This window comes from Chrysemys picta, chromosome 1, assembly GCF_011386835.1.
Source record: "Chrysemys picta bellii isolate R12L10 chromosome 1, ASM1138683v2, whole genome shotgun sequence".
NCBI classification, from domain to species: domain Eukaryota; kingdom Metazoa; phylum Chordata; order Testudines; family Emydidae; genus Chrysemys; species Chrysemys picta.
This window is the reverse complement of record NC_088791.1, coordinates 352,849,774-352,921,385: the sequence shown is the minus strand read 5'-3', so window position 1 is coordinate 352,921,385 and position 71,612 is coordinate 352,849,774. Positions and strand designations below refer to the sequence as shown.

The following is a 71,612-nucleotide window of genomic DNA, read 5'->3' as shown; positions in this document are numbered from 1 at the left end:
TCCCAACGACGGGAGCGGGCGGGCTCCGGTGGCTCCTCCTCGTAGTGGGCTCGGGGCAGCTCCGGCCAGTTAGGGCAACGGCCCCGGGCCTCCGAGGTCTCCCGTCCGCGAGCTCCCGGCCACACGTCTGCTCCCTGCAGCGGCTGGGGCCTCACTGAGCTCTGGCGGCTGGCCTTTATACTTCCGGTCCCGCCCTTTGACTTCCGGGGGGCGGGAACAGGCAGCGGTGGCTCCGCCCACTCGGGTGTCTGTAAGGGGGCTCCCTCTGCTGGGCAGGAGGGGAACCACACCAACTCACTACACACACACACTCTCAAGACTGGCTCCCGCTCATCGGGGCCAGGCCCTTCCATTTCCCCAATGCGGGATAGGAAGTCCGCGTTGGCATGGTCCTTGCCAGCCCGATGCTGAACGGTGAACGCATAGGGCTGCAAGGCCAAGTACCAGCGCATGATGCAGGTGGTGTTGTCCTTCATGCGCATCAGCCAGCGGAGGGGGGCATGGTCCGTGACCAGGGTGAACGGTGCTCCAAGAAGGTAAAAACGGAGGGCATCGCAGGCCCATTTCACGGCGAGGGCCTCCTTTTCTATAACCGCATCATTCCTTTCTCGGGGAAATAGCTTCCGGCTGAGGTACAGCACAGGATGGTCTTTCCCATCCACCTCTTGGGACAAGACCACCCCCAATCCCACCTCGGAGGCGTCTGTCTGAAGGACGAACGGCTGATTGAAATCCAGGCTGTACAAAACCAGCTCCTGACAGAGACACCTCTGAAGTGTCCGGAAGGCGGTCTCTCACTCCGGGGACCACTGCACCTGTGGGGGCTATCCTTACTCAGCAGCCCAGTTAGGGGCGCTGCTTTGGACGCGAATTGGGGGATGAATCGTCAATAATATCCGACGAGGCCCAGGAACTGCCGCCCGTGTCGTTTCGTCGTCGGGGGTGGGGGGACAGTCCACAAGGGCTTGGACTTTTCCCACAAGGGGTTTTACGTGCCCGCCCCCTACCGTATAGCTGAGGTAGGTAGTTTCCTGCCAGGCAATGTGGCATTTCTTGGGGTTGGCCGTCAGACCCGCCCGCCGCAGGGACCTCAGGACCGACGCGACCCAGGTCAGACGGTCGTCCCAGCGGCGGCTATAAATGACAACGTCGTCGAGGTAGGCGGCCGCATATTCATGATGCGACTGTAGCAGGGATCCATCAGCCGCTGGAAGGTCGCGGGGGCCCCATGGAGACCGAAAGGCATCCGGGTAAACTGATATAGCCCAGTCGGGGTGGCAAAAGCAGTCTTCTCCTGCGAGGTCTCGTCGAGTGGAATTTGCCAGTAGCCCTTGCTAAGGTCGAGGGCGGTGATAAACTGGGCCTCTCCCAGGTGGCACAGTAATTAGTCTACACAGGGCATCGGGTAGGCGTCAAAGTGGGAATGGCGTTCACCTTCCGAAAATCTATGGAGAAACGGCGGGTGCCGTCTGGCTTAGGCACCAGGACCACCGGGCTGCGCCACTTGCTCCGGGACGGCTCAATGACACCCAAAGCCAGCATGGCTCGCACCTCCTCTTCGACCTCTTCACGCATCCGGTAGGGCAGGGGCCGGGTTGTTTCCCGAACAACTTTCTCAGGCTAGGTCTGGATCGAATGCCAGACCAGGGTTGTATAGCCCGGTACCGCCGTGAAAGTCTTCCGGAAGGCCTGCAGGAGACAGTTAGCCTGTTTGTGTTGTTCCTCCGTGAGCGACTCACCTAGGAGGGGTGCTGGGGGGTCCTCCTTCGGGGGTACAGGGGGTCCCAGCTCCGGTTCGGGCGGGTAAGGGTTAATCATGAGGCCCTCCCGGCCGCGCCACAGCTTCAACAGGTTCACGTGGTAACGTTGGGTTCCTCTGCGTTTATCCGGTTGCCTAACCTCGTAGGTGACAGGACCCACTTTGCGTACTACTTCATAAGGCCCCTGCCAGCGAGCTAACAGCTTTGATTTGCTTGACGGCAGGAGGAATAGGACTCAATCCCCAGGCTGAAACTCCCACACTTGGGCCTCCTGGTTATAGGCCCGCCCCTGTCATTCCTGCGCCGTCCCTAAATTCTCGCGCGCCAGGGCTCCTGCCTGGGTAAGGTACGCCTGCAAATGTAGGATGTATTTTAAGAGGCCCTGGGCTGGGGAGGCTGACTGTTCCCAGGTCTCTCGCATTAGATCCAAGAGGCCCTGCGTCCTGCGTCCGTATAATAGTTCGAACGGAGAAAACTTCGTTGACGCTTGAGGAACCTCCCAGATGGCTAACAGGGCTGGAAGGAACTGATCCCAGTGGCGGAGCTTGTCTACGGGGGGAATTTCCGCAACATTCCCTTAAGCGTCTGATTAAACCGTTCCACTAACCCGTCCGTCTGCGGGTGGTAAACTGAGGTGCGGAGTTGGTTAACTCCTAAGAGTGTGCAGACCTGGCATAACAGCCGGGAGGTGAAGTTAGTCCCCTGATCGGTTAAGATTTCCTTAGGCAGCCCTACCCGTGCGAAGATCTTCACGAGCTCGCCCGCGATAGTCCGGGCGGTAATGCTCCGCAAGGGGATGGCCTCCGGAAATCGGAAGGCGAAGTCCAAGAGTACCAAAATGTACCAAAACCCAGCGGTGCTTTTTGGGAGCAGGCCCACAAGGTCCATAGTGACCCGCTCGAACGGTGTCTCCATCAAAGGCATGGGGACCAGGGACGCCTTGGGTACCCCGGGAGGAGCCGCTAACTGACATTCTGGGCAGGAGGTGCAATACTTCTTCAAATCCTGGTAGACTCCTGGCCAGAAGAAGCGTGCTAGGATCCGGGCGAGGGTCTTCTCTTGCCCCAGGTGCCCAGCAGCCGGCACATCATGGGCAAGTTTCAGTATGGCTCGCCGATGACAGAGGTGCACCATCAGTTGCGCCTGTGGCTCCCGTGTGCGGGGGTCGTGGTCTACTCGCTAGAGCCGGTCCCTGCGCAGCTCAAAGTGGGGCCATTGGGTGGCTTGCTGGGGATCCGCGCCGCTCCTGTCCACCGCCGCGAGCTGCTCATAAAAGCGGCTGAGGGTAGGATCTGCTAGTTGGTCTTGACAGAAGTCAGTGTCGAGGCGGGGTTTAAGGGTGGGCCCTGGCTGCAGCACCACCTCGTCCGGGACGTCCGCCTCAGTTGCCTCGACCTGGGCGGTGGTCTCGGGAGAGGACCCCTGGCGGTCTGCTTCCAGGACCAGCGTGGGTCGGAGGACTTCCTCGAAAGCAGGCCAGTCCCGACCCAAGACCACGGCATACACTAGGTGGGGAGCTACGCCAACCACCAGATTCCGGGTGACACCCGCGATCGTTAGGGGAACCCGGGCGCTCGGATACGGTCGGACGTCCCCGTGGATACACTGTAGATGGATCACCCCCAAGCGGGTATCGGTCTGAGGTACCAGCTCCTGACGGACCAACGTTTGGCCACAGCCCGAATCGATCAAGGCCCGAGTTACCTGACCCCCAATGGCCACGGGGACTGTTAGCTTGGAGTTCAGGAATGGTCGGGCCCGATTATGTCCCGCCCACACTTGTCCGTAACTGCAGTCCATGTCGGGACAGTCCCGCTGGAGGTGTCCCATCTTCCCGCAGCCAAAACAGGGACCGAGTTCAGGCCGCCTACCCCGGGGGCCCACTCGGCTTGGGCTCGGGGGGGGGGGGGGGGGACTCTGCCGGGCCTTTAGGGGCCCCTGGCCAGGGAGCGTTGGCCCCATCCGGGGGGCCGACTCTATGCGCCAGGCCTGGGGCTCCGTATGGGGGTTGGTTTTGGGGGCTGGGTGCCGAGGCTCACTCGGGGTGCTCTCCTTCCTCTCACCGCTGGTTGGTTCGGACCCAGCGTTGGGGTGCTGAAAGGTGGGGCCCACCGCATTTTCGGCGGCGAGGAAGTCCTCCATCAGCGACACAGCCTCAGGCAGCGTCGCCGGCCGGTGGCGGAGCACCCATGCCCGCCCTCGGGAGGGCAGGGTGTGGATGAACTGTTCCAGGATGACCTGTTCGGTCACTTCCTCCGCTGTCCGGGTGTCAGGTTGTAACCACCGCCCGCATGTCTCCTTTAGGGTCTGGGCCACCAGCCGCGGTCCGGCCCCGGGGGGTAAGTCTGGCTCCGGAACCGTTGTCTGAAGGTCTCGGGGCTGACGTCCAGTATTGCAGCTTTCACTCTGTCATAGTCGCGGGCTTCCTCTGTCGCCAGTCCGCGGTAGGCCACCTGGGCTGTCCCAGTCAGATACGGGGCTAAAAGGGTGGCCCACTGGTCTCGGGCCCACCCGGCGACGAGGGCCACGCGCTCAAAGGTGACCAAGAAGGCCTTGGGGTCATCGTCCGGGCCCATCTTGCTCAGGCGAAGAGGAGCAGCTGAACGCGGCACCCTCCCATTCTCCCCCGCTGGCCCCATAGTGGGGCGAGGGAGCGTGACCAGCAGCTGCTGCAGCTGGTTCCCAATTGCTGCACCAACTGCTGATGTTGCACCAGCTGGGCCGTATGTTGTTGCTGGAGATGGGCGGCATCCCGCTGCTGCTGCGCAAGTTGAGCGGCCTGCTGCTGCTGCCGCTCCTGACTCTCCGCAAGCAGCTGGAACAAACGCTCCATGTCCATACTCCTTACTACAAGGGGGGGGGCAGTGGCCCCTCCCTCTTCCAGCCCCTTCTCACAGGGGCAGGGACTCACCAGTCCCCACTTCTGGTACCACGTGTGGAAGGTTCGTGCCGGGGCTCGACCCTCCTGGGCAGGAGAGGAGCCACGCCGACTCACTACAAACTGTTTGGTGCAGGGGCTAAGCAACAGTACAAACAGTTAGTTCAGGGGCTCAGGCCCTCAGGCAGGGGCTGAGCATTAGGAGAGGGGGAAGCCTGCCACCCGTGAGCGGGGGTGGTGGTGGGGGGACGCAGGCCCACCCACTCCACTGCGTCCCAGCCCGGGGCCCTAGCAGCGACGGAAACTCGCTGCTGTCAGTGGGGATCCTGGCCGCAGCACACTGACATTGGCTCATGCGTGGCTACAGCCTGACCGGGGTCGGCTACCCCCGGGCTACTTCGGGGTTCCTCCTCGGGGCCTACCTCGTCCGTGGCACCGGGGCCAGTCCAATCCATCAGCATGGGTTCCTCTCGGCCGGGTGGCAGGTCCGGCAGCTCCTCGGGGGAGTCCGGCCAATTGGACTCGGGCGGCTCCTCCGGGTAACAGCAGGGGCGGAGGGGCCCTGGTGGCGTCTCACCTTCGGGTTGGATCGGGGGAGTTCCAGCGGCTCCTCCCAACGACGGGAGCGGGCGGGCTCCAGTGGCTCCTCCTCATAGTGGGCTTGGGGCAGCTCCAGCCAGTTAGGGCAACGGCCCCGGGCCTCCGAGGTCTCCTGGCCGCGAGCTCCCGGCCACACGTCTGCTCCCTCCGGCAACTGGGGCCTCACTGAGCTCTGACAGCCGGCTTTTATACTTCCTGTCCCGCCCCTTGACTTCTGGGGAGCGGGAACAGGCGGCGGTGGCTCCGCCCACGTGGGTGTCTGTAAGGGGCTCCCTCTGCTGGGCAGGAGGGGAGCCACACCGACTCACTACGGGGGCACAGACCTCTCACAAAGCACAGGACCCTGCGCCGTGGACATCATCGTGGCAATGGGTCATGTTGATGCTGTGGAACGGCAATTCTGGGCCCGGGAAACAAGCACGGACTGGTGGGACCGCATAGTGCTGCAGGTCTGGGATGAATCACAGTGGCTGCGAAACTTTCGGATGCGTAAGGGAACTTTCCTAGAACTTTGAGTTGCTGTCCCCTGCCCGGATGCGAGCAGCCCTGACTGTCCAGAAGCAAGTGGCCATAGCCCTCTGGAAGCTTGCAACGCCAGACAGCTACCAGTCAGTCGCTAATCAATTTGGAGTGGGCAAATCTACCGTGGGGGTTGCTGTGATGCAAGTAGTCAGCACAATCGTTGAGCTATTGCTGTCAAAGGTAGTGACTCTGGGAAACGTGGAGGCGATCATAGATGGCTTCGCTGCGATGGGATTCCCAAACTGCGGTGGGGCTATAGATGGAACTCACATCCCTATCCTGGGACCAGGCCACCAGGCCAGCCAGTACATTAACCGAAAGGGCTACTTTTCCATGGTGCTGCAAGCACTGGTGGACCATAGGGGACATTTTACCAACATCAACGTCGGATGGCCGGGCAAGGTTCATGACGCTCGTGTTTTCAGGAACTCTGGTCTGTTTAGGCGGCTGCAGGAAGGTATTTACTTCCCAGACCACAAAATAACTGTTGGGGATGTGGAGATGCCTATAGTCATCCTCGGGGACCCAGCCTACCCGCTAATGCCCTGGCTCATGAAGCCCTATACTGGCGCCCTGGACAGTGAAAAAGAACTCTTCAACTACCGGCTGAGCAAGTGCAGAATGGTGGTGGAGTGTGCTTTTGGCCGTCTCAAGGGGAGATGGAGAAGCTTACTGACTCGCTGTGATCTCAGCGAAACCAATATCCCCATTGTTATAGCAGCTTGCTGTGTGCTCCACAATCTCTGTGAGAGCAAGGGGGAGACATTTATGGCGGGGTGGGAGGTTGAGGCAAATTGCCTGGCTGCTGATTATGCCCAGCCAGACACCCGGGCGATTAGAAGAGTCCAGCGGGACGCACTGTGCATCCGGGAAGCTTTGAAAGCTAGGTTCCAGAGTGACCAGGGTAACCTGTGACTATTACGTTTGTTTAAACAGAAGCTGAACTTGCCCCTGTTTCTTTACCCAGTTAATGTTGACTATCCTCTCCAGTTACCAACCCCCTTCCAACACACCTTTAAAAATAAAATAAATGAAACTTTGTTCATTAACACCGTTTTCTTTATTAAGGATTTCGCGGTAAAGGGTTGAAACTGGGACGCAGACTGTGGTGGGGAGCGGGTGTAGTGATGGAAAGGACGCTTCTAAACTCGAGGAATGACAGGCTCCTGCTCCTAGAGCGGTCCGCAGTGGTGTACTGGTTGTTTTAACAGAGTCCCGAAAAGGAGGGGTGGCAGGCTCCATGTGTGGGGGCTATGTGACTTTGTGGCGGGGGAGGGCAGTTACAGATCCCCTGCTGCGTGGCTCTGTCATCCAGGCTAAGGACCGCTGCATAAGATCTGTAATCACCCTCCCCCGCCACAAACTCACATAGCCCCCCCCCCCCCCCACAGAACATGAAAACCACCTCCCAGACTGACCAGGGTGCCTAGTGACTGCAATGTGTGCGTGACCTGCTGCTGAACCTGCCCCCGTGTCTGTACCCTGGTAAAGGTGACTGTCTTCTCCAATTACCAACCCCCTTCTCCCCCTTCAAACACACTGTCCTCTAAAAGAACATGACGGAAACAGTAATTAACAGAAACGTATTTTTTATTAAGAACTACAGAGGGGATGAAACTGGGACGGGGGCTTGGGTGAGGTGCATTTGGAGGGAAGGAAAGGACGTATCAAATCTTTGGGAATGAGAGCCTTCTGCTACTTTAGCAGTCTGCAGGGGTGGAGTGACTGTTTTCACGGCCCCTGCCGCCCCTCCTTCTTGGGACTTTGGGTGAGGGGGGTATGGGACTTTGTGGCCGGGGAGGGCGGTTAGAGAGAGACTGCAGCGGGGCTCTGTCCTCCTGCCTCCGGTCCTGCAGAACATCTACAAGGCGCCGGAGCGTGTCCGTTTGCTCCCTCATTAGTCCAAGCAGCGTTTGAGTCGCCTGCTGGTCTTCCTGCCGATACCTGTCCTCCCGTTCGCTGTGTGATCGCTGGTATTGCGACATGTTCTCCCTCCACTGGGTCTGCTGTGCCGCCTCGGCTTGGGAACAGACCATAAGTTCTGAGAACATCTCGTCCCGTGTCCTTTTCTTTCGCCGCCTGATCTGCGCCAGCCTCTGGGAGGGGGATGCCGGGGTAGCTTGGGAGACACTCGCAGCTGTGGGATGGGAAAAAGGGAGTGAATTCCTCACAAAGATACATTTTTGCGAACAATGAATATAGGTACTGTGCATGGTCTTGTTCACAGAGAGAGACTATCACATGTGCACTCAGTACAAGGTCGAATTTTCTGTCTTCACATTGAGTGCCTGGGGTCTTGCTGTACAGAACACACAAGCGGGGCCGGACAACGGAATTCGGCTAGCAGGCGTCCATGGTAAGCCGTAGACTTTTGGCTCCTTAAAGCTTAATTTACAGCAGTGCCCTCTGTGACGTTGTGCAGTCTATATGGTTTTATAAAAACTTGATAATAAGTCAATATAATGTAACTGAGATAGTTTTAGAGAAAATACGGTAATAAGTGAATGTAACTTAACTGGGATATGCTTCATGCAAAAGGTCTCTTGTAAGGTATCATTACAAAGCTTATAATCTACTGAGTATGATCATCTGATTTGTATAAATGTACCACTCTTGTATCTAAAACTAGAAATATAAAATGTAACTCTGAGGGCCTATTGTAATTGTGTAAAGTGTGGACCATTAATGATGGTTTGGAATCTTGATGACTCCCATTGTCTGCAGATGGCCGTATTTACCTGTGAGTCTTCCTGTATATGTGTGTGCTGGCAAGTGAGTAATGAAGTCTTGCAGTGACATGTGATCATGTCACCTGAACTGGAATCCATCTTTAACCTGGTGCTTTTCCAGTGAGGGGGGGTGGAAACCCAGAGAGACAAAGAGTTCCCGCCTTATGCAAAAGATATATAAAGGGGGGAAGAGAACAGAGAAAGGGAGAAGCCATCATGAAGAATCCCCTAGCTACCACCTGAGCTGCAACAAGAGCTGTACCAGGGGAAAGAATAGTGCCCAGGCCTGGAAGGTGTCCAGTCTGAGAAAAACTTACTGAAACATCTCTGAGGGTGAGATTATCTGTATTTAGTTTGATTAGACATAGATTTGCGCATTTTATTTTATTTTGCTTGGTGACTTACTTTGTTCTGTCTGTTACTACTTTGAACCACTTAAATCCTACTGTCTGTATTTAATAAAATCACTTTCTATTTAGTAATTCACTCAGAGTATGTATTAATACCTGGGGGAGCAAACAACTGTGCATATCTCTCTATCAGTGTTATAGAGGGCGAACAATTTATGAGTTTGCCCTGCATAAGCTTTATGCAGGGTAAAACGGATTTATTTGGGTTTAGACTCCATTGGGAGTTGAGCATCTGAGTGCTAAAGACAAGCGCACTTCTGTACGCTGTTTTTAGGTAACCTGCAGCTTTGGGACAGGAGATTCAGACCCTGGATCTGTGTCTGGAGCCAGACGGGAGTGTCTGGCTCAGCAAGACAGGGTGCTGGAGTCCTGAGCTGGCAGGGAAAACAGAAGCAGGGGTAGTCTTTGCACATCGGGTGGCAGCTCCCAAGGGGGTTTCTGTGATCCAACCCGTCACATCCTCCTTTCACGTTCCAAGCAATTCTCCTAGCGTTTGCCAGTTCCTGCTGCCGGCGATCCGGCCAGCAAGAACTCTGCCCCGTCCCACCCCCGTCGCGGCTGTCCCCGGGAAAGATCCCTGCATGCTGCCGGAGAACCGCTCAGCATGAACGGTTTGCCTCCCCGCCCCCACCGCGTGGCTGGGCTTGGGAAAGATCCCTGCACGCTGCCAGCAAACCGCTCAGCAGGAACGGTTCGCCTCCCCGCCCCCACCGCATAGCTGGGCTTGGGAAAGATCCCTGCATGCTGCTGGCGAACCACTCAGCAGGAATGGTTTGCCTCCCCGTCCCCACAGAGTGGATGGGCTCGGGAAAAATCCCTGCACGCTGCCGGCGAACCGCTCAGCATGAACAGTTCGCCTCCCTGCCCCCACCGCGTGCCTGTAAATCGCCGGTTACAGTTATTTAAAGGAACAGGCAATCAGTCCCCATACTAAAATTCCCCTGATTCAAACCAGCTCACCATGAGTGATATCACTCTGTTGAGGATTACGGAGACAGAGAAAGAACGTATGCTGCGTGAATGCCAGCAAACACCAGGGCCGTATGCTGCCATGCTTTGCCAAGCAATGATACCGGAGTACCTGCTGCTAGCCTGGCGCAGAAAAGTTTCCTACCATGGAGGAGGCAATAAGGCCGCTCTCCCCAGGAACCTGATGCAAAGACTTTCACATTACCTCCAGAAGAGCTTCGTGGAGATGTCCCAGGAGGATTTCTGCTCTATCCCCAGACATGTTAACAGACTTTTCCAGTAGCTGCACTGGCAATGACTAAAAAGTAAAGCGCCTAGGGCAAACTAATCATTAAAACCCATTGCTAACATACCATGCCTATTCTAGTCAAAATAAATGTTTAAAACACTTACCTACTGATCCTTCCCCTGATTCACGGTCCGGGTTACCGCCTTGGGAGGGTTGGTAGGGGATCTCCGTGAGGGTGATGAAGAGATCCTGGCCGTCGGGGAAATCAGCAGTGAAAGCGCTGTCGACTGCCTCGTCCTCCTCATCTTCCCCATCCGCGAACATCTCCGAGGAAGTGGCCGTCAACAATACCCCATCGTTGAAGCTGTTGTGGCATCCCCCACCACAAGGTTGAGCGAGGGGCATCCATATGGAACAAAAAATGCTCTTGGGGTTTCATTAAGGATTCTCGTCTCTACACCCTTGTTTTTCCCTTTCATGTTTGCACCATTGTCATAACCCTGGCAGTCTTGGATATTTATGTCACATTCCTTCAGAGTAGTGAGTATAATATCAGCTAGTCCTTCCCCTGTGGACCTGTCTGTGATGGGTTGGATCATAGAAACCCTCTTGGGAGCTGCCACCTGATGTGCCAAGACTACTACTTCCCCTACTTTCCCTGCCAGCTTGGGGCCCCAGCACCCTGTCTTGCTGAGCCAGACACACCTGTCTGCTCCAACACAGACCCAGGGTCTGAATTACTTGCCCCAAAGCTGCAGGCTTCACTGAAAGCAGCTTACAGAAGTGTTCTTGTCTTTAACACCCAGATGCCCAACTACCAATGGGGTCCAAACCCCAAATAAATCCATTTTACCCTTATACAGCTTATACAGGGTAAACTCATAAATTATTCGCCCTCTATAACACTGATAGAGAGATATGCACAGATGTTTGCCCCCCCCCCCCAGGTATTTAATACATACTCTGGGTTAATTAATAAGTAAAAAGTGATTTTATTAAATACAGAAAGTAGGATTTAAGTGGTTCCAACTAGTAACGGGAGGGATAGCTCAGTGGTTTGAGCATTGGCCTGCTAAACCCAGGGTTGTGAGTTCAATTCTTGAGGGGGATCACTTAGGGATCTGGGACAAAATCAGTACTTGGTCCTGCTAGTGACAGCAGGGGGCTGGACTTGATGACCTTTCAAGGTCATTAAGTCCAAAGTCTCTTCCAGTTCTAGGAAATAGGATATCTCCATTAATTTAACAGACGGAACAAAGTGAATTACCAAGCAAACTAAAATAAAACACGGAAGTGTATGCCTAATACAGTAAGAAAGTGATTACAGATAAAACCTCACCCTGAGAGGTGTTCCAGTAAGCTTCCTTTTAGTCTCCTAGTCTGGGTCCAGCAATCACTCACACCCCCTGTAGTTACTGTCCTTCGTTCCAGTTTCTTTCAGGTATCCTTGGTGGTGGCTATCTCTTGAGCCAGCTGAAGACAAAATGGAGGGGTCTCCCAGGGATTTAAATAGACTTTCTCTTGTGGGTGGAGACCCCCTCCTCTCTCTTATGCAAAGTCCAGCTCCAAGATGGAGTTTTGGAGTCACATGGGCAAGTCACATGTCCATGCATGACTCAGTTTTTATAGCCAGCAGCCATTGTTTACATGCTACCCTGAACTCAGGTAAACTTGTTATGTGGATTGGAGTGTTCCAAGATTAATTGTGAGTTGAATGTGCAAATTAAGTGCCCAATTAAGAAACATTTCTTTCTCAAGATGCTTGATTTCTAAGTAGCCTTAGTAAAGCATTTGGTCAGCAAGTACACAGCCAATATTCATAACTTCGAATACAACAATGATACATATATACAAATAGGATGAATAGATTCAGTAGATCATACCCTTTACAGAGATATGTTACATGGCATATGTGGCATAAAACATATTCCAGTTATGTCATATATATTCATACACCTATTTCCATGAAGCCTTATGGGGTGCACTGTCACAGCGCCTTTTGGGGTTCTCTAAAACAGGTATCTTTTTTGCACTTGGGTGGTGGCAGCATCTACCCATCCAAGGTCACAGAAAAACTGTAACCTTGGGAATTTAATAACAGCCTGGAGTGGTCAATATTAATTTTTAGAATTTGTGTGGGCCCCCACTTTCTGCACTTGAAGTGCCAGAGTGGGGAATCAGCCTTGACACATGCGTACCTCTTATTCTCCTCACACCCCACCAATCTCACCTGCCCATCTCAGAAATCAGATTGGGAACTTCTTCCAGTCGAGCCCTACTCCAGACATGGCTTCTCATGCAGGGAGCCCTCTGTCCCCAGAGAGTGGGGAGCCCTGGGCACCCCTGCTTCCACTGGAGGAGTTAGCTGGCTGAGTGCCTGCCTGGTCAAGCTGCAGCTTGTATCCACACTCTCCAGTGCTTAATGTCTCTTGCCTGACTGGCTGGTTGCCTGCCTCCAAAAGCCCAGCTGGCTCTCGGTTGGCAGGTCACGTCATCTGGGAGGAATCAAACCGCACCCCCTTCAGTACATCACCCTGGGCCCAGACTGCCCAAGTCAAAGGCCGGTATTGGGTTTGACCCCCAAGTCTCATTGTGATCACATTGGTATGGAGAGAGCACCCGAAAACGGGACACCCTAACCCATGTCCTGACGCTTCCCTGGCCAGCTGATCACTGCATGATGTTCAAACCACATACAATGTGCTAAACAGCAACAGTAAGAAAAATAAGGAACAAATGGGAAAGATTCAAGGAAAGGAGGAACCCACTCTATGGGCCCAGGAAACACCACAGCAGCCATCTCTGGGATGTAAGGAACATAAGAAAGGCTGTACCGGGTCAGACCAAAGGTCCATCTAGCCCAGTATCCTGTCTACCGACAGTGGCCAATGCCAGGTGCCCCAGAGGGAGTGAACCTAACAGGCAATGATCAAGTGATCTCTCTCCTGCCATTCATCCCCACCCTCTGACAGACAGAGGCTAGGAAAGTTTGCAGTCTGTTCGTCACACGTCCCAGGCCTCCTGCCCAAGCCCTGACCGTGCTGCAGTGATACCATGGATCAGACACTCTCTCAGGCTCTCGGTGGCAGGACTCCTCTGTGTCCTCTGTCTCTGTGACATTCCCCTCTGGTGTTATCTGGACAGGCGATCTGCTAGGCCTCTCCAATCCTTGAGTCTAGGAGCCAGCCTTACCCTGCACTGCTGTGAGAACCCCCACTCCTGGGCTGTTCGCGCACAGCCTCTGACATGTAAGCTGCTCCTTGGATTATGCAACCGAATGACACTAGCCAATATCTCCGGTCCCAGACACAACCCCAGGAACCTCCGTCTTGCAGTGTCCAGTTATGCCCACTGGATGCTGCAAATTTATATGGGTTTGTCAATTTAACAAATAAATTGATATGTACCAGACTTGTTATCCCAAGGGGAGTCTGTGACATGCTTCAAACCAAACACACTGCTTCAGGTAGAATAAACAAAATCTATCTTTGTAGTTAATAATTTTGTTTAAGTCAAAACATAACAAGTCGGATTTGGTCAAATGAAGTAAAAGCAAAATGCATTCTCAGCTGACCTTAACACTTTCAGCTCTTACAAATTTAGATGCTTCTCACAGGCTGGCTGGTTGCTCTTCAGCCAGGCTCTCCCCTTTGATCAGCCCTTCAGTCTGTGGTGATGTCTGTAGATGGAGGTGGAAGAAAGAGAGAGCATGGCAAACATCTCTCCCTTTTATCATGTTCTTTCTCCCCTCTTGGCTTTGCCCCCCCCCCCACTTCAGAGTCAGGTGAGCATTACCTCATTGTAGTCCCAAACTGACCAGAGGAACGGAGCGACTCACTCGAGAGTCCAACAGATCCTTTGTTGTTGCCTAAGCCAGTGTCCTTTTTTCCTGTGAGGCTGGGCTGGGTTTGTCCCATACATGCCCGGATGAGGTGTGAACTGCCCTTCTGCTCTTGGGGAGTTTTGTTTGGGCCTGTTTTAAATTATGAATTTATAAAATTATTATGAAATTATAACCTATAACATTTTTAATTAATGACCTTTCAAGGTCCCTTCCAGTTCTAGGAGATATTGAGTCCAGCCCCCTACCTTCACTAGCTGGACCAAGTACTGATTTTACCCCAGATCCTTAAGTGGTCCCCTTAAGGATTGAACTTACAACCCTGGGTTTAGCAGGCTAATGCTCAAACCACTGAGCCATCCCTCTGCCCCCCACTAACATTACTATAACATTACTGTAACAACAATTACTATAACACCACTAAAACAACAACGCTCAGTACATCATGAGCCTTCCAAAGACACCCAAAATGACATAAAATGATTGTGTGGTATCCAATGCAAAGTTTAAGTATGAACATGGGGGTGCTGGGTATTTCCCCGAGGTACAGAGCATCACAGTCTCCCACTACCAGGTCTTCAGGGAAGAGTGTGAGTATGCTAGTTTAAGTAGTCTTTAAGAATAAGGATGTTACCAGCAAGGGTCATTCAATTATATTACTTCTTTGTGACTCTGTGTTTTATATCTTTGATCATTTTTTCGTTCATTTTAATAAAGATCTTAACATTCTGGTATTGTCCTCAGTATAAATCTCCGTGGCACACACAACCCGAGGGTCTGCTCACCTAATTGAACTCCGAATTTTCTAACTCTGTAGTCTGAATTGGGCCAAGAATCTAAATCAATTCTGATCAGATTATTGACAAACCATAATTAAAGTAGCCCATAAATTGAGGTCACCAATATACACCCTAACATGAATGTTTTCTAAAAGTGTTGTTTTTATCAAGTCCATTTGAGAAAACAGTCTTTCAACTGCAGCATTGCTAACAGGTAGTGGCAGCAACAAGACAGCAAATAAGCAAAATTCACTGAAGTCTTTGTCCTCAGCGGCATCAACGTGTTCAAGAACTTCAACGCAAACACTCTCAACTTGACTGTCCTGAGTATGAGGCCAGTGAATCATAAGCAAAATTCTCCACTGCTGCTTTAACTGTCCAAGGTCTCCACAAAACAATGGCAAAAATGAGAGAGTTCCTAATCTACGTCATGGAAGATTTAATCTTGCAAGCAATTCAATCACCATGATGTTTGGTGGCAATCCCTGTTTCATCTGTTTCACAAACTCTTGACATCTTTGACAACAGGAATGGGTAGTGTGCATTTTGAAAGATCCACCTGAAAGTGACTCCAAAATCGACTGCGCAAAGTGGTAAGTAATTTGACACGAAGGTGATGTTGTAGTTTAACACAGCAGTCCCATTCTCAAAGATGCACAGTTTCACATCTCTCACCAGTAAGCTTTAGTAAAATCTCCTCAATTCCTGCAGCAGTCTTTGTGTATTAGTACTTTCAAGCTGAAACACTTGCTTTATCATCCAGGCTTCCTGAAGTATTTGACCTACAAAAATCAGGCAAATTTAGTTCACGAGATCACTGCATATATGATAAAGAAGTTCAGCATTTTTAGTTTGTTTATTTGTCTTGGCTATCAAAAACAGTAGCTTCCATTTGTCACACAGGGACTAATGGAAAACCACCTTGCTTCAGAAAGCTGCAGTATCTTCTTGTGGTCTGTAAGTCATAGAAAGTCTGAATGAGAGCGTATCTAGGGTTGGGGGCTGATGGGTGATGCTGAAAGAGGTCAGGTGATGGTCAGATAGAGGGAACTCAGCAATGGAGCGGGAAGTGCTTGGTGATGGAGAGATAATACATCAGGTGTGAGGAATTTCTGAGACTGTGAACTTCCACAATGCTGAGCTCAGCCAAACCAGGACAGAGAACGCTTGATTAATGAGGAGATATCCTTTCTCCCTCTTGTCAGACAGGATTAAAGTCAATGGCCCATGGTGATCACATTCTGCAGATGTATTTGACCACTTTGTCACGAAGCTCTTTGGTTTTGACCCCATAAATGATAGGGTTGAGCATGGGGGGGATGAGAAAATAGAGGTTGGCCAAGATGATGTGAACATGGGGAGCGATGCCCTGACCGAACTCATATGTCAGGCTAGAGAAGAGCAAGGGAGTATAAGATGTCAGCATCACACAGATGTGGGCTGTGCAGGTGTTGAAGGCTTTCTGGTGGGCTTCCTTATGGGAGATTCTGAAGACTGCCTTAATGATCAGACCATAGGACAGGGCAATGAGTGTCAGGTCTAACCCCATGATTACAAACAATATCACCAAGCAGTACGTCCTGTTGACTGTGATGTCCCCACATGACATCTTTGCCACAGCTATGTGGTCACAGTGCGTGTGGGGGATAATGCGGTTCGCACAGAATGGCTGCCCGCTCAGGAGCAGGGGCGCAGGCAAAACAAAGACAACAGCTCTTATCATACCCACTAGCCCTAGCTTAGCTATCCTTGTGTTGGTGAGGATGGTGGTGTATCTCAGGGGGTTACATATGGCAACGTAGCGATCGAAGGCCATTGTCACAAGGACGGCTGAGTGCATAACAGAAATCGCATGAAGGAAGAACATCTGGGTGAGGCAGCCACCCACAGTAATGCCTTTCCAATTGAACCAAAATATACACAGGGCTTTTGGCATGACAGACGTAGACGTGCCAATGTCTGTGAGCGCCAGCATGCAGATCAGCAGATACATAGGCTTGTGGAGGGCCTGCTCTTTGCTTACAATGAACAGAACCATGAAATTTCCCAACAGGCCAATAATGTAGAACATAGACAAAGGGATGGAAATCAGGACATGGGCAGCTTCCAGGCCAGGGATGCCCATTAGGATGAATGTTGAAGGGTCAGAGGGGGTGAGGTTGAAAGATGCCATGAGGTGGTCAATGCGTTGATCAGGCTCAGAAATGCTCCAGGTGTCTGTGAAGGGAGAGAACCACAGTGATGGGGATTACACATGTTGTAACAAGTAGTACAATAAATATTTCATAGTTATCAACAATCTAGAAAGGGGCGCAAACAGTGAGGTGGCAACATTTACAGATGGCACCAGATTATTGAGGTCATAGTCAAGTCCAGAGAAGTTCTCAGAGGGAACTAACCAAGCCAGGTGAAGGAGCAGCATGATGGCAGATGAACTTCAATGTCAATAACTGCAACGTGTATGCCCATTGAGGGAAAAACTTCATATAGTTAAATTAGAACCTTGTAAGACATTTGAGGAGTTGAACTCAGGAGAGAGATCTGGACATCACAGTACACAAACCTGTGAAAGTATCAGAGGGGTAGCCATGTTAGTCTTAAAGGTGCCACAGGACCCTCTGTTGCTTTTTACAGATTCAGACTAACAGAAGTATTGGGAGCATAAGCTTTTGTGGGTAAGAACCTCACTTCTCTGGAAATTTCCATTACTTGCATCTGAAGAAGTGAGGTTCTTACCCATGAAAGCTTATGCACCCAATACTTCTGTTAGTCTTAAAGGTGCCACAGGACCCTCTGTTGCTTTTTACAAACCTGTGAAACTTTACTCACAGTATATGCAGGGTCAGAAACTACTGTAGGATTCCCCATCACATTTCTCCTGGATTCCAACATTTTCCTTAAATATTGTGCCATGAGATCAGTCACTCTGTTTCACCCTCCTCTAGGCTTCTCTGTGTAATATTGAGCTCCCTTCTCACAGGATAAGGCAGAACTAGAGAAGTTCAGGGAAGGGCAACGAGAATGATCAAGGGTCCAGGGAAACTCTCATACGGAGAGAGGTTGAAAAGACTGGGATTGTTACCTTGGAAAGGAGATGAATAGGAGGGCATATGAGAAAAATCTATAAAATACTGACTGGTAGAGAGTAGTTGGAGAATGTGTTCTCCCTGTCCCATAACACACAATCAAGAGGACATTCAATTACACTGAAACATAGTGAATTCAAAACTTGATAAAAAAGGGTGCTTTCGTCATTCCATGCTTAATTAGACTGAGGAACTCATGGCCACAAGACATAGTTGAGGCCATGAGCTAAGCAGGAATCAGGAAGGGTTTGGACATTTACATGGATAGTAAGACTATCCAGTTATAATAGTTACAGCTAAATAAATATTTTGGAAAGCCTATCTCCCCATGTGTTTCAGGGCATAAGCGAATCTCTAGCTGTTAGGCATTAGGGTGACACCCTCATGATGGTCACATCATCCCCCCATCCACACAGTGCTGGGTTTCTTATACCTTCTTCTGTAGCATCTGGGGCTGCCACTGTCAAAGAGAGGACTCTGGACTAGATGGACCATAGATCTGATCTGCCATGCAATTCCCATGTTGGAAAGGAGCCAACTTTTCCCCATTAAAAACATATATTGTCATGGTGAGATATGACTTTGTGCTGAAAAGAATGGTCATGAAGGGCACAGAGGTATTGGTATGTAGGGCTACAGGCCTGTACCTCTCTCACTTCCCTTGTTTCTTTGGATGGGAAACTTTCTTGCAGGCACCCAGCTTTGTCCGAGACATGTGTGATACTCTATATATAAGGGGAGTGCCCTGTAAACCCATATTCCTCATTTATATATAATTGTGATATTGCATATAAAGCATGCCGTGAGAGGCATCAGGGGAAAGATTATGTCTCTGACACCATCCCCCATCCAGACCCTCCCTCCTCCTGTGAGCAGCCCCACTACGGCCTCAGGAAGGGGTGTCTGGGTTTTTAAGCACATACCACATTATGTTACAGTCTGAGACGCCCCCACCCCCATGATGCCTCTTTGGTCTGTGCATTACACAGAATGGGCATTCCCAATTTTGCCTGGTTTCAGGACTCTATGCCACTGTGATTTCGATACTGCACGTCCCCTGCTCCTCCCCCCGCCCTCCACCCCCGCACATCCACACACACAGTGCGTTCCTGGACTTGCTCGGTTCCCCTAAGCCAGAAACATGCTTTTATTTTCACTGCCTTTTGGTGCTTCTCATCCTCTCCAGGAGCAGAGATGCAGGGGCACAGAGAGAGCAGACCTCTCTCCTCCCACAAAAACACTGTTATCCTGATTGTTTTCAACCCTAAGCCTGTGAGTTTGAGATTTCAGCAACTCTCCTGTCAGTTCGTCTTTGGTCCAAATGAGCTCATCCATCCTTAGAGGCCACAGGACTCTGCTCACACAACTGCTCTTCCTCTGTGCCGGGGGTAACACGGAGATCATGCAGCTCACAGAACATTTGGGCTTCCTCCCAAAGAGCATCCCACTTAGCGCTGATTCGCATACTCTCTAACACTTTGCCAGTTCCCTGCCGTACACTGCAGGCCTGAGAAAGTGTCATAGAATCATAGAATATCAGGGTTGGAAGGGACCTCAGGAGGTATCTAGTCCAACCCGCTGCTCAAAGCAGGACCAACCCCAACTAAATCATCCCAGACAGGGCTTTGTCAAACCTGACCTTAAAAACCTCTATGGAAGGAGATTCTACCACCTCCCTAGGGAACCCATTCCAGTGCTTCACCACCCTCCTAGTGGAAAAAGTTTTTCCTAATATCTAACCTACACCTCCCCCACTGCAACTTGAGACTCCTTGTTCTGACATCTGCCACCACTGAGAACAGTCTAGATCCATCCTCTTTGGAACCCCCTTTCAGATAGTTGAAAGCAGCTATCAAATCCCCCCTCATTCTTCTCTTCTGCAGATTAAATTTATCTTCTATTGCACACATTCCTCATTCACACACAAAACAGAATTGATTTACACAGAGCATTTGAACAGGAACATCAAATTGCAATGCAGGAGAAAACAATCATTGCATTCTTTTACTTCTATTAAAATGCTAATTTTAAACCTACAACAAAGTTGTGACCCTAAAGGTTTATTATTGCTTTGGAATCAGCTTCAGACACAAGATTCTGGCTGATGCATCTTTACCAATGGCCTGTTAGGCTATTCCTTTCTGCTTTCAGAAAGGGTGGCTAACAGGGTATGATCAAATCATACACCAATATATTTAATGCATTCTACATTATTATTCTTTATCTTTCATTCTACATTCTACAAAATACAAACATAAAATCCTACTACTCCAATAGCACCACCAAAGCCTATAATGGGAATCGTTTCATCTCTATCACTAGTGGCATCAGCTTTATTCTGGTCTAGATAAAGAATTTCTGTTTTGTTTGGGTCTCTCTGTTTCTCTTGCAATGATTCTTGAACATTGAATTGTGGATCACCTCTGCATTTCTCCTCTGATGTCTCCACTGTGACCACCTCGTTACTGCCGCAGAGGTTGCTAACAGATTTCAAGTTTTTTATTCATTGTATCTGCACCTTTCTCCACTGCAGTCATTACCTCAGGTTTCAGTTCCTGTTCTGTGCACCTGACATCTTCTTTGTAGGTACTGGTGACATTTTGTTTCCTTCCAAGTTTCCTGAAATACCCCAAAAAAACCAAAGAACCACTAAGTTACAAGACATTTGTCACACTGTGTCACATTTGTAGTTTAACAGCTTTAAAGATGGACCTCTTTGAATCTGAACTTCTACTGTCATTAAAACTTATCTGACCTCCCTCCTAATTTACCATGAAAATTAAAAATGTTTATTTTAAGCTTTTTTGTATTTTTTTATCAATCAATATTACCCATCAGTTATAAAAAACTAAAAACTGAATTCTGCCAAGCCTGTTGATAAGCCACTAGAGCAGCAGGGTTGAAGCGTGTCGGGGTTCGGGGAGGGCAGAGCTTATCCCCACCAGAGTTATCTCCTAGTTTAAGGGCCTGAAACCTGTAAGTCAAAATCACACATTGTCCTCACACTAACAGCAGGAACTCCAGTGACTTCCAGAGGATGAATGAGGTTTGCAGGATATGGAATTAAGTCAGAGATGCGAGTAACAGAAAGGAGTTTCCTTATTCTTCATGCAGTATAGAAATGGGCACAGAGGTTTGCCCAACAGCCTAGCCAAGCCCTTGTCCCAAGGAATTTCAGGATTCTGTTAAGTAGAACTGGTGGAAACAGAAACCGTTACAAACAGAAAGCCTGAGGTTGGGGATAGGTGATCGGGGATTGAACGAACGGGAGGCGGGTTTCTAGGTGGTCACAGCAGGCAGGCAGCACCTACTTAATGGTGAATCTGCCTTTAAATCTCTGGAGCCTCTGTGATGGAAACATCCATGGGACAGGGCACAGTACAGGGAGTCAGCTTTCTACTCCCCTACCCACTGTGGCCCCCATTGCCACTCCTGATCCGATGGGGGAGGGAGGCACATGGGGGAGCTGACCCCACACCCATTGATCTCCTCTGCACCTGCCTGCCTGACTTTGGGGAGGCAGCCCCTGGGACCAAGCGAGTGAAACTTCCGAGCCCGGGAGCAGAGAGGACCCTTATCTGCTGACCATGTGTGTGTGGGGACAATATAAAGGTTCCCTTCCAACAGCTCAAGCCGCACACGCCCCTCTCTTGGCAGCCTCCTCCTTACCCTCAGTTCCCCTAGGACAAAGCAGCTGTTCCTCCCCTACCTCTCCCTGCGGAGCTAAAGCAGCAGCCCCTCCCTGCAGCTCCCAGCTCTTTGGTGCCTGTGCTGTTTGTTTACCTCTATGTCCCTGGCTCCAGCAAGTGCTCTGCAGGGAGCAGGGGGCTCGGCAGGCAAACCCTGTAGGTGTCACCCAGGGAAGAGGGGTTTGGCAGGCAAACCCTGACAGAAAACTGAGGGGGGGTTATGTGGCCCTGTGTGCCCCTCTGTGTGTCATCTCTCTTCAGGGGGATGGGAGCAGGGTGCAGTGTCTCCAGTTAGCATGTTGTTCACCTCTGTGGAGCCAAGTGTGCGCTCCGCTACCCGCCGGCAATGCTGGGGAAAGACAAAGCCCTTTCATGGACAAGTGTGAGGCTCTTAGGGGACGATAGTGCACGTCCATCCCCACCACAATCTAGATAGCAGGGAAACTTCAAGCCCCCAGCCAGGACACAGAGCTGCTAGCACGCACACCCCTCCTCATAGAATAGAATATCAGGGTTGGAAGAGACCTCAGGAGGTCATCTAGTCCAATCCCCTGCTCAAAGCAGGACCAACACCTACTAAATCATCCCAGCCAAGGCTTTGTCAAGCCGGGACTTAAAAACCTCTAAGGATGAAGATTCCACCACCTTCCTAGGGAACGCATTCCAGTGCTTCACCACCCTCCTAGTGAAATAGTGTTTCCTAATATCCAACCTAGACCTCCCCCACTGCAACTTGAGACCATTACTCCTTGTTCTGTCATCAACCACCACTGAGAACAGCTGAGCTCCATCCTCTTCAGAACCCCCCTTCAGGTAGTTGAAGGCTGCTATCAAATCCCCCCTCACTCTTCTCTTCTGCAGACTAAATAATCCCAGTTCCCTCTGCCTCTCCTCGTAAGTCACGTGTCCGAACCCCCTAATCATTTTCATTGCCCTCCGCTGGACTCACTCCAATTTGTCCACATCCCTTCTGTAGTGGGGGGACCAAAACTGGATACAATACTCCAGGTGTGGCCTCACCAGTGCCAAATAGAGGGGAATAATCACTTCCCTTGATCTGCTGGCAATTGAAGGCTGCTATCAAATCACCCCAACTCTTCTCTTCTGCAGACTAGATAACCCCAGTTGCCTCAGCCTCTACTCGTAAGTCATATGCTGCAGCCCCATAATCATTTCCATTGCCCTCCGCTGGACTCTCTCCAATTTGTCCACTTCCCTTCTGCAGTGGGGGGACCAAAACTTGACACAATACTCCAGGTGTGGTCTCACCAGTGCTGAATAGAGGGGAATAATCACTTCCCTCGATCTGCTGACAATGCTCTTACTAATACAGCCCAAAATGCCGTTAGCCTTCTTGGCAACAAGGGCACACTGCTGACTCATATCCAGCTTCTCATCCACTGTAATCCCCAGATGCTTTTCTGCACAACTGCCGCTTAGCCTGTCGGTCCCCAGCCTGTAGCGGTGCATGGGATTCTTCCTTCCTAAGTGCAAAACTCTGCACTTGTCCTTGTTGAATTTATCAGATTTCTTTTGGCCAAATCCTCCAATTTGTCTAGGTCACTCTGGATTCTATCCCTACCCTCCAGCATATCTACCTCTCCCGCAGCTTAGTGTCATGTGCAAATTGGCTGAGGGTGCAATTAATCTCATCATCGAGATCAGTAATGAAGATGTTGAACAAAACCAGCCCCAGGACTGACCCCTGGGGCACTCTGCTTGATACTGGCTACCAACTAGACATCGAGCCATTGATCACTTCCCATTGAGCCCAACAATCCAGCCAGATATCTGTCCACCTTATAGTCCATTCATCCAATCCATACTTTTTGAACTTGCTGGCAAGAATACTATGGGAGACTCTATCAAAAACTTTGCCTTCTATGATGAGATAACTGACTCTGCTAAAGTCAAGATATATTACATCCACTGCTTTCCCCTCATCCACAATCAGGTTGGTCAGGCATGACTTGCCCTTGGTGAATCCATGTTGACTGTTCCTGATCACCTTCCTCGCCTCCAAGTGCTTCAAAATGTATTTCTTGAGGACCTGCTCCGTGATTTTGCCAGGGACTGAAGTGAAGCTGACTGGTCTGGAGTTCCCTGGGTTCTCTTTTTTCCCTTTTTTAAATATTGGCAGTATATTTGCCTTTTTCCAGTCATCCGGGACCTCCCCCAATCACCATGAATTTTCAAAGATAATGGCTATGCAATCACATCAGCCAACTCCCTCCTTTCTTCCTTTTTTCAGGATCCTGAACTCAACCGTCTCATGGTCACTGCTGCCTAGGTTGCCACCCACTTCTACTTCCCCTACCAATTCTTCCCTGCTTGTGAGCAGCAGGTCGAGTGGAGCACACCTCCTAGTCAGTTACTCCAGCACTTGCACCAGGAAGTTGTCCCCAACACTCTCCAAAAACTTCCTGGATTGTCTGTGCACTGCTGTATTGCTCTCCCAGCAGATGTCAGGGTGATTGAAGTCCCCCATTAGAACCAGGGCTTGTGATCTGGAGACTTCATTTAGTTGTCCGAAGAAAGCGTCGTCTATCTCATCCTTCTGATCCAGCACACGCCCACCACGACATCACCCTTGTTGCTCTCACCTCTAAACTTAACCCAAAGACTCTCAACAGGCTTTTCTCCAGTTTCAAACTAGAGCTCTGAGCAGTTATACCACTCTCTTACATACAATGCAACTCCTCCATCTTTCCTCCTGTACCTCCTGAACAGTTTATACCCATCCATGACAGTACTCCAGTCATGTGAACTGCCCTACCAAGTTTCTGTTATTCCAATCACATCATAGTTCTTTGATTGTGCCGGTACTTCCAATTCTTCCTGCTTGTCTCCCAGCCTTCATGCGTTCATGCACCTAAAAAAACTAGCCGATTGCCCTGCTTTCTCAGTATGAATCAGGAGGCTTCCTGTCTTGTACTCTCCTCCTTGTGTTTCCTCCAGGTATCCCACTCCCCTACTCACCTCTGGGCTTAGGTCTCCAGCACCCGGTGAACCTAGTTTAAAGCCCTCTCACTAGGTTAGCAAGACTGCCTGCGAAGATGCTCTTCCCTCTCTTTGTTAGGTAGATCCCATCTCTTCCTAGCAATCCTTCTTCCTGGAACAACATCCCATGGTCGAAAAAACTAAAGCGAGATGAAAATCAAATTCAAAATCCTAATACTGGTACTTGTTCTTGAGGGCTGGCAGGTGTTTCAAACAAAAAATGGCAAATTAGAGCATTAAAATAGCCCCAAAGGAGCCCAAAATGTTTGTAGTACAACAATAACTTTACTATGTTATTTATTTCAAATGGCATTCAGTGATTTTAGCCAATGTTCATATTTTGTGTCAAATTTGTTAGTTACTGTTAGTCTCTAAAAGGCAATATTTCATCCTTGCCATCTTCGTCAGAAGTCAAGTATCAGAGGGGTAGCTGTGTTCGTCAGATGCTCAGGACACTCTGTTGCTTTTTTACAGATCCAGACTAAGTGGGCATTCACCCCCGAAAGCTTATGCTCCAATACATCTGTTAGTCTTAAAGATGCCACAGGACTCTCTCTTGCTTTCGTCAGAAGTGGAATACTTCTGCCGCTGGTCATACATCAGCAGATACCAGTCCAAACATTTCTTTCATTGGATCTTTGGAATGTCAGGTCACATATCCGAATTTCTCATTCTCCAAAGCAGTTCACCTCAATTAGAAACCAAGTATTTTCCACTATTCCCACTTTTGAAAACACTACCATTATTTATCTGATCCCTTTTGTTAGGACTTAATTGGACAACAGCTTGTTTAGCCTTGTCCATGTAATTCATAATTTGAATGAGGTGTGTTTCCTTTTGAGTTAATAATTGTTTTAATTGTAGTCCCAGAGGGGGAATATATACCAGAAACATTGGAGTGTTTTGGACAATCATTAGATGGGGGAGATCAGGCAGTAAATGCTCCCCCCTCCCCCCGCGGGAAGAAGTTGGATTAAAGGGGTGGATTATTGTCCAAGGTATTGCAATAGGAATTATTTTCATTATTTTAAGATATATACAATGTAAGATTAATAAATGAAAAGAAAGAGAAATTGCCCATACAGGCAACAGATATTGATGCTGTTGAATATATACCCATAATACCTATGCTACAGGTATATCAGGAGGTAGAACATCATTATGAACATAGAATCACAGGACTGGAATGGACCTTGAGCGTTCATCTTGTCCAATCCCCTGCATTCATGGCATGTCTGCACACATCCGCTATCCACCCCCTCATCTATGTAATGGGGGTGGGGGTTTATGCAATCACCCCATCAAAGGGAGATTTGTAGCCTATAAGGCCAGTGTGCTAGCTTGACATATTGCAAAATGTGTTTTCTTTATTGGTTTGATTGATTATATTATTTTCTTGGCTTTTTGTTTATGTTGAGTTCCAGTATATGTTATCCATAATAGTTATTCATCATAGTCAGCTGTAATGCAAGGAACCTACAGGCCTGTATCCTGTATGATTAGCTAGAGCAAGTTAGTATGTGGGTTTATAACCTTTGATATAGATAAATGGCCTACCAGTTACCCCTTTTGACTTTGGGGAACTGAACTAAGAATTGAATATGTTTACAAAAGGTCTGGAACAGACCGGTAACTGCAGGGTACACAACAGAATATGAAAATCATAAGAGTCAGAAATTAGGCCAAAGGTAACGGTTTTGGGGATGAGATAATTGATATTAATATTATGAATATATATCATAATATGTTAGCCTATAGAGTAAGTGTACCTGAAGATTTATCTGGTTGAGGAAATAAGATTTGGGCTGGAAGATTGTACCCTGATTATTGCAGTGCCAGGACCCTACAAGAGGGCAAACAACCATGCAGGAGGGTCAGTCTTTCTGTCTCCTATCAAGCTATCAGCTCAGCTTTGCAATATAACTTACACTCAAACCTAATCCCTACTAACTTGGGAAACTTGGCCCTTCAAATTCATTGGGCATTCCAGAGACAAGGCTGCTTGTCTATCTCTGTGACATTCCCCGCTGGTGTTATCGAGACCGGTGATCTGCTAGGTCACTCCAATCCTTGATTCTGGAAGCCAGCCTTAAGCCTGCTCTGCTGTGAGATTCCCCCACTCCTGGGCTGTTCACGCATAGCCTCTGCTATGTAAGATGCTCCTTGCATTATTCAACTGAATGACACTAGCCAATATCTCCGGTTCCGAACATAACCCTAGGAACCTCCATTTTGCAGTGTCCAGTTATTCCCGCTGGATGCTGCAAATTTATATGAGTTCATCAATTAAAAAAAGAAATTGATATGTACCAGACCTGTTATCCCAAGGGGAGACTATGACATGCTTCAAACCAAACGCACTGCTTCAGGTGGAATAAATAAACAAATTTATTAACTACAAAGATAGATTTTAAGTGAGTATAAGTCAAAACATAACAAGTTAGATTTGGTCAAATGAAATAAAAGCAAAATGCATTCTAAGCTGATCTTAACACTTTCAGTGCCCTTACAAATGTAAATGCTTCACACCACAGGCTGGTTGCCGTTCAGCCAGGCTCTCCCCTTTGATCATTCATTTTAATAAAGAACTTAACATTCTGATAATGTCCTCAGCATAAGTCTCCTTGCCCCACACACCACGAGGGTCTGCTCACGTCGTTGAACTCTGAGTTTTCTATCCCTGTAGCCTGAATTGGGACAAGAACCTAAATATCTTCTCATCAGATCATTGGTGAGCCGTAACTAACTAGCCCATACATTCAGGTCAACAATATACAAACTAACATGAAGAATGTTTTCTAAAAGTTCCTCTTGCACCTTGTTGCACAGTTTTGTTTTTATCAAGTCTATTTGAGAAAACAGTCTTTCATCTGCAGCATTGTTAACAGGTAGTGACAGAAACAAAAGAGCAAATAAGCAAAGTTCACTAGAGTCTTTGTCCTCAGCAGCATCCGTGTGTTCGAAAACTTCAACCCAAACATGCTCAACTTGACTGTCCTGAGTATGAGGCCAGTGAACCATCAGCAAAACTCTCCACTGCTGCTCCAACTGTCCAAAGGCTCCACAAAACAATGGCAAAAATGAGAGATTGCCTAATCTAGGTCACGAAAGATTTAGTACTGCAAACAATTCAATCACCTGGATTTTTGGTGGCAATCCCTGTTTCATCTGTTTCACAAACTCCAAGATGAAATCTCGACACCTACTCTTGACATCTTTGACAACAGGAATGGGTAGTGTGTGTTTTGAAAACTGCACCTAAAAGCGACTTCAAAATCGACTGCGCAAAGCGGTAAGTAATTTGACACAAAGGTGATATTGTAGTTTAACACAGCAGTCCCATTCTCAAAAATGCAGTTTCACATCTCTCACCAATAAGCTTTAGTAAAGTGTCCTCAATTCCTGCAGCAGCTTTTGTGTATTAGCACTTTCAAACTGAAAGACTTGCTTTATCATCCAGGCTTCCTGAAGTATTGGACCTACAAAAATCAGGTACATTTTGTTCAGCAGATTTTATTTGTCTTGGCTATCAGAAAGTGTAGCTTCCGTTTGTCACACAGGGACTAATAGAAAGCCACCTTGCTTCAGAAAGCTGCAGTATTTTCTTGTGGTCTGGAAGTATTGGAAAGTGTGCATGAGAGGGTGTCTAGGGTTTAAGGCTGATGGGTGACATTGAAAGAGTTCCAGTGATAGTCAGATAGAGGGAACTCAGCAACGGAGAGAGCAGTGCTTGGTGATGGAGTGATAAGAACTTCTAAGACTGTGAACTTCCACAATGCTGAGCTCAGCCAAAATGGGACAGAGCACCCTTGATTAATGAGGAGAAATCCTTTCCCAATCTTGTCAGACAGGATTAAAGTCAATGACCCCTGGTGATCATATTCTGCAGATGTATTTGACCACTTTGTCACGAAGCTCTTTGGTTTTGACCCCATAAATGACAGGGTTGAGCATGGGGGGGATGAGGTAATTGATGTTTGCCAAGATAATGTCAACATGGAGAGCGATGCCCTGACCAAACTGCTGTGTTAGAGAGGAGAAGACGGAGGGAGAATAAGAGGTCAGTATCACACAGATGTGGGCTGTGCAGGTGTTGAGGGCCTTCTGGTGGGCTTTCTTGGAGGAGATTCTGAGGACGGCCCTGACAATCAGACCATAGGACAGGGCAATGAGTGTCAGGTCTGACCCAATGACTACAAACACTATCACCAAGTTGTACGTCATGTGCATTGTGATGTCTGCACACAACATCTTCACCACAGCCATGTGCTCGCAGTACGTGTGGGGGATAATGCGGTTGGCACAGAATGGCTGCCTGCTGAGGAGCAGGAGCGCAGGCAGAACAAAGAGAACAGCTCTTATCAAACCCACTAGCCCTAGCTTAGCTATTCGTGCATTGGTGAGGATGGTGTCATATCTCAGAGGGTTACATATGGCAATGTAGCGATCGAAGGCCATTGTCACAAGGACAGCTGAGTGCATAACACCAACCGCGTGAAGGAAGAACATCTGTGTGAGGCAGCCACCCACAGTAATGCCTTTCCAATTGAACCAAAATATAAACAGAGCCTTCGGCACGACGGAGGTAGACGTGCCAATGTCTGTGAGTGCCAGCATGCAGAACAGCAGATACATTGGCTTGTGCAGGGTCTGCTCTCTGCCTACAACAAACAGAATAGTGAGATTTCCCAACAGGCCAATAAGGTAGAACACAGAAAAAGGGATGGCAATCAGGACATGGGCCGCTTCCAGGCCAGGGATGCCCATTAGGATGAATGTTGAAGGGTCAGAGGTGGTGAGGTTGAAAGATGCCATGAGGTGGTCAGGCTCAGAAATGCTCCAGGTGTCTGCGAAGGGAGAGAAACACAGTGATGGGGATTACACATGTAGTAACAAATAGTACAGTAAATATTCCCGGCCAATGGGAGTGCAGAGCTGGTGCTCGGGGCGGGGGCAGCACACGGAGCCCCATGGCCCCCCTGTCTAGAAGCCGGACCCACTGGTTTAACATCTTTGCCCGTGGTTTAATGTCTGTGTCCCTGTGGCCCACTGTTCCAGGAAGCTGCCAGTGGCTCCTGCACATGGCAGCTGTATTTATCTAGTCCCTCACATGTTCCAGGGTTACCCGCTCTCATTATATAATGTGCAAACTTCTCAGCTTGCTAATCATTCCTGTGTAGCAGTCCCCAAAGCCACACAAACTGTGCATGGGTATAACAAGAGCATTTACCTCTCTCTGTGTGAGATTTCTCACCAGTGCAACACAGTCACTGATCTGCCACCAGTCAAGGGAGCAGGCATGACAGGAGGCACCTCACCCCATGCAGAGGAAGAGCTGTGGGGAGCGTGGGACGGCTTGTAGGTTGTGGGAGCCAGGGATGACTGGACAGCTTGGAGAAGACACTAGCGAGAGCATACCATATATGGACAGTTAAGGTGATGATCAGTTAGAAACAACTGTCAGCTAAGTTAAACTTGGCTACTATGTAAAAGCAAGTGTGTTATTGTTGTACTTCATTTACAATGTGCATAACATTGCTAAACTCTTAAACCAACACAGAGGTAAAAAATCAACAAACGAATGGCAGCAAACAACATGAAGGCTTGGAAAAAACAAATTGGTAAAAAAATTAAGTTACACGGTAATTACAAATTGGGTAAACAAATTCCCTGGTAGTACCAGTCACACTTTGGGGTCAGTGACACTGAGTCCTAATTAAGGCACATGTTATTCAAAACAATCTTGTTCAGTATCTGGGTACCAACACTAAATCCTAACACAGCAATATTTAATAAATTGGTTACTGTCCATTCAGTAGCTTATCTGAAAAACAGCATCCACAAGAAACACCTGGATCTATGTCAGCTACGAGTGTATCACAGCGCAATGCAGCCCATGGTACAGAGAAGCCAGCCGTTCCTCTTTCTTGCCCAGTACAGTTTACCAGAGGGTAACAGCCAGCAATGAGGGTAACCTACAACATGAATGGACAGTACTGTGTAGTAACTAATTGCAAGACGTATAGATATATAAAGGCCTCATTTGTAATGTCACTGCTCCCAATTTCTGTTTTACGTCTCCTACACACAGCACTGTGGGACACATTATAAAAAGTCTATCCCAGTATTTCAGAACACTCAGCCTAGTACCAATAATAATCCAGGTGGTAACTGTAAGTGCCCTGACAGGAGTGTGTCGCTATCTGCAGTACCACAAGCGCCAAACTACGCCACCCAGACTGGAAAAGGATTGTTCTGTTTGGATATAAAGTGCTGTCATATGTACGCATACATATATGCATATATATCCATTTGTAACATAGAAATATATACACCATAGCTATACTATCCATCCATCTTACTTATCTAAATGTGCCCCCAAGGCTCAATCATAAAACTACATTCCTCAGTCATGGTCCCAGGCCTAACATTAGAAACCATTGGAAAATAAAATCTGTCCCTCAGTCGTACGAGGGAATGTGCAGACTAAGGCACAGGTGGGGCATAAGTGTGTGGATGGGACAGTAAGCTGGCCACATAACAGTGTTTAGCCCAGTGGGCCATCTTCAGTCCAGGCATTATGCTTTTCCGAGATGATGAGTAAACAACTAGTGGGGGAATGTAGTAGGAAGAGAGCCTGAAACATAAGCCCTTGTATCAGAGGCCTGGTATGAGGCCTGAGGCCTGGGATAATGTAGGAGTCAAATCTTTATTGATAGAAAGCAAAGACAATCTGTGAGCAAGAGGCAGGCCCTGCTCACAAAATCTGGCAAGAACAGGGCTGATATTGCAGAAATACACATTCCTAACAAGTGCTAGGCACAGAGCACTCGCACAAACACATCCCGATATCAAGTGGTATCAGAACATCCGAATATCAAGGATGCTACAAAAACTTTCCCCAAGGAAAACAGGAACACACTGACCCCTCCTAAAAGATAAGGTCAGGATGACAATACATAAATAGCCACATCAGGGGGCAGTAACTAAGTATGTCAGAGGGACAGTACGTAACTTGTTTGTGTCGGGGTACTAAGATGTATCTCAGATGGAGTGTCTTTGTCTAGCCTAGTGGGGAACGTAGAGTCCTGCCATTCACTGAGCTGGTCCATTCTTATGGGCATACATGTATTAGTGGTCCTGTAGAGTCTGTGGAATACTAGTATTGTGCTTTGTCGACAATAATCCTGGCTGGGAGCCTTCGTACCTTAGCAGATCTTGTGGTCATTGGACTTCAAAGTGAAACAGCAGAACTAAAATTCATTTGCAAATTTAACACCATTAACCTGGGTTTGAATAGGGACTGGGAGTGGCTGGCTCATTACAGAAGCAGCTTTTCCTCTCCTAGAATTGACACCTCCTCATCTATTATTGGGAGTGGACTACATCCACCCTGATTGAATTGGCCCTGTCAACACTGGTTCTCCACTTGCGAAGTAACTCCCTGCTCTCCATGTGTCAGTATATAATGCCTGCAGCTGTAACTTTCACTCCATGCATCTGAAGAAGTGAGGTTTTTACCCATGAAAGCTTATGCCCAAATAAATCTGTTAGTCTGTATCTACAAAAACCTCAAGGAGTCTGGTGGCACCTTAAAGACTAACACGGCTACCCCCTGATACTTGTTATCCTGATTGTTTTCAACCCAAAACCTGTGAGTTTGAGATTTCAGCAACTCTCCTGTCAGTTCTTCTTTGGTCCGAGCGAGCTCACCCATCCATAGAGGCCACAGGAAAACTCCAGTTGAAGTCACTGGAGGCTCATGGCCGGTGTAAATCAGGCCATTTATTTAAGTACCTACATGTGGATTTAGGGTGAATCCCTGGCCGTGTTGGAAGTTTTGCCCCAGAACTCCATGGGACTAAGATTTCACCCTTAGTGTTTAAGTTTCAGCTCCGATCTGTGAAAATCATGGCTTCACGTCCTGCTACAGAGAGCGTTGTTCTATATGGCACTGAAAGAGTCGGAAGGAAACCCCCAGTTCATGTGGCGCTCTGAGACCCGGCAAGAAAGTTGGGGATTTCAAAACACATGGGCCCGGATATTTCTCTCAGGGAGGCCAGTGTCAATCTGGAGTGACCCAGTGAAGGCAGAATGTGAGAGCAGAATCTGGTCAGTGTGTGGCCTTTTATTGTTGTGATCCCTCTGGTAACACAAATACCCACTGCAGAGGCTTTGGCCGCACTATTTAACAGGGCTGTGAAATTGCTGAATTGGAAAACTTGAGTGAACCAGAGGAAAATCCACATAAAGCACAAAAAGGAATCTACTGAGACAGATAGACGGACACAGTAACACACAAGGAACTTATCTTAACAACAAATATTTGTCTAAACTATTTCCAGTATATTTATAATTCCAGTTTGACCAGGTCAATCCCCTGGTGTTTCTGACAATACTAAACAGTTCAAGTCGCCGTGCTGGTGAATTCCTGCCGTTTTTTACTTGAACCCTTGAACTCTTCCTGAGCCCTTAGTACTAACTTTAGTGCAGGAACTGGTAACTCACCGAAATCCTGCTCAGCACAGAGAGGAAATCTCCTTACGGCGACAGAAAGGCAGAGCCCCAAGAATCAGTGTATGAATCTCAAGTGTCTCACAGTCTCTGTGCTGGACAGCGACCTTTATCATTCCCCTGTACAGTCCCTGCAGACTCTCAGGTTGGCCTGGACTCCAAGATTATTCCCTTGGGTCCCGGAGCAGTGGGAAGAGCAGAAAATAGACCCTAGAGAACTTCAGCCTGAGAGCCTCCCCCGGGAGTGAAGAAATGATTTTGGCTTGTTTATATTCACTGTGGAACAAAGTGATGCTGCCTCCATGGCTGAATCTGCCCGGCAACTAATGATGATATCTCAGTCCTTCTCCCCCAGCCAATGAGAGCTGCGGGGAGCGGTGCCTACAGCAGACATTGCTGGCAGCATCTGCCTGTGTTTCTCCTCTGCAACCCACAGTGGGGAGGTTCTCAGGCTGCAGATGGCCCACGGGCCGGGACTTTGAGACCCCTGGCTTAGATGTACATATTTATCTATCAGCATTTCCGTTCTGCTGCCCATCGTCATAGAATCTGATCATTTTCTCCTCCCCTCCCGGCTGACGAGCCCTGCGCTGAATCCCTGAAAACACAACATGCACATGGAAATGCTTTGGCTCATCCTTGTTTCTAACACGGAGTAATAGCCCCTCCCATCTGATTCCCCCTGCTTAGTCATATACCCCCCATAGGGCGATATCGTGCCATGGGCAGGAGCAGCTTCCAGAGACCCTTCAGTGATCAGTATGTGCCCTGAAGCCTGGGGACTGCTAGAGTCACTGCACAGGCTGTAATTAGGATAGGGAAGGTGGAGGAAGATGTTCAGAGGCACGGATGTGAGTTAGGTTCCCAATGTGCATCCGCATTCAGTGGGACTCTGGAACTATCCTGTGGAATTCTTTGCCAGAGGATGTTGTGAAGGCTAAGACTGTAATAGATTGTCAAAGGCACAAGGGCAGTAGGCACCAAAGAGTTCTTGGCGCTTAGGTCCATCAATGACTATTAATCAGGATGGGCAGGGATGGTGTCCCTAGCCTCTGTTTGCCAGAACTTGGGAAGGGGCGACAGGGGATGGATCACTTCATGATTACCTGTTCTTTTCATTCCCTATGAACCACCTGGCATTGGCCACTGTAAGAAGACAGGATACTGGGATAGATGGACCATGCATCTGACCCAGGATGGCCATTCTTATGTTCTTATAAAGGGCAAAATGTTTAGGAGTTCCATTGTCACAGGTTTTCCGTACCCCTCTAGAGTCACACCATGATGGAAGGTATTTCCCGAGCCAGATCCTGTGGAGAATATTTAGCTAATGCATATAATTGTAGGATATAATTCTTCTGCTCTCCTCTGCACTGATTAGGCCTCAATTGGAGTATTGTGTCCAGTTCTGGGCGCCACATTTCAGGAAAGAGGTGGACAAATTGGAGAAAATACAGAGAAGAGCAACAATTTTTTCTATCTTCCCTCATAGGTCATGTATTCTAGACCTCTAATCATTTTGAGAAGAGCAACAAAAATGATTAAAGGTCTAGAAAGCATGACTGATGAGGGAAGATTGAAAAATTGGGTTTGTTTAGTCTGGAGAAGAGACGACTGAGAGGGGACATGATAACAGTTTTCAAGTACATCAAAGGTTGTTACAAGGAGGAGGGAGAAAAATTGTTCTTCTTAACCTCTGAAGATAGGACAAGAAGCAATGGGCTTAAATTGCAGCAAGGGCAGTTTAGATTGGACATTAGGAAAAAACTTTCTAACTGTCAGGGTGGTTAAGCACTGGAATAAATTGCCCAGGGAGGTTGTGGAATCTCCATAATTGGGGATTTTTAAGAGCAGGTTGAACAAATACCTGTCAGGGATGATCTAGATAATACTTAGTCCTGCCTTGAGTTCAGGGGAGTGGACTAGATGACCTCTCGAGGTCCCTTCCAGTTCTGTGATTCTATTATTCTATTCTATGATTCTATAACACATAAGTGTGTATCTGCTTGTAATTGTATTTGGGAGATAATCAACACCAATTTCCCTTTGGACTAATAAAGGAATTGTTGTGTGGAAACTTAGTTGTGCTAAACCTTAATAAACTTATTAGGGAAATTATTTCCAATATCTGGCCTTTCTGGTGATATTGGGGAGGGACTGTAATCACTTTGGTGAAGTTGTGAAGGTACAGGGGGAACGGCTGACTGGTAAGGTGGAGGCTGACACCCCGTTGAGAGTATGCGTAGAACTAGCAGAGTTGGCAGGAATAGGAGAGGAAAAAAGCAGATGCTGTGGAGAGCACTTTCAGCCAGGTCAGTGGGCCGGCAAACACCACAGCTCTCGACAGCATACAGAATGTGTTCAGTCGGGGAGTGGCTATCCTGGCATATGACACAATTTTGCTCAGGAACGAGGGGCAGACCAGATGATCAGGCATGCCTAAGGTTAAGGATTTGTTACAATTATTTTTAGTAAAAGTCACGGACAGGTCACTGGCAATAAACAAAAATTCATGGAAGCCCGTGACCTGTCTGTGACTTTTACAAAAATAACGGGCGGGAGGAGAACTGACAGGGGGAGGATTAAAGCCCGATCAGGAGGATGAGAGCCTGAGCCCCGCTACTGGAGGGGGGAGGGTCCAGCACCTTCTGCCGCCGTGGCTACCAGCTCCATGGTCTCCAGCGCAGCCCCAGTAGCTCAGAGCTCTGGAGCCCCTGCCACAGCCCCAGAGCCACAGAGCTATGGGGGCCCCCACTGCCCATGGCAGATCGGAGCTCTGGGTCCCACCACTGACTGTGGGGGCTAAGAGCTGCTGGGTCCTTCACCACCCAGGGCAGCTGAGAGCGCGGGGGCCCCCACAGGCTGACAGCTCTGGTGCGCTGCACAGGGGCTGACGTGGAAAATGTCACAGAGGTCTCTGAAAGTCACAGAATCCTTAACTTCCGTTGCATAATCTTCCCCATTTACCACAGCGAGTTGTTCATGGGCTTGGCTAAGGATAAGTGGTTGAACCGCAGCAACTGAGGCAGTGACCACATGTTGGGCAGGAGGTACAACAGTTGCTGACTTGCTCCAGACTGTAGAGTTGTTCTCCCCTGGGCTCAGAGTGTCAGCCGGCTGTTGTCAAGTGCTGAAGGCTGGAATGTCGTCGCCTCGGGAACGCTGTTCAGGCTGCTCAGTGCTTCTGTCCTTGGATCTCCAGTGTTATCAGTATTCAAAGATTAGGCAATCTGCTCGTTCAGCAGACCTCGATGTTACTCATAAAGAAAAACCACAGGCACGGTTCGGTGACAAAGGCACCCAGTCAGGTTTATTACCCTCCAGGTATAAATCTAGCACTCTGGCCATGAACCAAATGAGCCTATGAAATTCCTCTCCCAGGTGGTAATACCCCAAGAAATCCTTACTGATCAAGGACCTAACTTCACTTTACAACTAATGAAAGGCTGTGCAGTCTAAATGAGGGTAACAACATTTGGAATGTTGATCTACCATCCCCAAACTGATGAATTGGTGGAGCGATTTCACAGAACTTTGATGGCGACGTTAAAGTATTTTGTAACCTCAGAATCCAAACACTGGCACCAACTCTTCCCCTGCCTCCTTTCTGCTATCAGGAATGTGCCTGAAGTCTCCAAGGTTTCTCCCTTTGAACTGCTGTCTGGGAAGCAGCCAAAGGGTTTCCAGACCTGCTTGGAGAAACACAGAACAGCAAAAACCCCAGACAATGAACATAGTCCAATACATTCTTTAATTAAGAAATCACCTCAAGACTTTACAGGCATTTGCTAGGAGAATTTGCTAAATTCACAATAGGTACAAGAGAAGGCCTATAACTAAGGAGTCCAGCCACAAGGGTTCACACTGGGTGATTGAGTGACTTGCTCCAGTTCAAATTACTGGTTCAATGGCAGGGACCATTTGAGGTGGTGAGGCATTTGAGCCCCATCAACTATGAGGTCCAGCATCCAGAAAAGAAAAAAGAAGACTCAGATAAGGACATAAGAGTGGCCACATAGGGTCAGACCAATGGTCCATCTAGCCCAGTATCCTGTCTTCTGTCAGTGGTCAATGCCAGGTGCCCCAGAGGGAATGAACAGAACAGGTAATCATCAAATGATCCATCCTCTGTAGCCCCTTCCCAAGTTCTGGGAAACAGAGGCTAGGAACACTTCAAGGCATAGTTTTGCATCCCTGACCATGCTGGCTAATAGCCACTGGTGGACCTATCCTCCATGAACTTATCTAATTCTTTATCAAACCCTGTTATAGTCTTGGCTTTCACAACATCCTCTGGCAAAGAGTTCCAATAGTTGTCTGTGTGTTGTGTGAAGAAATACATCCTTTTCTTCATTTTAAACCTGCTGCCTATTAATTTCCCGAATAAACTATGTTCATTTATGTGTCTGACAGTTTTGTTCTTTACTACAGTTTCAACCAGTTTGCCCGGTACTGAAGTCAGGGTTACCCCCTGTAATTGCTGGGGTTACCTCTGGAGCCCTTTCTAAAAATTGACATCTCAGCTATCCTCCAGTCATTTGGTACAGAAACTAATTTAAATGATATGTTACAGACTGCAGGACTATTTACTGTAATTTCACATTTGAGTTCCTTCAGAACTCTTGGGTGAATAGCATCTAGTCCTGGTGATTTATTACTGTTTAGTTTATCAATTTGTTCCAAAACCTCCTCTAATGACACCTCAGTCTGGTACAGTTCCTCAGATTTTTCACCTAAAATGAATGGAATCTCCCTCACATCCTCAACCATGAAAACCGATGTAAATTCATTTAGTTTCTCTGCAATGGCCTTATCGTCCTTGAGTGCTCCTTTAGTATCTCGATTGTCCAGTGTCCCCACTAGTTGTTTAGGAGGCTTCCTGCTCCTGATGTACTTGAATTTTTTTTTTTTTTTGCCATTTCTTTTTGAGTCTTTGGCTAGCTGTTCTTCAAATACTTTTTTGGCCTTCCTAATTATATTTTTACACTTCATTTGCCAGAGTTTATGCTCCTTTCCATTTTTCTCACTAGGGTTTAACTTCCACATTTTAAAGGATGCCTTTTTGCCTCTCACTGCTTCTTTTACTTTGTTGTTTAGCCATGGTGGCTCTTTTTTGGTTCTCTGACTGTGTTTTTTAATTTGGAGTATACATTTAAGGTGAGCCTCTGTCCTGGTCACTTAGGACTGGGACTAGGGTGTCCCCACCCAGTGTACTCTCTTCACTGACTTACTGGTCACAACATTAAGTTCAAACCAAATAGAATTTATTAAACAGCAACTGTAAGAAAAATAAGGAAAAAATGGGAAATGTTCAAGGAAACAAGGGACCCCACTCTGTGGGTACAGGGACATCACCAACAGCTGTTTCTGGGATGTAAGGAAAGTTCACAGTCTGTTCCTCACACGTCCCAGGCCTCCTGCCCAGGCCCTGGCTGTGGTGTAGTGATACCACAGCTCAGACACTTGCTCTGACAGTGGCCACACACACCGAGACTCTAGGTGGCAGGACCCTTCTCCCCAACATCTGCCCTTCCATCAGATTCATGTCCCCCCACTTCCCATGGCCCCACCTTGCTCTTCCCAGCCACTCTTTGTGCTCAGCTGTCGTGTTACTTGTGGCATGGCCGGCATCCACTATCCTGGCTCTGGCCCTGCAGCTTCCCGATGGAGCTGAACCCTGGCTCCCCATTGACGTAGCTGGTCCATGCTGACCCAGCTCCTGGTTCTGGTCTGCTTCTGGCCCAGCTCTGCCTTCTGGGCTGCTTCGCTGGCCCTTATTTTTCTGGCTGCTGCTGCTCGACCTGCAGCTCAGCTTGAGGTGCTGGAAGTTTGTCAGACTTCTACTGCATTAATAGCCCAAATCACTGAAAAACTAACCTAAAAGTAACCCAATCTATGCCTTTAAACAAAGGTTTTTTTTATTAACACATTAGTCTATACTTCAAGTAACAAATGAAAGCTTTTCCTAGATACCTAGTACAGATTAGGTTAAAAAAAAAAACCCTACAAGCCCCAGCAGAAGTACCTCCACCTTAGCAACAAAGTTATGAGATAACAATTAAATTCAAAATCAACCCCCCAATACTGGTACTTGTATCCCGATTGAGGGCTGGCAAACAAAAAACGGGAAATGATGGCATGAAAAATATCCCCAAATGAGCCCAAAATATATGCAGTGTAAAAACAACAATAACATTATTATATTATTTATTTCTAATTTCATTAAATGACGGTAGTCAGTGTCCATATTTTGAGTTGAATTGGTTTGTTACTGTTAGTTTCTGAAGGGCAACATTTCATCCTCCTTGTCTTCGTTGGAAGTAGAATGCTTTTGCTGCTGGTCATACATACCAGCAGTGACCAGTGCAATAATTTCTTTCCTTGGTGCAAACTCTTCACAACAGATTTGGTGTCATTGCATGTATACTGATAAAAACATCTTGTTGCCAGCTGAGAAAATAGTCTTTCAATCGCAGTGTTGCTAAAAGGTAGCAACAGCAATAAAAGACGAAACAAGCCAAGTTAACTAAAGTCTTTGTCCCCAGTGGCATCAATGTGTTTAAGTTCTTGAACCCAAAACTGGTCTACTTGATTTCTCTGAATATGAGGCCAGTGAACCATAGGCAAAACTCTCCACTGCTGTTCCAACTGTCCAAGGTCTCCACAAAACAATGGAAAAATTGAGATATCATAGAATCATAGAATATCAGGGTTGGAAGGGACCTCAGGAGGTCATCTAGTCCAACCCCCTGCTCACAGCTGGACCAATCCCCACATAATCATCCCAGCTAGGGCTTTGTCAAGCCTGACCTTATATACCTCTAAGGAAGGAGATTGCACCACCTCCCTAGGTAACCCTATCCAGTGCTTCACCACCCTCCTAGTGAAAAAGTTTTTTCTAATATCCAACCTAGACCTCCCCCACTTCAACTTGAGACCATTACTCCTTGTTCTGTCATCTGCTACCACTGAGTACAGCCGAGCTCCATCCTCTTTGGAACCCCCCTTTCAGGTAGTTGAAAGCAGCTATCAAATCCCCCCTCATTCTTCTCTTCTGCAGACTAAACAATCCCAGTTCCCTCAGCCTCTCATCATATGTCATGTGCTCCAGCCCCCTAATCATTTTTGTTGCCCTCCGCTGGACTCTTTTCAATTTTTGCACATCCTTCTTGTAGTGTGGGGCCCAAAACTGGACACAGTACTCCAGATGGGGTCACCAGTGTCAGCCAATCTCGGTCATGAAGGACTTACTGCTGGAAGCAATTCAATCACCTGCACATTTGGTGGCAATTTCCATTTCATCTGTTTCACAAACTCCAAGATTACTCTTGACACCTACTTTTGACATCTTCGACAACAGGAATGGTTAGTGTGTATTTTGAAAGTTCCTGCTGAAAGCGACTCCAAAATCGATTGTGCAAAGCGATAAGTTATTGGACTCCAAGGAGATGTTATAGTTTACCACAGCAGTCTGTTACCCTGGTTTTTGAGAAGCCCGAGCAGTGGCAACTTAATTATTTCAATCCAGGGGGTGTCAGGAATAACTCAATGGGAACACAGCAATTCTGTTTGATCAAGGATTAAATGCAAGTAATCATGTTCTTGTCTAACACAGCAGTGTATTAGATTTAAGCGCGCACAGACATAAGCAATAGGTTAGAACATCCCAGATATTTACCTAACATCTGGAACTGTATTGAGTAATTAACAGCAGGTTCGCAGTGGCCAGTTGCTGGGAAGAGAAGGTGTCAGGAAAAATGTCTCTCAAGATGGCTTCAAAGAACTGCTCCAAAGTACACTGTATTAGCTAATCTTTTATAATTTCTATGAAGTTATAGGTCATAGTGACCCCAACTCGATTATCACTTTTCCTAACTTTCAATAAACTTCTAATATCAGAGGTTTCTGAATTCAAGGTTTTCATCCATTATCACTTATTTACTTGTCTGTCCACTCCTCCCATTCTGATTACCAGAAACTGCCAGCTAGATTTTGACCTTGCATCTAAAATCCTGCTTTCCAATTAACCCTAAAGTATGTGATGTTCTATTTTATTAATTTCTAGTGGCTGAGTGCAAGTCATATGGTTGCAATTGGCTTGATCACTCTCTGGGATACACACCCCTCAAATCCAGGGTAACACGGTCCAGTTCTCAAAAACACACAGTTTCACAACTCTCAGCAATAAGCTCTAGTAGAATGTCCTCAATTCCTGCAGCAGCTTTCCTGTATTAGCACTTTCCAATGGAAACTTTTGGTGTATCCTTCCTGAAGGATTAGACATAGAAAAATCAGGTAAATTTTGCTCACCGGATCACTGTACATATAAGTCCAGCATTGTACTTGCTTTCCTTGTCTTTGGCTATCAGAGAGCATAGCTTCAGTTAGTCAGACTGATCAAGAACCCTGTTCAAAGAGGCTCTAATGGAAAGCCACCTTGCTTCAGAAACCTGTAATATCTTCTTGTGGTCTGGAAGTCACCGAAAGGCCGAGTGATAGGGTGTGTGGAGGTGGAGGCTGGTGGGTGATGCTAAAACAGATCAGGTTATGGTCAGAGAGAGGTAACTCAGCAACAGAGAGAGCTTGGTACTTGGTGACGGAGTGATAAGATGTTAGGTGTGAGGAGCTTCTCAGACTTTAAACTTCCACAATGCTGAGCTCAGCCATACTGGGACAGAGCACGATTGACGAGGAAGTATCCTGTCCCCCTCTTGTCACACAGGATTAAAGTCAGTGACCCCCAGGTGAGTACATTCTGCAGGTGTATTTTCCCATTTTCTCACGAAGCTCTTTGTTTTTTACCCCATAAATGATAGGATTGAACATGGTGGGGAGAAGGAAATAGAGGTTGGCCAAGATGATGTGAATGTGGGGAGCGATGCCCTGACCGAACCGGTGTGTCAGAGTGGAGAAGAAGAAGGGAGGATAGGACATCAACATCACACAGATGTGGGCTGTGCAGGTGTTGAGAGCTTTCTGGTGGGTTTTCTTGGAGGAGATTCTGAGGACAGCCCTGATGATCAGACTGTAGGATAGTGCAATGAGTGTCAGGTCTGACCCGTTGACTACAAACGCTATCACCAAGCCGTACATCCTGTTAACAGTGATGTCCCCACATGATAGCTTTGCCACAGCCATGTGGTCACAGTACGTGTGGGGGATAATGCGGTTGGCACAGAATGGCTGCCTGCTCAGGAGCAGGGGCAGGGGCAGGATGCAGAGAACAGCTCTTATCAAACCCACTACCCCGAGCTTAGCTATTCGTGCATTGGTGAGGATGGTGGCATAACTCAGAGGTTTACATATGGCAACGTAGCGATCGAAGGCCATTGTCACGAGGACGGCTGAGTGCATCACAGTACCCGCATGAAGGAAGAACATCTGGGTGAGGCAGCCACCCACCGTAATGCCTTTCAAATTGAACCAAAGTATACACAGTGCATTTGGCACGATGGAGGTAGACGTGCCAATTTCAGTGACTGCCAGCAGGCAGAGCAGCAGGTACATCGGCTTGTGCAGGGTCCGCTCTTTCCCTACCACAAACAAAAGCGTAAAATTTCCCAACAAGCCGATAATATAGAACATAGTGAAAGGGATGGAAATCCAGATGTGAGCAGCTTCCAAGCCAGGGATCCCTGTTAGTGTGAATGTTGAAGGGTCAGAGGGGGTGAGGTTGAAAGCTGCCATGAGGTGGTAGATGCGTTGATTGGGCTCAAGGTTCCTGTGAAGGGAAAGAAACACAATGAGGTTGATTACACTTTATAACAAACAGTAGGATAAATATTTTATAGTTATTAACAATGTAGAAAAGGGGGTGAGCAGTGAGTTGCCAACATTTAGGGATGGCACCAGATTATTTAGGTCAAAGTGTAATCCAGAAAAGCCCTCACAGGGAGCTAACCAAGCCAGGTGTATGGGCATCATGATGGCAGATGAACTTTGATGGTAATATCTGCCTCATGTATACCCATTGGAGGGAAAAGCTCAAACTCCTCAAACACCTTACAAGGTTCTAATTTAACTGTATGAACTCAGGATAGGGACCTGGGCATCATGGTACACAGCTCTGTGAAACCCTGCTCACAGCGCAAGCACGGACAGAAACTAAGCAAATCTCTGGGATCCAGGAGGAGTGGGATGGGGAATCATACAGAAAATGCAATGCCATGAGATCAGTCAGTCAATATTTCACCCTCCTCTGGACTCCTCTGTGTAGTACTGGGCACCCTTCTCACACAGAATATGGCAGAACTAGAAAGGGCTCAGAGAAGGGCAACGAGAATGATCAAGGGTCCAGGGAAACTCTCATACAGAGAGGTATTGAAAAGACTGGGATTATTATCTTACAAATGATACGAATTAGATGGGAAATGATAAACATCTATAAAATACTGACTGGTAGAGAGTAGATCGAGAATGTGTTCTTCCTGTCTCATAGCACAAGATCAAGAGGACATTCAATTATCTGGAACATGGCAAATTCAAAACAGATAAAAAAAGAATGCTTTCTTCACTAAATGCATAATTAGACTGAGGAACTCATGGCCACAAGAGGTAGTTGAGATCATGAGCTAAGCAAGAATCAGGAAGGATGTGGACATTTACATGGATAGTGAGACTATCCAGTTAGAATAGTTACTGCTAAATAATTATTTTGGAAAGCCTATATGCCCATCTATTTCAGGGCAGAAGCCAATCTCTAGCTGTTATGCATTAGGGTGACACCCTCAGGACTGTTCGGTCATCCACCTACTGCTGGGTTTCTTACACCTTCTTCTGCAGCACCTGGGGCTGTCACTATCAGAGAGAGGACACTGGTCTAGATGAACCATAGGTCTGATCCATGATGAAATTCCTGTGTTGGACAGAGGGAAACCCCAGCAGCAGCAGCTCAACGTCTGCACGGAAGGAGAGAGGGACAGACCCGGCGGGAGGGAGAAAGGACGCAGAGAGGAAAAGAACCCACATGAGTAACTCTTCCTCAAAACAGTACAAAGCTTTAACATATCACAGCCTGTTAGAAACCCAAACACACCTTCCTGAGGCTGCTTTCCTGTGTTGGCAATTGCTGTCGTCATGAGGCTGTAGTGGGGCTGCTCCTGGGAGGAGGGATGGTCCGGATGGGGGATGATGTCAGAGACAATCTGCTACAGTGTGATCCACATTATGTTACTGACTGAGACACCCCCCATCCTCATGAGGCCTCGTTGCACCTCTTTGGTCTATGCGTTAGGCAGGATTTCTATTCCCTATTTTGTACGGTTTCAGGGCTCTGTGCCACTGTGATCTGGATACTGCATGTCTTCTCTCCCCCCCACCCACCCACACATTGCATGTTCCTGGGCTTCCACCAGTGAGACTTCCAACACCGCCTGGTCTCTGCTAAGCCAGAAACATGCTTTTCTTTTTACTGCCTTTTAGTACTTCTCGTCCTCTCCAGACCCAGAGATGCAGGGGCTCAGAGAGAGCAGACCCCTCTCCCTCCCTGAATTTTTTTTTATTCGAATTGTTTTAAATCTTTAGGCCTGTGAGTTTGAGATTTCAGTAACTCTGCTGTCAGTTCCTCCTTGGTCCAAACGAGCTCACCCATCCTTAGCGGCCACGGGACACCTCTAGTTAAGGTCACTGGAGGCTCATGGCCGGTGTAAATTAGGCCATTTATTTAAGTCCCTACATGCAGATTTATGGTGAACTCCTGGCCGTCTTTCACAATGGAACCAGATAAACCCTCAGTGTTTAACTTTCGGCTCTGAGCCATGAAAATCACGGCTTTCGGTTCTGCTGCAGAGAGCGCTATTCTGTTAGGATGCTGAAAGAGTCTGAAGGAAACCCCCAGTTTATGTGGCACTCTGAGACAGGCCATGAAGGACAGGGATTTCAAATACAGGGGCCCTGATTTTGCCTTCAGGGAAGCCAGTGTCAACCTGGAGTGACCCACTGAAGGCAGAACGTGAGAGCAGAATCTGGCCAGTGTGTGATTCATTCTTGTTGTGAACCCCCTGGTAACACAGATACCCGCTGCAGAGGCAGTGAAGTTGCTGAATTGGAAAACTTGAGCAAACAAGAGGAAAATCCACATAAACCAAAAAAGGGAGGCTACTGAGACAGATAGAAGGACACAGTAAGAGACAGGGCACTGATCTTAAAAACAAATATTTCTCTTAACTATTTCCAATACGTTTGTAGTTCCAATTTTACCAGGTCAACCCCTTGGTGTTTCTTACAATCCTATACAGTTTAAGTTGCCGTGCTGGTGAATTCCTGCCCAGATGGTTCTTGACTTGAACCCCGGAACACTTCCTGAGCCCTTAGCACTAACTTTAATGCAGAAACAGGCAACTCACCAAAATCCTGGTCAGTAGAGAGAGGAAATCTCCTTACTGCGACAGGAAGGCAGAGCCCTGAGAATCAGTGTATGAATCTCACATGTCTGACATTCGACATGCTTGGCAGTGATCTTTATGATTCTCCTTATCAGTCCCTGCGGACTCTCAGGTTGGCAGGACTCCCAGACAATTCCCTCGGTTCCGTGAGCAGCGGGAAGAGCAGAAAATGGACCCTGGAGAACTTCAGACTGATCCCCTCCCCCGGGAGTGAAGAAATGATTCACTGATACCAGGGGCTCAGATTGTCAGAGCAAACTGTGTCTTGCAGACCGTTCAGCCTAGCAACTGACAATGGCTTTTTTTTCTGTGTGTAATGTACTGTCATCTGCACTATGTGTGGGAATGCTGCCACAAGATACGGGACCATAAACCATTTTCCAGTCCATTAGCCTCTGAAAATTAACTGCCACCCTGTGGAGGTCAAATGATGTGATGCTGAATTGATGCAGGCCGAAGGGCATGGAAAAGCCTTTCTTCTACCAGGATTCTGGCATCAAAGTTACTTGCCAGTATCCCTTTGTGAGGTCAGAAGTGGATACATATCTGGCAGCTCCCAACTGTTCTAATAGTTCGTCTACTCTCTGCATCAGTAAAGCATCAAATTTCAATACTGCGTTGATCTTTTAGATCTTTTGTTCAGGGTACATTCCCTCCCCCATGCTTGTGTCATAGGTACCTGGGGCCTCATTTGTGCTCTGGAGGGTATTAGTGTGATGGGTTGTCACCCTCGGGGTGAAGTCTGGCAGCCGTGGGAGCTGCTTTGCCCCTCTAACCACCCATCTGAGCTGGCCCATTTTCACACTTCTTTGCTGTTGATTCAGTTTCTCCAGGCCCTGCTATCACCCACCATGACAGCAGATGGCCCCACACACCCAAACTGAGCTACCTATGAGCTTACCTAAGCCACCCAAGTACAACAGCAGACACCAGGTGTTAGAGGACTTTCCCTTCACCCTCACCTCTAGCTCTTGCCATACAGACCGAAAGCAGAAGATCAGAAGTCCCAAGTACAGGCAATGGAATGTTTATTGGGGTTAGTTTCTAGCAAACATGTATACCATAACTTTGATGATGCAGGGTCTTTATCCATACCTGCCTCCCACCTCTGATGCCGCAGAGCCTTTGTCATAAATATAAAGTGAAGGGTAACAACCCTTATGTATCCAGTAAAATAAAATCCCTCCTGGCCAGAGGTACAGAATCCCCTTACCTGTAAATGGTTAATCAGTTCAATTAACCTAGTTGGCACCTGACCAGAAGGACCAATGGGAAAAGAAGATACTTTCAAATCTGAGGGGGCGGGGGTTTGTTTGTGCTCTCTTTGTTTGTTCCCTCTCAGACAGAGAGAGAGACCAGGGCAGGAAAAAAACATCTCCTAAAAACATACCTGAAATGTGCATCTAAGATGGGGGGATAGCTCAGTGGTTTGCGCATTGGCCTGCAAAACCCAGGGTTGTGAGTTCAATACTTGAGGGGGCCACTTGGGGATCTGGGGCAAAATCAGTACTTGGTCCTGCTAGTGAAGACAGGGGGCTGGACTTGATGACCTTTCAAGGTCCCTTCCAGTTCTAGGAGATGGGATATCTCCATTATTTATTTAGATTACAAAAATTGTAAGGAAGGCAAGGAAATGTGTTAGATTATCTTTTGTTTTAGCTTGTGAATTTTCCCTATGCTAAGAGGTAATTTCATTCCTGTTTTGTAACTGGGAAGTTGAGTCCAGAGGGGAATCCTCTGTGTTTAAAATCTTTTTATCTACCCTGTAAAATTACCTTCCATCCTGATTTTGCTGGTGTGATTCTTTTACTTAAAAAAAAAAAATCTTCTTTTAAAAACCTGATTGATTTTCAGTGTCCTAAAAAGCAGAGATTTTGTCTGTGCTCACATTATAACCAATTGGTTAGTATATTATTCTCAAGCCTCCCCAGGAAAGGGGGTTAAGGGGCTTGGGGGGGATATTTTGGGGGGATAGGGCTCCAAGTGGTCCCTCCCTAAATGTTTGTTGTAATCACTTGGTGGTGGCAGCAATACCGTTCAAGGACAAGGAAAGGAATTTGTGCCTTGGGGAAGTTTTTAACCTAAGCTTGTGAAATATAAGCTTAGGGGGTCTTTCATGTGGGTCCTCACATTTGTACCCCAGAATTCAGAGTGGAGAGGGAACCCTGACAGCCTTGTTTCCCAGTGTCCCCACCTTTCCCCTCCTTACCAGACTTAATTATCTTTTCTGTTCCATTATACTAACAAAACCATCTGGCCAGGCAGAAACAACACACACAGTGGCTTTGTCCTTTGTTCACATGCATTGGCATAAGATATAAGAATATATAGACATAAGAGTGTCAAAAATCAAATGGGTAAACAAGACCCAAAATTCTATCTCAGGCGAAGATAGAGGCCTAAATCGTACATTGTCACTAGCACTCCTAACACTCCACCCCTTGTTTTCTCTTTTCTTCTGGGACCCTCCTGCCCACGTGTCCCTGGAAATGCATAGGGCACATGGTGGCACATTTCCTGAAAGGGCCAGGTATCGAGATGCAATGTGTCGGTGCTCCATTTGCTCCACTGCCCCCTGTGTAGTATGATGCCCTGCATCTTCCTCCCTATGGGCATACTGCAAGGATTCCAATTAGTGTTCCAGACTTCCCATAGCAATAGGCCCGAGCAGGTTGGGTCCAGGTTATCTGTTACACTTTGGTGGAGGGCCTATATAGCTTTATGTCTTATAATCAGTGGTTGTGCTTTGAGTTTCTGTACCCTCCTTAACCACTGCAGTATATTTTACAGAATTAGTATACTTAATAATAGGCCAACAGCCATAATGATCCACAGTGACACCGAGTCCTGACCATTGTAATATAGTCCAACATCCGAGGCACCACCAGAAGCATTGCTTCTCCTCCTTGGACAGGGTTAAGATTCTTTTAACATCATTCTGGAGAATATATTTTAAATGTGTCCAATTGTTGGCAGTTGTATCAAGCTGCTCCTGCAGGTTTCACGTGCTTTTTGTCCATATCATGAGTCCATTGAATATCCACAGAGAAATGGGATATTGTCCAAACCAGCTCGACCACTTGGTATGGAATCAAATAGTATGCACTGGTTCAATGTTAACAGCAATGAGTTCCACTGATCCATTTGTGCACCAAAGTTCCGATGGCAGCATGTAGATGTGTGTAATTTGGCCATATTCCTGGTGCAGTTGTACACCCAAGTGCTACATTACAGAACTGTGTACCTTCCCGGCAGAACACTCCATACCCCATATACAACACCCAATCATCCATCCCTTGCAACAGGCCATTGGGTCTGCTCCTCCATGGCCATCGGGGAGGGGCACCTTCTGCCCCACCACCCCCATGAACATGATACAGTTCTGCGGTGACCTAGAATCCTACTTTCGCTCTCTCCGACTCAAGGACTATTTCCAACACACCACTGAACAGCACACTAACCCAAAGAAACCTTCCAAATGCTACAAAAAGAAGGATTCTGCGTGGACTCCTCCTGAAGGTCGAAACAACAGACTGGACTTCTACATAGAGTGCTTCCACCAACATACATGGGCTGAAATTGTGGTAAAGCAGCATCACTTGCCCCAATAACCTCAGCCACGCAGAACACAACGCCATCCACAGCCTCAGAAACAACTCTGACATTATAATCAAAAAGGCTGACAAAGGAGGTGCTGTCGTCATCATGAATAGGTCAGAATATGAACGAGAGGCTGCTAGGCAACTCTCTGACACCACATTCTACCGGCCATTACACTCTGATCCCACTAAGGATTATCAAAAGAAATTACACCATCTGCTCAAGAAACTCCCTGAAGAAACACGGGAACAAATCTACACAGACACACTCCTAGAGCCCCGACCAGGGCTATTCTATCTGCTATCCAAGATCCATAAACCTGGGAATCCTGGATGCCCCATCATCTCAGGCATTAGCACCCTGACAGCAGGATTGTCTGGCTATGTGGACTCTCTCCTCAGGCCCTATACTACCAGCACTCCCAGCTATCTTTGAGACACCACTGACTTCCTGAGGAAACTACAATCCTTTGGTGATCTTCCAGAAAATACCATCCTAGCCACTATGGATGTAGTGCCCCGGAGCCTGCAGCCGGGCACCACGATTGCCGGGGGCTTCACGCCGGGAGTCACAGCACTGCTGCTGCCCCAGGAGCGCAGGGGAGACTCGGGGGCGGGGGAGGCCAAACCAGGATCCCCTATCCTGTGTCCTTCAACCCACTTCAACTGGGGCAGCTCACAGCATCGTGCAGGGAATTCTGGGTTAGTAGTGTAGCTGTCAGTGCAGGTCCAAGGGCCTCGGTGGAAGGCAGTAGCATGCAAACTACAACTCCCAGCACACCTTGCAGTGCATTGCTTGGTTCTGGATTAACCCTTTGTGGGCCTCCAAGTCGTTATTACGGGCACCTTACAAATGTGGGCCTGCCACCGGAGCGGTCCTGGCACCATTGTAAACCTAGTATTGTCCCCCCCTAGGTGCAGCTGGTCTGTGCTGCCCCAGGTCTTGGCTCTGGTCTACTCAGCCCCCACGCACTGCCTCAACACTGCAGTTCTGCCTCTAGCCCAGATCTGCCTCTTTACTGCAGTGGCCAGATTTCTACTGCATGAATAGCCCCAAATCACTTGGAAAGTAACCCAAAGTAGCCCAGTCTATTTATTGAAACAAAGGGGGTTTTATTAACAGGTTTTTTTACTAACACATCAAGTAACCAATGAAAGCTTTTGTTAGCTACCTAGTACAGATATGATTAACAAAACCTACAAGTCTCAGCAGGACTTCATCCACATTAAAAACAAAGTGAGATGAAAATCAAATTCACATTCAAAACCCCAATACTGGTACTTGTATCCCGAATGAGGGTTGGCAGCTGTTTCAAACAAAAAATGGGAAATGTTAAAAATAGCCCCAAAGTAGCCCAAAATGTATATAGTGCAAAACCAAAAATAACATTATTATATTTATTTTGAATGCGTTCAATCATAGTAGCCAATGTCCATATTTTGAGTTGAATTACACCTCTACCCTGATATAAAGCGACCTGATATAACACGAATTCAGATATAGCGTGGTAAAGCAGCGCTCCGGGGGGGCGGGACTGCGCATTCCAGCGGATCAAAGCAAGTTCGATATAACGTGGTTTCACCTATAATGCGGTAAGATTTTTTGGCTCCTGAGGACAGCGTTATATCAGGGTAGAGGTGTCGTTTGTTACTGTTAGTCTCTAAAATGCTACATTTCATCCTCACTGTCTTCATCAAAAGTAAAATCCTTCTGCGGCTGGTCATACACCAGCAATGACCAGTGCAATCATTTCATTCATTGATGTAAACTGCTCACAACAGATTTTGTATTGTTGCATATACACCCTAACATGGGGAATGTTTTCTAAAAGTTCGTCTTGCATCTTGTTCTGCAGTTTGTTTTCTTAGATGAACTTAATAAAAACAAATCTTTCAACTGCAGCATTGCTAAAAGGTAGCGACAACAGTGAAAAAGCAAATGAGTCAAGTTCACTAAAGCCTTTGTCCTCAGCGGCATCCATCTGTTGGAGAACTTCAACCCAAAACTGCTCAACTTGATTGTCCTGAGTATGAGGCTAGTGCACCTCCATTAGCAAAACTCTCCATTGCTGATCGAACTGTCCAAGGTTTCCACAAAACAATGGCAAAAATGAGATATCAGCCAACCTAGGCGGTGAAAGACTGAGCACAGTAGAAGGACGTAGTACTGCAAGCGATTCAATCAACTGGACATTTGGTGGCAATCTCTGTTTCACAAACTCCAACATGAAATCGCGACACTTCCTTTTGACATCTTCAACAATGAGACTGGTTAGTGTGTGTTTTGAAAGTTCCAAGTGAAAAGAGACTCCACAATCAACTGTGCAAAGAGGTAAGTTATTGGACTCAAAGGTTCTGAAAAACACAAAGTTTCGTAACTCTCACCAACAAGCTCTAGTAGAATGTCCTCAAATCCTGCGCAGCTTACTGTATTAGCACTTTGCAACGGAGACATTTTATTTATCCTCCAGGGCTCCTGAAGGATTGGAAGTAGAAAAATGAGGTACATTTTGTTCACCGGATGACTGCACGTATGATAAAGAAATTCAGCATTGTAGCTGCTCTCTTTTTCTTTGGCTATCAGAAAGCATAGGTTCCGTTTAGCCAAACTGATCCAGAACCCTGTTCACACAGAGACTAATGGAAAGACACCTTGCGTCAGAAAGTTGCAGTATCTTCTGGTGGTCTGGAAGTAATGGAAAGGCCAAATGACAAGGTGTGTGGGGTGGGAGCTGACAGGTGATGCTCAAAGTGGTCAGGGGTTGGTCAGAGAGAGTGAACTCAGCAATGGAGAGAGCAGTGCTTGGTCTGGAAGTGGTAAGACATTAGGTGTGAGGAAGTACTCAGACTGTGAACTTCCGAAGTGCTGAGCTCAGACAAACTGGGACAGAGCACACTTGATGACTGTGGAGATATCCTTCCCCCTCTTGTGACACAAGTTTAAAGTCAGTGGCCCCAGGCAATCACATTCTGTATATGTATTTGCCTACTTTGTCACGAAGCTCTTTGGTTTTGATCCCATAAATGATAGGGTTGAGCATGGGGGGGATGAGGAAATAGAGGTTGGCCAAGATGATGTGCAAGTTGGAAGCGATGCCCTGACCGAATCGGTGGGTCAGGTTAGAGAAGAGGTAGGAAGCATAAGATGTCAGTATCACACAGATGTGGGCTGTGCAGGTGTTGAGAGCTTTCTGGTGGGCTTTCTTGGAGGAGATTCTGAGGACGGCCCTGATGACCAAACCATAGGACAGGGCAATGAGCATCAGGTCTAACCCGATGACTACAAATGCCATCACCAAACCGTACATCCTGTTGACTGTGATGTCCCCACACGATATCTTCGCCACAGCTATGTGCTCGCAGTAGGTATGGGGGATAATGCGGTTGGCACAGAATGGCTGCCTGCGCAAGAGCAGGGGCAGGGGAAGGATGCAGAGAACAGCTCTTGTCAAACCCACTAGCCCGAGCTTAGCTATTCGTGCATTGGTGAGGATGGTGGTGTATCTCAGAGGGTTACATATGGCAACATAGCGATCGAAGGCCATTATCACAAGGATGGCTGACTTCATAACAGAAACCGCATGAAGGAAGAACATCTGGGTGAAGCAGCCACCCACAGTAATGCCTTTCAAATTGAACCAAAATATACACAGTGCCTTCGGCATAACAGAGGTAGACATGCCAATGTCTGTGAGTGCCAGCATGCAGAGCAGCAGGTACATTGGCTTGTGCAGGGTCTGCTCTTTGCCTACAACAAACAGAACAGTGACATTTCCCAACAGGCTGATAATGTAGAACATAGAGAAAGGGATGGAAATCCAGATGTGAGCAGCTTCCAAGCCAGGGATTCCCTTAGGATGAACATTGAAGGGTCAAACAGGGTGAGGTTGAAAGCTGCCATGTGGTGGTTGATGTGATGACCAGGCTCAGAAATGCTCAAGGTGCCTGTGAAGGGTTAGAAGCACAGTGAGGGAGGTTACACACTTTATAACAAATAGTACGGTAAATAGTTTATAGTTATTAACAATCTAGAAAGGGGGATGAGCAGTGAGGTGGCAAAATTTACAGATGGCACCGGATTATGAAGGTCAAAGCCAAGTCCAAAGAAGTCCTCAGAAGGAGCTAAGCAAGCCAAGCTCTGTCTGAGAGATAAGTTACAGGTGTTAACTGACAAGTGTAAGGAGAGAGACGTATCAGCAACTCAGCTGCTAACCCTTCTTATGCCTGAATATTGATGAAGTTTGCAGATGACACAAAAATTGGGGGATGGTTAATAATGAACACAACAGGTCACTGATTCAGACTAATTTGAATTGGTTGGTAAACTGGGTCAAAGCAGCCAAAATGTGTTCTAATATAGCTATCTAGACATCTACACCTAGGAACAAGGAATGCAGGTGATGCTTACACGATGGGGGAATCTCCTGGGAAGCGGAATGAGTGAACAAAATTTGGGATGGTGTGAAGAGATAATTAGCTAAACCTGAGTTCCCAGTGTGACCCTGTCACCAAAATAGCCAGTGTGATTCTTGGATGATAACAAGGGGAATCTCAGGGAGAGACAGAGAAGTTATTTTACCTCTGTCATTGGCACTGGTGCGACTCCTGCTGGAATCCTGTGTCCAGTTCTTGTGTCCATGATTAAAATGTTGATACACTGAAGAGGGTTCAGAGAAGAGTCACAAGTATTATTAAAAGATTAGAAAACCTGCCTTACAGTGATAGACTCAAAGAGCTCAATCTATTTAGTTTAGCAAAGATGGTTAAGGGGTGACTTGATCACAGTCTGTAAGTACCTACACAGGGAACCAGTGTTTGATAATAGGCTTTTCAGACTAGCATACAGAGGTGTAACATGATCCAATGGTTGGAAGTTGAAGTTAAAGAAATTCTGACTGGAAATAAAGCGCACATTTGTTAAACGGTGAGATTAATTAACCATTAGAACAATTTACTAAGGGTAATGGTGGAGTCTCCATTACTGAGAATTTTTTAATCAAGGTTGGATATTTCTCTAAAAGATCTGCTCTAGGAATAATTTGGGGGAAATTCTCAGGCCTGTGTTATACAGACTAGATGATCACAGTGGTCCCTTCTGGCCTTGGAATCTACAAACATGTCCCCAGGAGTCAGCTGGAGGCATTTTTCCTGCAAGCTCGTGCCTGAACCTACTGGAGGCATTTTTTCCGTTGATGACGATGGGGAATTTAGCCCTATGGGGAGAAATTCTTATGTCACTGTGGTGCCTTGGAAAGGTTACACTATGTGTGTGTATTTTACGAGGCTGAGGGATCCCATGAGACACTGCAAGGATGAATGTTTCAGATGATAACACTTAGCCATTAATGGCAAGGGTCATACAATTTTTTATGGGGTCAACAGAGCTGGCTAACAAATGGTCCCAGATCATCTGGGGTTTAAAGTGTGTGTCCCAGTGACCCTCTGTTTCACACAGATAACAGTGGTTCCTGCACATGGAAGCTGTATTTTCCTAGGCACTCACATGTCCCAGAGCTGCCCGCTATCATTATGTGCATACTTCTCAGCTTGTGAGTTGTTCCTGTTTAGCAGTTCCCAAAGCTGCACAGGGTGTCTATGGGTGCACAAAGAGCAGCAGCACAGGAGTCTTGGCATTTGCAACTAGTGTGGGAGATTTCTTACCAGTGAGACACAGTCGCTGATATCCCCCAGCCAAGGGAGCAGGTGTGATGGGAGGCACCTCACCCCCTGCAGAGGAAGAGTTGTGGGGAGAGAGGGGTGTCTTGGAGGTTGCGGGAGTCAGGGATGACTGGGGAGCATGGAGAAGACACTGGCGACCAACGTGCTGTTGGAATGGGGGCAGCCTGCGATGGGGAAGGAGAGTACGGAGAGGGGCTTGGAGTATAATGGGAGATTGAACCATCTGAGCAGGAAAGATCAATGGCTCTTTCTACTGACGAAATGCCAACAATCACAAAGAAAAATTGACTTTCAGCAGCTCTGCCCGCCTGTCCATTTACACCCCGCTCCCTGCCCCCACAACCACCAGTGCTGCCTGCCTGTCCATGTATGTCCCCCACCCTCAAAAATTCCAGCCCTGACACACAATTATATCCCTCACCCAGGACCTAAAACAGGTGCCAGACACCACAGCAAAAGCCACAGAAATATCTCCTCAAACTCGGTTAAATTCAGTGTCTGTCTGCACCGCGGAAAAGGGGGAGATCAGCCTCTCCAGGGTGAAGGGAACCCCAGCAGTTGCTCTGTGCAGGGAAGGCAAGAGGGACAGACCCTGTGGGAGGGAGAGGGGACATGGAGACTAAAAGGAGCCAGTGTGAGTAACTATTCCTCAAAATGACCCAAAGCTTTAACATATTGCAGCCCACTAGAAACCAAGACACCCCTTCCAGAGGCTGCTTTTCCGTGTTGGCAATTGCGGACGTTACCATGAGGCCATAGTGGGGTTGCTCACAGGAGGAGGGACGGTCTGGATGGGGGATGGTGTCAGAGACTATCTCCTATAGTATGGTTTACGTTAATTTACAGTCTGACACACCCCCTGCTCCAGGAGGCCTCGTTCCTGCCCAATGCACAGCCCAAAGAAGCATATGTTCATTCCCTGTCTCACCCGGTTTCAGGACGCAGCGCCACTGTGATCTGCATGGTTTTATTTTTACTGCCTTTTGGTGCTTCTTGTCCTCTACAGAAGCAGAGATGCAGGGGCTCAGAGAGCAGACCCTTCTCCCCCCTGCAAAATGATTGTTTTCCTAAATGTTTTGAACCTCTAAGCCTGTGAGTTTGAGATTTCAGCAACTCTTCTGTCAGTTCTTCTTTGATCCAAACAAGCTCACCCATCCTTAGAGTCCACAGGACGACTCCAGTTGAAGTCATTGGAGTCTCATGGCCGGTGTAAATCAGGCCATTTATGTAAGTCCCTACATGTCGATTTAGGGTGAACTCCTGGCCATGTTGCCATTGAACTCAATGGGACCAGATTCACCCTTTGTGTTTAATTTTCGACTCCTATCTCCAAAAATCACGGCTTCATGTCCTGTTACAGAGAGCGGTATTCTCTTAGGGTGCTGAAAGAGTCTAAAGAAAAACCCCAATTTATGTGTCATCTGGAGAGCGGGCATGGGGGGCAGGGATTTCAAAGCCGAGGGGCCGTGATTTTGTTCTCAGGGAGGCCAGTTTCCATTTGGAGTGACCCACTGAAGGCAGAATGTGAGAGCAGAATCTGCCCCGTGTGTGATCCTTTCCTGTTGTGAACCCTCTGGTAAGAGAGATACCCACGGAAGAGGCTTTGGCTGCACTTCTAAACAGGGCAGTGAAGTTGCTGAATTGGAAAACTTGAGTAAACAAGAGGAAAAACCACACTGCCTAAAAAGATGAAGCTACTTAGACAGCTAGAAGGCAGTAAGAGTCAAGGAACTGATCTGAAACAAATATTTGTCTAAACAGTTTCCAATACATTTGTAGTTCCAATTTTACCAGGTAAATCCCTTGGTGTTTCTGGCAATGCTAAACAGTTCAAGTTGCAATGCTGGAGAATTCCTTCCCAGATGGTTCTTGATTTGAACCCTGGAACCCTTCCTGAGCCCTTAGCACTAACTTTATCCAGAAACAAACAACTCACCACGATCCCGCTCAGCAGAGAGAGGAAATCTCCTTACTGCGACAGGAAGGCAGAGCCCTGAGAATCAGCGTATGAATCTCACATGTCTGACATTCACCGTACTTGACAGCAACCTTTATGATTCCTCTGAACAGTCCCTGCAGACTCTCAGGTTGGCCAGGGCAACAATTTCCTCGGCTCCGTGAGCAGCTGGAAGAGCAGAAAATAGACCCTGGAGAACTACAGCCTGAGAGACTCCCCCGGGAGTGAAGAAATGATTCGCTGATAACAGGGGTTCAGACTGTCAGGGCAAACTGAGTCTTGCAGACTGTTCAGCCTAGCAACTGGTGATGGCTTTCTTTTCTGTGCGTAATATACTGCACTCTGCACTATGTGTGGGAATGCTGCCGCAAGATACGGGACCAAAAACACTAGGAGGCAAAACTCTTCCAGTATATGACCAAATTAGGAGCTTCCATACACTGCCACCTGGACTATGGTGCACCAATGGATCAGTGGACTTAATCGTTGTAAACAAGCGAACCACCACCTAATACCCCATGCCCTACCAAGTAGTTGAATTGGTTTGGACAATACTAAATTTCACTGTAGATATTCAATGGACACACACTAGGGACAAAAGTACACAAAGATTACAAAAGCAACTTGCTGCAAGCGCCAACAGTTGGACACACTTACAATACAGACTACAGGATGGCGCTGACAAACTTTTAACCCTATCAAAGGAGGAGAAGCGGTGTTTTGGGGGAGGCCAGGTTGTTGGACCATACTGCAGTGGTCAGGACTTTCGGGGTTGCTGTGGATTATTATAGCAGCTGGTGTACTGTTAACTGTATTTGTGTTACGTTGCATATGGAAACGATCAAGGGGGGCACAACACCCTAGAGAACAGCCACTAATTATAACCTATAAGTAATGTAGAAAGCCCTCCACCTGCCGCAGTGTACTAGACAACCTGGATCCAACGTGCTCAGGCCCACTCTAATGGGAAGTCTGGAACACTCATTGGAATAGGTGTGGTATGCCCGTACGAGAGAAGGTGCAGAGCACGGTACTACACAAGGGGCAGTGGGACAGATGGAATATCGACACCTTTCACCTTGATGCCTGGCCTCATGAGGAAGTGTGTTGCCATATGTCCTATGCTTTTCCAGGGATACCTGGGCAGGAGGATCCCAAAAGAAAAAAAAAAAGGTGGAGTGTTAGGATATAGATATTCAGGCCTGTCTGTAAAGCCCTATATGTTAAGAATTTAGGTGTATGTTTATTATTTAGCTAGTTATAGAGGTATAAAAGAAAGAATCTGTGTCAGGGTCTTCTCTCACTGTGACAGTCTGAGGCCCTGTTCTTAAGCTAAGGCCTTTGGCTTAGCAGCGGGGCAGCCATAAACTGGAAAGTGAACGGTCACATCCTCACATCCCAAACCAGTCACATTGAAATCAGGCGTCTGGGGCTGTTAGGAAGGGGATCCGATCTATCAGCTCCAGAGAAAGGGAAGAGCCTAGAAGATGTAAAAGGAAATTTCGTTTGATAGTTTTCTGTCTGGTAAGAACTCACTTATCAGTAGACACAGCTGGGAATCCCTTATGTCTGTATAGATGTAGTTGTGAAATCCTCACTTCTGCATTGTTTTGTCATTAGAGCTCCCACTTTGCTATTGTTTATTTGCATGGTCTCTGTTTGGTTCTGTGATTGTTTCTGGCTGCTGTATAATTCATTTTGCTGGGTGTAAACTAACTAAGGTGGTGGGATATAATTGGTAAGCTAATCATGTTACAATATGTTAGGATTGGTTAGGCAAATTCCAGTAAAATGATTGGTTAAGGTATAGCTGAGAATATTACTATATAAATTAGGGACAAACAGGAAGTAAGTTGGGATTAGAAAATAAGGAAAAAGGAACTTGGATTTAAGCTTGCTGGAAGTTCGCCCCAATAAAGATTGAATTGTTTGCACCTTCGGACTTCAGGTATTGCTGCTCTCTGTTCACGTGAGAAGGACCAGGGAAGTGAGCGGCTGAAGAAATAAGCCCCCTACCACCTTTCTCTGGCCCCCTCACTGGGACCGGTGTTGTCCTGTCACTGGCCCTAGGGTGTCAGTCCTTCCCCTAAACAGGCACTGGGTTTTGTGTGTCTATCTCCCTGCTGCCTCCAGCCTTGCAGCAGTTCATCTCTCTTCACCCTCTCTCTCTCACCAGGAGAGAGGTTTTAACAGGTTTCAGGCAGCCCTTAATTGGACTCAGGTGTCCCTAATTGATCTGAAGTAACCCCTTCCCAGCTTGTAGGGAAAAGGGCCTTTAGCATTCTAGGGCTAACATACCTCTTTTCCCAGATCCTCCTGCAGCCATCTGGCCTGACTTTGTCATGCTTACAGCCAATTCTTATTAACTAAACTAAAATTTATTAAAAAAGAAAAGAGAGAGAGAGTATTGGTTAAAAGATCAGTATACATACAGACATGAGTACAGTTCTGAGATCAGATTCATAGTAGAGATGGTGAGCTTGGTAGTTGCAAAGAGTTCTTGCAGAATTAGTTCATAGATTATAGTCCAATGTTCATATTCAGGGTGATCCAGAAAGGACTGGAGATCTCAATCTTACAACTTAAGCTTCCCTGGCATGAAGCATCAAGCAGATCTGAGATAAAAATGATCAGGTCCCAAGTGTCTTTTATACAGTTCCAAGCCTTCTCTTGCCAGACAGACTGTGAAGAGCTACAAAAAGGATCCCTCAAAACTGGGTGACTGGGCAACAAAATAGCAGTTGAAATTTAATGTTGATAAATACAAAGTAATGCACATTGGAAAACATAATCCCAACTATACACATAAAATAATGGGGTCTAAATTAGCTGTTGCCACTCAAGAAACATCTTTGAGTCATTGTGGATTGTTCTCTGAAAACATCCACTCAATGTGCAGTGGCAGTAAAATCATAAACAAATGGATAGATAATCATAAACAAATGGATAGATAATAAAACAGAAAATATCATATTGCCTCTACATAAATCCACGGTAAGCCCACATCTTGCGTACTGCGTTCAGATTTGATCACCAAATCTCAAAAAAGATATATTGGAATTGAAAAAGGTACAGAAAAGGGCAACAAAAATGATTTAGGGTATGAATGGCTTCTGTATGAGGAGAGAATAAAAGACTGGGACTTTTCAGCTTGGAAAAGAGACGGCTACAGGGAGATATGATTGAGGTCTATAAAATCATGACTGGTGTAGAGAAAGTAGATAAGGAAGTGTTGTTTATTATTTTTCATAACACAGGAACTAGGGGTCACCAATTTTAAATTAATAGGAGGCAGGTTTAAAACAAATAAAAGGATGTATTTCTTCACACAAAGCACAGTCAACCTGTGGAACTCCTTGCCAGAGGATGTTGTGAAGTCAATGACTATAATGGGATTCAAAAAAGAACTTGATAAATTCATGGAGAATAGGTCCATCAATGGCTACTGGCAGGAATGGTGTCCCTAGCCTCTGTTTGCCTATCACTTATAATCACCTAAAATCTATCTTTTGTAGTCAATAAATATGGTATACTGTTTATCTTTACCAGTGAGTTTTCCTGAAGTGTTTGGTAAAGCTGCGCAGGTTTACAAAGGATAGTGTATATCCACTATCCATTGATGATGTGGTGAAAAAAATAATAAATTTGCACTAGTTGTCTTGAGCAGGGCAAGCTGGTATATTCCTAAGATACGGTGCTGGGAGCTGGGGGGATTTGGCTGGTGCCTTTCCCTGTGTGATTCATGAGTGGCTCTGGGAGCATTCATGGAATCTAGCTGGGTGTGGGGCTCCACATGTCGTTGTGCTGAGTGATAACAGGGCCTGGAGGGGTTTGCTGCTTGTCACTAGCAAAGCATTGTGAGAGACAGTCTAGGCTGGAGAGTTAAGCGGGCACAGCGGTCCAACAGTCCCGGGCTGCACCCTGGAGATCCCGTCACAATAAGTTACAGTTGTTACTGACATGTGTAAGCAGAGACATGTTTCAGTAACTCAGCTGCTTACCCGTCTCATGCCTGAATATTGATAAAGTTTGCAGATGACACAAAAATTGGGTGATTACAAATAATGAGGAGGACAGGTCACTGATTCAGAGCAATCTGCATCTGGACGAATGGAAAAAGGCAAATGTAGTGCCCATCTTTAAAAAAGGGAAGAAGGAAAACCCAGGGAACTACAGACCGCTCATCCTCACCCCTGTAATGCAGAAACAGTCAATTCACCAAAATTCTCTCAGCAGAGAGGAAATCTCCTTAAAGCAACAGAAAGGCAGAGCCCTGAGAATCAGTGTATGAATCTCATGTGTCTGACACTCGGCATGCTAGACAGCGATATTTATGATTCCCCTGTACAGTCCCTGTGGACTCTCAGGTCGGCAGGACTCCCAGACCATTCCTTCGGCTCCATGAGCAGTGGGAAGAGCAGAAAATGGACCCTGGAGAACTTCACCTTAGAGCCTCCCCCGGGAGTGAAGAAATGATTCGCCGATACCAGGGGCTCAGATTGTCAGCACAAACTGAGTCTGGCAATCTGTTCAGCCTGGAAATTGACGATGGCTTTTTTTTCTGTGTGTAATGTGCTGCCATCTACAATATGTCTGTACATAACTGCAAGCCTAAGGATTGTTCTCTCTGGAGGTATCAGTATGATTACACATGGTTACACCACACCCCAATTGTGGGACTCCATAACTCAAATACCCCAGAAGGCCAGAGAGTTATACATATTTTTTGGGGGGAGGGAGTGGGGAGTGCTCCGTGACAAACCACATGTTTGGATGACTGTTTCCCACTGTCACTCATTATGACATATTTTAAGGAATACCATGCAATATTTCCTGATAAATTTGATATTTTTCACCGGGTTAGGATCTCCCCCTTCAGTCCATACACCACATACCAACATTGCCAAATTCCCATGGGGTATTAGTAGTACGGTTTACTCTGGGTAAATCCTTAAAGTCCTTATTTGCTTTATTACCATTACTTGGGGGTGTAACAGTCCTCGTGTTTCCTCCCTTTGCCACTTTACATTGCTGGATTTGAGTAGGGCTTACAATCGCAAGAATAGCAGCAATGATTGTTCTAGTCCAGGCTGGGGCATCCTTGTTTTCCCTTTGTGGGTCCACCTGTAAGATGAATGCAACAGACTTTACTCATCCCCATTTTTAACCCCCATTCTGTGCCTTTCTATTTGTGTGCAATAAACCCATTCCTGTCCTCCATTTTTTGTTTTTAATAGCAGCAGGCTGAGCCCCAACTGGTTAAAAACTAGGTAAGAAACCCTCCTTTTAGGAACTGGGAATGGATGGTGTTCTCCTGGAATGCGGTACCTCACTTGATTCCCCCATAGATAGCCCGAGGTCTCCGGGCAGGTTATACCATGCACTGACCTTGCTGCTATATGTGTTAACCCTCCTTGTACTATGTTCACCAAAATAACAGTAACAACAAGACACATAACACGAAACACAATCTTTGTCGCGACAGTAGACCCATGGTGTTTTGGATTATTTTCCCGCTGGTGCCAGCTTGTTTGTAGAGTGTCTGAAAAACAAAAGAAACATAAGGGGAATCTCAAGGAGGGGTAGAGAAGTTGTTTTACCTTTATATTTGGCACTTGTGCGACTCCTGCTGGAATCCTGTGTCCAGTTCTCATGGACACCATTAAAGATGGATGATGATACACTGAAGACGGTTCAGAGAAGGGTCACAAGAATTATTAAAAGATTAGAAAACCTGCTTCTTGTGATAGAGTCAAGGAGCTCAATCTATTTAGTTTAAAAAAGATGGTTAAGTGGTGACTTGATAAAAGTCTGTAAGTACCTAACAAAGTATGGGGAACAAATATTTAATAATAGGCTTTTCAGCCTAGCATACAGACGTGTAACAGTATCCAATGGCTGGAAGTTGAAGCTAAACACATTCTGACTGGAAAGAAGGTGTACATTTTTTAACCAGCGAGAGTAATTAGCCATTGGAACAATTTCCCAAGGGTTTTACTTCTCATACACATAGCACTGTGGGACACACTGCAATAATGCCAATCCTAGGATTTCAGAACACTACTGCCAATAATTATACAGGTGGTAATTGTAATTGCCATAAAGGGAATGTACTGCTGTTAAAGGGCTTTACCTTCACCCCCTCCCCTGGTAATTGTCATGCAGACAGAAAGCAGAAGACCAGAAGTCCGAAGTGCAGACAATGAAACATTTATAGGGGTTAGTTCAAAGCAAGCATGTCCATAGCTCTACACACCAGCAGAGTGTATTTCCCTGTGTTCCATTCCCAGCTCTGATGCCACAGAGCCTTGCCTGTGTTCCAGTTCCCCAATCCCTATTCCCTCTTCCCATTTCCCATCTCCTCCTTCTTAGCAGGCCCAAATATACCTGTAATGCACGCCCTCGGTCCCACCCTTTACAAGTTATGCTCATGTTCCGTTTTGGAGGGTCATGAATCTGGGGTCTGAAGCACGCAGAGGAGAAGAAAGTGATCAGGAACAGTCAGTATGGATTCACCAAGGGCAAGTCATGCCTGACTAAACTAATTGCCTTCTATGATGAGATAACTGGCTCTGTGGATGAGGGGAAAGCAGTGGATGTGTTATTCCTTGTCTTTAGCAAAGCTTTTGATATGGTCTCCCACAGTATTCTTGGTGGCAAGTTAAAGAAGAATGAGCTGGATGAATGGACTATAAGGTGGATAGAAAGCAGGCTAGATCGTTGGGCTCAATAGGTAGTGATCATTGGCTCAATTTCTAGTTGGCAGCTGATATCAAGCGGAATGCCCCAAGGGTCGGTCCTGGGGCCAGTTTTGGCCAATATCTTCATTAATGATCTGGAGGATGGCATGGACTGCACTCCCAAGAAATTTGCAGATGACACTAAACTGGTAGGAGTGGTAGATACGCTGGAGTGTAGGGATAGGATACAGAGGGACCTAGACAAATTAGAGGATTGAGCCAAAAGAAACCTGATGAGGTTCAACAAGGACAAGTGCAGAGTCCTGCACTTTGGATGGAAGAATCCCATGCACTGCTACAGACTAGGGACCAAATGGCTAGGTAGCAGTTCTGCAGAAAAGGACTACGGGTTACAGTGGACGAGAAGCTGGATATGAGTTGACAGTGTGCCCTTGTTGCCAAGAAGGCTAACAGCATTTTGGCCGATCGAGGGACTTGATCATTCCCCTCTATTCAACATTGGTGAGGCCTCATCTGGAGTACTGTGTCCAGTTTTGGGCCCCACACTACAAGAAGGATGTGGAAAAATTGGAAAGAGTCCAGCGGAGGGCAACAAAATTGATTAGGGGGCTGGAACACGTGACTTATGAGGAGAGGTTGAGGGAACTGGGATTGTTTAGTCTGCAGAAGAGAAGAATGAGGGGGGATTTGATAACTGCTTTCAGCTACCTGAAAGGGGGTTCCAAAGAGGATGGAGCTCAACTGTTCTCAGTGGTAGCAGATGACAGAACAAGGAGTAATGTTCTCAAGTTGCAGTGGGGGAGGTTTAGGTTGGATATTAGAAAAAACTTCTTCACTAGGAGGGTGGTGAAGCACTGGAATGGGTTACCTAGGGAGGTGGTGGAATCTCCTTCCTTAGAGGTTTTTAAGGTCCGGCTTGACAAAGCCCTGGCTGGGATGATTTAGTTGGGAATTGGTCCTGCTTTGAGCAGGGGGTTGGACTAGATGACCTCCTGAGGTCCTTTCCAACCCTGATATTCTATGATTCTAACTGTTGCTCTAAACAGATCTGAATGAAAGGAACTGTCCAGGAAAAGCATGATAAATGTCTGTTGGAATGATTGGCCAGTTTTTCAGCTCCTTCATACAAATCCTCGTGACTTGCAGAATTAAGCATATTTGGCTGAATGACACTGAATTGATCAGCACCTTCCTGTCAGCTTTGAAAGTGACTGGAAAGCTGTGCATTTATTATATCGAGAGACCTGTAAAACCCCATCTCTTGGGGCTGGTTGGCAGGGGAGTGCCACTCAGTGGTCAGGGCTTAGGCCTGTAACATGCAGGGAGTTGTTGGTAGGGGAGCCCAGATCCCTCCCACTCCACTGTGCTTTGGCCTAGAGCCCTTGGGGAAGGGGGTATTGCTACTCTGCAGCCAAGGAAGATAAAGTCGCATGGGTCTCGCGTAACTCTGGCATTTGGGGAGGCTGGCCCAAGTGCCAGAAGCCCCTCCAGCACCCTCACCATGGCCCCGCCTCTGCCACCAGTTCCACTTCTCTTCCCCCCCGTGCACCGCCACTCACCAAGCCCCTCCTTTGGATCACATGTTAGCACTGCATCTGTACTTTTAGCTGTGTCCATTGACTGGGATGAAAATCTGTGATTATATTCACCAAACAGTGTGTCCAACACAGGAAAATACAGCTGTCTGTCCCATTTTTTTTAGCCCTCTAATTTTTATCTGGCTGATATTGACATTGTCCGAGTGTTTGTAATATCTGAATACCCAAGGGTTGGGCCCAGGGGCTACTGCTCCTGATTGGATCTTTTAATGGCTCCCAGTGGAGCAGGTTAGTCATATCAATGAAAGAGGTCCACAGTAGTTAACCTGTATACACAGCAGTTTATTTGAGAAGGAATTACACAAGTGGTAAAAGGTCACATTAAGCTCATAACTCCTATATTAGACATTAAAGAACTATACAGTAAGAGCTATACTTTCCTCTTAGTGAGCCTCTCTTTCACAAACATACACAAACTGACCCTGTGCTAACCTCACACAGTTCCTGCTTGGCAACCACAGAAGGTGGTTACCAAGTCTATGGATGACTTCTTCCCTCCAGGTCTGGTCTCCTCAGCCCTCTGGTCTGTCTAGGATTTCCTCAAGACAAGGCCTTGGTTGCCTGGAAACCTCTCTGGTCACAGTCCTACTCGAGCCCATGGAGCAGAGTTTTGGCTACTCTGTCCAGCAGCGTCTTCAAGCATCAATTAAGGAATCCCCTCTCCCTTTTCTCTCTTGTCTCTTCTCAGACAGTAATTTACTTTGCTTGATTCCCTCAAAGGAGTCACATGTCTCAAAAGCATGCCCAGTGGGCATGTGGTTATTAATTTTAGCTGATTAGTATTTTGGAAGGGGCTGTGGGGGGGTGCCGAACAAAGACCACGCCACGTTTACTCACTTGTCAATCATTCACTCTGGCTCTCTGCGTGGTGTCCTTGCCATAGGATCACTATAACCAGGTCGGCCTGTGCTCCAGGCTGGAACTTTATGCCTGGGATAATTACCTGTGCATGGGCCCATTTTTACTGACCAATAGGTGCAATATTGATCGCAGACGCAGGATTTTCCAGGCCTTTATCAAGTCTGCTTCTGCTTAAAGGGGACCCTGCTCCCAGGATCCTCTGTATTCTTCAGCCATGTTTAAGTCATGTCAAGTTGTGCTCACAGCATTCATTCAGCACGGCCACACCAATCTGGCACCATCCCAACACCAAGGAAGGTGGTTTTTTTCACAGTTCGTTTCTGGGCATGCTCTTCCTCTGTGCCGAGCTAACAGGGACATCATGCAGCTCACAGAACTTTTGGGATTCCTCCCAAAGTGCATCCCAATTAGCTGGGAGGTTGTAAGAAGGGCATCACGTTGTGATAGATGGCACCAGCATCCCCTGTCTCAGAGCACCAACACATCCTAGAAATCGTTCTTTAGTTCCAGATTTTCTGTGTTTCTCACACAAACTGTCATTTCTTCTGGTTTAAAACCGCATGCTTCGTCAACAACGACAGTAGAAAACCCATACTCCCAAAGTTTCAGAATGACTGTGCGTTTCACAATATCAGCAGCCATTTGTAAAAGTTCGTTTTGAGTTGAGTGACTTGTGAGATTGAAAGAACCACTCAGGGGTTTTTGTTTATTTTTTGTTGTTTTTTATTGTTTGTTTGGTGAATGCTTCATCATACTTTGAAGACCAATTGCATAGTTCCCAGAAGTTTCTATGTGTGCTGATTCTTCCCTCTCATCCTGTGCCCGCGGTGCTATTCCTTCATTAGCCAGGTAAAGCAGTACATTGGTGATTCTTGCAGCATCATCTGTGTTCTCATGTAATGCCATCTTGTGAGAATTTGACAACTGTGCCACTATAGAGCCCGCTTCTTTTGACTGTTTGAAAAAATGCCACCTTTCAGAACACTGCTTTTATATGGCAGATTGTATATGTTTCAGAATGTTTTTTTCTATATTTTTCCAGTCCCTTACTCTGTTTTTGGTGAATGCAGGGTCTCTCAAACTACTGTAAAACTGTCTGCAAGAAAGCAGAAAACTGGTACAGAACACTCTTGATTAATGACGAGATATCCTTTCCCCCTCTTGTCACACAGGTTTAAAGTCAGTGGCCCCAGATGATCACCCAGATGTATTTGCCCACTATATCACGAAGCTCTTTGTTTTTGACCCCATAAATGATAGGGTTGAGCATGGGGAGGACAAGGAAAGAATGGTTGGCCAAGATGATATGAACGTGTGGAGCAATGCCCTGACCAAACCGGTGGGTCAGGTTAGAGAAGAGGGAGGAAGCATAAGATGTCAGCATCACACAGATGTGGGCTGTGCAGGTGTTCAGGGCTTTCTGGTGCGCTTTCTTGGAAGAGATTCTGAAGACAGCCCTGATGATCACACCGTAGGACAGAGCAATGAGCGTCAGGTCTAACCCAATGACTACAAATGCTATCACCAAGCCGTACGTCCTGTTAAATGTGATGTCCCCACATGATATCTTCGCAACAGCTATGTGCTCGCAGTATGTGTGGGGGATAGTGTGGTTGCCACAGAATGGCAGCCTCCTCAGGAGCAGGGGCAGGGGCAGCATGATGAGAACAGCTCTTGTCAAACCCACGAACCCTAGCTTAGCTATTCGTGCATTGGTGAGGATAGTGGCATATCTCAGAGGGTTACATATGGCAACGTAGCGATCGAAGGCCATTGTCACGAGGACGGCTGACTGCATAGCAGAAACCGTGTGAAGGAAGAATGACTGGGTGAGGCAGCCACCCACAGTAATGCTTTTCAAATTGAACCAAAATATACACAGTGCCTTTGGCACGACAGAGGTAGACTTGCCAATGTCTGTGAGCGCCAGCATACAGAGCAGCAGGTACATTGGCTTGTGCAGGGTCTGCTCTTTGCCTACAACAAATAGAACCATGAAATTTCCCAACAGGCCTATAAAGAAGAATATACAGAAGGGGATGGAAATCCAGAGGTGAGCAGCTTCCAGGCCAGGGATGCCCATTAGGATAAAAGTTGAAGGGTCAGAGGGGGTGAGGTTGAAAGCTGCCATGAGGTGGCTGGTGCATTGAGAGGTCTCAGAAATGCTCAAGGTGCCTGTGAACAGAGATAAGCACAGTGAGGGGGTTACACACTTTATAACAAATAGTAGGGTAACTATTTTATAGTTATTACCAATCTAGAAAGGGAGGTGAGCAGTGAGGTGGCAATATTTGCAGATGGCACCAGATTATTTAGGTCATAGTCAAATCCAGAAAAGTCTTGAGGGGGAGCTAACCATGCCAGGTGAATGGGCAGCATGATGGCAGGTGAATTTTGATGTCAATAACTGGAGGGAAAACCTTGAACTCCTCAAACAGCTTATGGGGTTCTAATTTAACTGTATGAACTCAGGACAGGGACCTGGGCATCATGGTACACAGCTCTGTGCAACCCTGCTCACAGTTCAAGCACGGACAGAAACTAAGCAAATCACTGGGATCCAGGTGGAGTGGGATGGAGAATCTTACAGAACACAGTGCCATGAGATCAGTCAGTTAATGTTTCACCCTCAATCTATTTAGTTTAACAAAGTTGGTTAAGTTCACTTCATAACAGACTGTAAGTACCTACATGGGGAACCAATATTTAATAATAGACATTTTAGCCTAGCATAAGGAGGTGTAACAGGATCCAGTGGCTGGAAGATGAAGGTAAAGAAATTCTGACTGGAAATAAGGTGTACATTTTTTAAACGGTGAGAGTAATTAGCCACTGGAACAATTTACCAAGGGTCTTGGCAGATTCTTCATCACTGTGAATTTTTAAATCAGGGTTGGATGTTTCTCTTAAAGATCTGCTCTAGGAAAAGTGTTGCAGAAATTCTCCGGTCTGTGTTATACAGACTAGATGATCACAATGGTCCCTTCTGGCTTTGGAATCTACGAACATGTCCCCAGGAGTCAGCTGGAGGCATTTTGCCTGCAAGCTTTTACCTGAGCTTACGGAAGGCATTCTTTCTATTCATGACTGTTGAATTTAGCCCTCTGGGGAGAAATTCTCATGTGCGTGCTGCCCCTTTGACATGTTACACTAGGTGAGTATTTCACGAGGCTGAGGAATCCTGTGACTCACTTCATGTATGAATGTTTTAGGTGAGAAAAATAATGACTTTAGCTCATGAAATCTCATGCAACACTTGCTATTGATGGCTAGTAGAGCTGGCTAGCAAATGGTCCCAGAGCATCCTGGGTTTAACAACTGTGTCCCAGTGGCCCACTGTTTCAGGCAGCTACCAGTGGTTCCTGCACATGGCAGCTGTATTTATCTAGGCCCTTACATGTCCCAGGGTTGCCCATTCTTGTTATATAATGTGCAAACTTCTCAGCTAGTGAGTTGTTCCTGTGTAGCCGTCCCTGAAGCACCACGTGGTTTGCGTGGGTGTAACAAGAGAAGTCGCATTGGTGCCTTGGCATATGCCACTTATGGGTGAGATTTCTCACTGCTGAGTCACAGTCACTGATTACCTCCCAGCCAAGGGAGCAGGTGTGATGGGAGGCACCTCACCCCCTGCAGAGGAAGAATTTCAGGGAGCGTGGGGCATCTCAGAGGTTGTGCGAGTCAGGAATGACTGGGGAGCATGGAGAAGAAACTGGTGACCAGGGTGCTGTTGGAATTGGAGCAGCCTGGGATGGGGAAGGAGAGTATGAACAGGGGGACAGAATATTTTGGGAGATTGAAGCAGCTGAGGAGCAAAGTGTGACAGGTTCCCCCCTGGGGTGTCACCTAGAACTGGTTTCAGAGTAGCAGCCATGTTAGTCTGTATCTCTTACTTAATTGGCCTCTCAGAGTTGGTAAGACAACTCTCACCTGTTCATGTTCTCTGTATGTGTGTATATATATCTCCTCAATATATGTTCCACTCTATATGCATCCGAAGAAGTGGGCTGTATCCCACGAAAGCTTATGCTCAAATACATTTGATAGTCTCTAAGGTACCAGTGGTACTCCTGTTCTTTTTACCTAGGACTGGGGTACTCATTGCCCTGAACAGGTGCTTCCCAACCAGCTATTGAGTTACGCAGGTGTAACTATATAGTCAATAGTCATAACTTCAGATATAAAAAATGATACATGTATACAAATTGGATAATCATATTCAGAAAATTGTAACTTTTCCACTGACATATGACGACACATCTTGTATAAAATATATCATAATTATGTTATAATGATATCATACTAGTATCACTGTGAAGAACATGGGGTACAGTGTCACACAAAGATGAATGGTTCTTTCCAATGGTGAAATGCCTGAATTTACATAACAACAACAATTTTGGAAACAAAATTGAGTAAAGGTTGTGACATCCAGGCTGCAGTTCTGTGGCTTGCCAGGGCAAAGAGACATTGAGACCTGCCCAGTCTGGGAGCCAGGAAAGGTCCCAGCGTTTGGAGCCAGGAAAGGTCCCAGTGCTGGTCTTGGACCAACAATCAAAAGAGAAATTTAATTTCAGCAGTGCCTGTCAGTGTACACATGGCTCCCTGCCCCCACCACCTCTAGTGCTGCCTGCCTGTCCATGTACACCTCCCTGCCTGTTCACATAACCCACAGCTCTGTTGCTTCTCTGTGTACACCTTGCTCCTTGCCCCCACAACTCCCAGCACTGCCTGCCTGTCCATGTAGGTTCCCCACACCCACAACTTCCAGCCCTGCCACACAGTGATACCCCTCACCCAGGACCAAAACCAGAAGCCAGACCCCACAGTGACAGCTCACAGAAATATCTCCTCAGACTAGGTTGAACTCAGTATCTGCCTGCACCGGGGAAAAGGGGGAGATCTGCCTCTCCAGGGGGAAAGGGAACCCCAGCAGCAGCTCAGCCTGTGCAGGGAAGGAGAGAGGGACAGAACTGGCAGGAGGGAGAGAGGACGTGGAGACTAAAAGGAGCCAGCGTGAGTAACTCTTCCTCAAAACTACACAAAGCTTTAACATATTGCAGCCTATTAGAAACCCAGACACCCCTTCCTGAGGCTGCTTTTCTGTGTTGGCAATTGCTGACGTTGCCATGAGACTGGAGTAGGATTACTCATGGGAGGAGGGATGATCTAGATGGAGGAAGGTGTCAGAGACAATATAAAACAGTGTGGTCCACACTACATTGCAATCTGAGACACCCTGTTCCCCAGGAGGCCTCATTATGCCTCCCTATTTCACCCAGTTTCAGGACCACACACACACACTGGTTTCCTGGACCTCCCCAATGTACTTTCTGGGACCTCCCCCAGTGAGATTTCCACCTGGTGTCCTCTACGCCAGAAACATGCTTTTATTTTTACTATCTTTTGGTGCTTCTTGTTGTGATGGGTTGGATTCCAGAACCCGCATTGGGAACTGCCAACTGATGTGCTGAGACTACTTCTAAGTCTGTTTTTCCTGATAATACTAAACAGTTCATGTCACCGTGCTGGTGAATTCCAGCCCAGATGGTTCTTGACTTGAACCCTGGAACCCTTCCTGAGCCCTCAGCACCAATTTTATTGCAGAAACAGGCAACTCACCGAAACCCAGCTCAGCAGAAAAAGGAAATCTCCATACTGCGGCAGAAAGGCAGATCCCTGAGAATCAGTGTATGAATTTCACATGCCTGATGCTCGCTGTGTTGGACAGCAACCTTTATGATTCCCTGTACAGTCCCTGCGGACTCTCAGGTTAGCCTGGACTCCCCGACAATTCCCTCGGCTTCCGGAGCAGCAAGAACAGCAAAAAA

The 71,612-nt window shown here is 47.1% G+C and overlaps 4 protein-coding genes and 1 pseudogene across 4 annotated transcripts; all 5 read right to left on the bottom strand.

The window, feature by feature from the left end:
* Positions 1–15,951: 15,951 nt before the first annotated feature.
* On the bottom strand, positions 15,952–16,917 carry LOC101940441 (olfactory receptor 52P1-like). Its single transcript, XM_005313216.3, has one exon. It carries the CDS (start codon positions 16,888–16,890, stop codon positions 15,952–15,954), a length of 939 nt encoding a protein of 312 aa, XP_005313273.2. The 5' UTR covers positions 16,891–16,917.
* Positions 16,918–28,368: 11,451 nt separating this feature from the next.
* On the bottom strand, positions 28,369–29,307 carry LOC101939905 (olfactory receptor 52D1-like). The gene has a single exon (XM_005313214.3). The coding sequence runs from the start codon at positions 29,305–29,307 to the stop codon at positions 28,369–28,371; it is 939 nt and encodes a 312-aa protein (XP_005313271.3).
* Positions 29,308–41,736: 12,429 nt separating this feature from the next.
* On the bottom strand, positions 41,737–42,714 carry LOC101939627 (olfactory receptor 52N2-like). The gene has a single exon (XM_042845635.2). The coding sequence runs from the start codon at positions 42,691–42,693 to the stop codon at positions 41,737–41,739; it is 957 nt and encodes a 318-aa protein (XP_042701569.1). The 5' UTR covers positions 42,694–42,714.
* Positions 42,715–51,951: 9,237 nt separating this feature from the next.
* Positions 51,952–52,925, bottom strand: LOC101939343 (olfactory receptor 52P1-like; annotated as a pseudogene).
* A 14,039-nt stretch (positions 52,926–66,964) lies between these two features.
* Positions 66,965–67,915, bottom strand: LOC103307032 (olfactory receptor 52D1-like). The gene has a single exon (XM_042845636.2). The coding sequence runs from the start codon at positions 67,913–67,915 to the stop codon at positions 66,965–66,967; it is 951 nt and encodes a 316-aa protein (XP_042701570.2).
* Positions 67,916–71,612: the final 3,697 nt, after the last annotated feature.

Coding starts and splice junctions, on each gene's coding strand:
- LOC101940441 (XM_005313216.3), bottom strand. CDS start 16,890: ATGGCATCTTTCAACCTCACCCCCTCTGACCCTTCAACATTCATCCTA.
- LOC101939905 (XM_005313214.3), bottom strand. CDS start 29,307: ATGGCATCTTTCAACCTCACCACCTCTGACCCTTCAACATTCATCCTA.
- LOC103307032 (XM_042845636.2), bottom strand. CDS start 67,915: ATGGCAGCTTTCAACCTCACCCCCTCTGACCCTTCAACTTTTATCCTA.
- LOC101939627 (XM_042845635.2), bottom strand. CDS start 42,693: ATGGCAGCTTTCAACCTCACCCCCTCTGACCCTTCAACATTCACACTA.